This window comes from Magnolia sinica, chromosome 17, assembly GCF_029962835.1.
Source record: "Magnolia sinica isolate HGM2019 chromosome 17, MsV1, whole genome shotgun sequence".
Taxonomy (NCBI): domain Eukaryota; kingdom Viridiplantae; phylum Streptophyta; class Magnoliopsida; order Magnoliales; family Magnoliaceae; genus Magnolia; species Magnolia sinica.
This window is the reverse complement of record NC_080589.1, coordinates 2,854,069-2,925,741: the sequence shown is the minus strand read 5'-3', so window position 1 is coordinate 2,925,741 and position 71,673 is coordinate 2,854,069. Positions and strand designations below refer to the sequence as shown.

General features: G+C 41.2%; 4 protein-coding genes across 9 annotated transcripts; 2 read left to right on the top strand and 2 right to left on the bottom strand.

The window, feature by feature from the left end:
- The first annotated feature begins 22,167 nt into the window (after positions 1 to 22,167).
- On the top strand, positions 22,168 to 27,162 carry LOC131230386 (probable protein phosphatase 2C 2). The gene is made up of 4 exons (XM_058226278.1): positions 22,168 to 22,692; positions 25,936 to 26,133; positions 26,232 to 26,467; positions 26,561 to 27,162. The coding sequence occupies exons 1-4, from the start codon at positions 22,501 to 22,503 to the stop codon at positions 27,120 to 27,122; spliced, it is 1,188 nt and encodes a 395-aa protein (XP_058082261.1). The 5' UTR covers positions 22,168 to 22,500; the 3' UTR covers positions 27,123 to 27,162.
- A 1,958-nt stretch (positions 27,163 to 29,120) lies between these two features.
- On the bottom strand, positions 29,121 to 36,512 carry LOC131230228 (putative RNA polymerase II subunit B1 CTD phosphatase RPAP2 homolog). Of its 3 annotated transcripts, none has more exons than XR_009163914.1 (7): positions 35,777 to 36,512; positions 34,050 to 34,904; positions 33,747 to 33,940; positions 33,351 to 33,614; positions 29,973 to 30,131; positions 29,502 to 29,662; positions 29,121 to 29,209 (listed from the first exon to the last, which is right to left on the bottom strand). XR_009163914.1 is itself a non-coding variant. In XM_058226054.1 (7 exons), exons 1-6 carry the CDS (start codon positions 36,384 to 36,386, stop codon positions 29,558 to 29,560), a joined length of 2,187 nt encoding a protein of 728 aa, XP_058082037.1. In that variant the 5' UTR covers positions 36,387 to 36,512; the 3' UTR covers positions 29,122 to 29,209; positions 29,538 to 29,557. The 3 variants fall into 3 exon arrangements, 2 of the variants coding, with proteins under 2 accessions (XP_058082037.1, XP_058082036.1); XM_058226054.1 differs by having other exon boundaries at positions 29,122 to 29,209; positions 29,538 to 29,662; XM_058226053.1 differs by lacking the exon at positions 29,121 to 29,209 and having other exon boundaries at positions 29,322 to 29,662.
- Positions 36,513 to 40,506: 3,994 nt separating this feature from the next.
- Positions 40,507 to 45,669, top strand: LOC131230859 (dihydrolipoyl dehydrogenase, mitochondrial-like). Its single transcript, XM_058226884.1, has 2 exons — positions 40,507 to 40,833; positions 44,330 to 45,669. Exons 1-2 carry the CDS (start codon positions 40,555 to 40,557, stop codon positions 45,578 to 45,580), a joined length of 1,530 nt encoding a protein of 509 aa, XP_058082867.1. The 5' UTR covers positions 40,507 to 40,554; the 3' UTR covers positions 45,581 to 45,669.
- Positions 45,670 to 46,863: 1,194 nt separating this feature from the next.
- On the bottom strand, positions 46,864 to 58,787 carry LOC131231144 (uncharacterized). 4 transcript variants are annotated; one of them, XM_058227239.1, is made up of 7 exons: positions 58,539 to 58,786; positions 52,605 to 52,704; positions 50,275 to 50,370; positions 50,110 to 50,162; positions 47,632 to 47,680; positions 47,281 to 47,349; positions 46,864 to 47,177 (listed from the first exon to the last, which is right to left on the bottom strand). In XM_058227239.1, exons 1-7 carry the CDS (start codon positions 58,754 to 58,756, stop codon positions 47,073 to 47,075), a joined length of 690 nt encoding a protein of 229 aa, XP_058083222.1. In that variant the 5' UTR covers positions 58,757 to 58,786; the 3' UTR covers positions 46,864 to 47,072. The 4 variants fall into 4 exon arrangements, with proteins under 4 accessions (XP_058083222.1, XP_058083223.1, XP_058083224.1 ...); XM_058227240.1 differs by having other exon boundaries at positions 47,302 to 47,349; XM_058227241.1 differs by lacking the exon at positions 47,281 to 47,349.
- Between the last annotated feature and the right edge of the window lie 12,886 nt (positions 58,788 to 71,673).

Sequence of the window (71,673 nt, the reverse complement as noted above, 5' to 3'; positions counted from 1 at the left end):
CTGAGGCGTCCTCGTAGGATTTGCCGCAGGACCGTTCGTTTAAACTACTCATGGTTTGGTGCCATAACTAAATTAAGTTAGGATTAGCCCATTAGAGTAGACCAGTCGGGTTGTGATTGGGCCAAGTGTGGGCCGTTAAGCCAAATGACCATTTACACTTGGCAGCAGCCCGTGCAGGCTATACCGCGACATGGGAAGGTCAGAAAATTATAAAAATTGAGGGGAACATAGATCTCACTGGGCTTGGGGACCATCGCGGACCACGGACCCAGTGGACACCTAGAAGTGTAATCTGGCACTGACTGAATGCACTCCACCAATGCCCGAACTGAAATCTGGCGCTTGCAAATGAAATCGAGATACAAGGCTATCCAACCATCGGATCTCTTCCACATTCACGGTGGAGGTCTAATGAATTTTTCTACGCCCGTCCACAAACTCTGGGACCCGATCGTGGAACGGTGACCGTTGATCGCAAATCAGATCCATGCGACCAAACCCCATATCCGATCGACCCCAAATTTTGCATGGCCCTTCAACGGGCCATGGAGCACCTATCCTATAAGTTTCATGGCTAGAGGGCCATCAGAAATGCTCCAATTTTCTAAACGAAATCTAGACCGCTCGTTGGTGGGCCACTAGTTCCAAAACTATAGAATAATGTCCGTCTCATTGGGCTTGACGTCCATCGCGGGAATCAGACCTGGGTAGTATCCAGAACCGCTCAACTTGAGCCGAAGGACGAGTGCATGAGAAGTGCAAATACCCTAAATGAAGGAGTTGGAACTTAAGTGAATTGAGTCGTCCATTCTTACGCAAAGTTGAGGATTTCGGACCGTCGGTTTGCGACCAAACTTTACCCATGGAGTAAGGATATTTCCCTTCTCATATCCGTATAGCCGCGGCCCTGATCGACTAACGGTGACCGTTGAACAGACTTCTTATCATATCTGTCGATCGGCGCATCCAAATGGCGGGCCGCTCATATTCATACGTAGATCATCATTAGGGCTAGCTATCCTACAGTGTATATTGACTTGTACACCCCATAGTGGGCCCTAAAGGCTAGAAAGACCCTCTCATAGGTCTAGTATAGTGAAAACCCATCCCTTAGGGCCATTTACACCAAACCTGAGACTATATAAAGGCCTCATTTGGGGCACCCCTCTCCCCATACGAATTTGCCCTAGAGAAAGGAAAGAGAGAAGAGAGAAAAGAGAGAAAGGGAGAAGAGGAAGAGGAGAAAGGAGGAGAAAGAGAGAGGAAGAAGAAAGGAAAAGAGTATGTGGTAGGAGGTGGGGCCCAAGGAAGCTCAAACTTGCAAACTCTCTACCCATTCTCCAAGGAAACCTCCACCAAACTCACCCATGCCAAGAAGAGGAGGTAAGAATAGTATATTTCCCTTCAATAGAGCAACTTAGTGTAGATTTATAGGCATTAATGTTGTCTTCTTGATTTTGATTTAGGAAATGGTGGTTCTACCCAAATTCCCAAACCCTAAGATCTCAAAGAATGGAAATCTCCTCTTAAGGTGCGGACTATTACTCCTAGGTGGCCTAGCACCAATTTCAATATGAGCTTAATGATTTTGACTGCTTCCTTGATGCATTTAGAGAATATAGAGGAACCTAGGAATTTATATTTATTTAGAGTGGTTTGGAATTGTATGTTTATTTGATTTCCCCACATGACGTTGTTCTTGCTTCTTACATGACTTGGTGCAAATTGATGATGACTTGTTGGATTGCTCATATGATTGCTCACGTGATGATGCCCTATAGCTTGCATGCCTTATTTACTTCATGTGTAATTTGTTTCCATGAGTTGTAGGAAGTGAGCAACTTCCTCACTAACACACCCAACACACATGCACCATTGCTTATAAATTGTTAGCTTGCTTAATTGGTGAATATGGATTATATGATTGAGGTATGAGAACATGATGATGAATTTGCTAGTTGATATCCCTGTCCGTTGACATGTTGTGAACCACCATCCAAACCCTAAGGTTGGCCAAGAAAACGGGAAAAGTTAAGGCAGTCTCGTTGGTAGGACCGCCTTGAGGCTAAACCCATGGATTTGTACGAGTGCGTGTGGGCGACTGTAGTTAGACTACATGGGTTGCTTGCACCCAATGTCGTTCCGACATGCACTTGCCTGGACTCGTGCGGTCTAGCCTACTGTCTGGCCAACCATGATTGTTAACCCTGTTTGCTCACACTTGTATGGAACCTGGGACACCCTACAACCGTTGTAGCCCAACAATAACCCACTCGGAATTGGTCCACAGCCTCGTGAGCCGGGCATGGTGGAATGGGACACTATGTCCGAGCTGTCGGCCTACGCTGGGGTGACGCGCCTCCCCGTAGTGACCGCGAGCGACCCCACATTCAGCACCCCCCATGTGCTTGAAGTCGGGGATGGGGGAAACCCGACGGGGTCAAGGATCACGGGGTCTCGGCCTCACACATTGGGGGGTCTTGGCCTCGCAACTAGTTCAGGGCATTTGATACGTGGGGTGTATCAGATTCTCAAATCTGCTGGATGAATGGACTTAACTGAGAACCCGGTTAATATCATCATTGCATGGCATTGCTAGGTTGGCGACTCGGCAGTCGAGGTCGCACTGAGAGAGTGTTGGCATTAGCGATCGTTAGACGTTGTCGCACGAGGGAGCGTTGTGGTGAGGGCATACATCATATCATCCTGCATGCATGCACATTAACAAGACTAGATATGTGTTTATGATTGATTGTTTTTCATTAAATTCTTATTAAAATTGATGCCTGTTGCAACTTAAGACTAATAGCACCCACTGAGTTGATCACTCACTCCCACTCTGGGACGGTGTTTTAAAACACCAACCAGACTCTTTAATAGTTGCAGGTAACGATGAGTTCGAGGAGGACGAGCTGTTCTACTTCCAGCTGATGGGCGGTTCGTCATAGATTAGCAGCCTATTGTGGATCGCTGAGTGGTGAACTCAGCTTATCATCCTTTTTTTAAAATATATTTTTGTAATTTTGTTGGGCAACGCCTTGGGCGACCCTTATATATTCTTTGGGGCATGTGCATATATATATATATATATATATATATATATATATATATATATATATATATATATATATATACTCTTTTGCCTTCAGCCAGGTTTATGTGACCTTATCAACGGGTTAGATAGCAAATAAACATTACGGTGGCCTTGGGAAATTTTTAACGGAGTTATAAGTGACCTCGGGAACTCGGGAGTCGAGTGTATGCACGACCCCCGATTTCCAGGGTGTTACAGCCGCATCACGTGAACCGTTCAGATTCTGTGCCTATGACATGTGTGCAAATGTGCGCATAAGTGCTAATATAAGAAGGTGCGCATGTGAGCATTTCTCTAGTTATATATTCTAGAAAAAATTAGCACAGTAGACTCTTACCTTTTATGCCTTTTTTTTTTATAATGAAAGACCGAAAACTTATGTTACAAAAGTAGATCTTTAGAATTTGGAAAAAGGGTTTTGGACAAAAATACCCCTGATTTTTATGGTAAATTAGTTGGAAAAAGTATGAGCATTTTCGTCTTTATTGGTTCGGTCGTACGGGTAGAGGTCTAGATTGATAAGGTAAGTTTTGTCTGGGTCGAATAAAAAAAGGTGGATAGTAGATTTTTAGAATTCGGAAAAAGAGTTTTGGACAAAAATACTCCTGATTTTTAGGATAAATTAGCTAGAAAAAATAGGGATATTTTCGTCTTTATTGGTTCGGCTGTACAAGTAGAGGTTTAGATTGATAAGGTAAGTTTTGTCTGGATAAAAAAGGTGGATAGTAGGTCACGTTTATACTAAAAAAATTACCTCATATTCTAAACAGTATCTCAACTCTCAATATTTATCCTAGACAGGTGTAAAAAATAGATTACTACAGGGCAATGCATGCATCATGGGGTTTTGGAAGAGGGATCACGTATGCATTGTGAATGTGAAATCTTAACCGTACATTTGTTGCTCCTCATTTTCACGGTACATCCCAAGATTTCTCACATCATAGGCAGTAACGTACAATCTGAAAAGGCCAAGCTATATGTCTTGGGGGGGGAGGGGGGGGGGAATGAATAGGATTATGCCAAATTAAATCTTTAACAGCGAAATTTAAATGAATAAATGAAAGATAACACTTTAAACAAATCACAGTACGGAAATGTAAAGCAACTTCAAAATTCAAGTCTTGAGAGGTTGATATAAATGTTGTTCTAAGGACAACCTTGCACCATAAAAACCAAGGGTTTATGGCAGGACAACCTTACTAGAACGGTTTAAGTATCAATATCTCAAATTGAAAAGGAATAAAAAGTAAATAGCAGAAATGAAAGTCTAAATTATTACAACATTCCCAACAATGCTTGAAATGTAAATATTACAATATTCACATCCACACATACAACCCACAACTTTGAATGATAAAAGATATAGCAAATAAAGAAACATTCAAATCACAAGACACAAAGAATTATAGTGGTTTGCCTGTGTGTTCACCAACTGTTAAACAACAGCTACACAGCTTGCTACGCCACTCCTAATATCCTCACACATGGGATATTAGCATTCACTATGAAAATAGATTTTTCTTAGGTTCACCTAAAACCCTTACAATTATATCTTTCAAATGTGTTTACACAATTCAAAAACCCCACACTCTGAGTTTTCTGGCTCTCCTCAGATCACAAACACTTAAAGAATTTTCTGGCTTAATCTCAAAGAAACAAAAAACATAGAAGATTTACATAAATGTAAAATACCTGGATTTCTCCTTTTGTAGCAGGGCGGAAGAACCAAATCGGAATAGAAGTTCGAATGTAGAAGTTCAATGTCCAATACTCACTTAAGAAATGATTCTAGGTTCTAATTAATTTTAAATTAAATCAAGTTGGGCTAGTTCTATTTGATTTTGATTTCAAGAAGTGGAATATTACAATTCCTCTTTCAAATCGGATTAGAATATAGAAACAAAATCAAATATAAAAGCTAACAAAAGAGAATATTAAATATGCACAATGTATCTTAAAAAGAACACAAACTTATCTCTCGGAGTGATGCCTTGATTTTACTTTAATTGGATATAAAACTCTGAAATTCGTGCTTTATTTATAGTTGCAGAAATCGCATCTTCGACTGGTCCTGTGGACACTACGACTGGTCTTAAAACCAACAACATTTTGAAATTTTGAGTGCGATCGGATAAAACCCTTTCACGACTGGTGTAGGTACTTCACAACTGGTCGTTAAGAACTAGAATTCATTGCTGGTGTTTGAGTCGTAGCTGTAGGACTGGTCGTGAACGAGTCGGCACTGTTCATACGACCGGTCGAGCAGACTCCAAGACTGGTCGTAGCTTAACAAAAAAATTTTGAAAATTTGCAACAACCTAGGACTAGTCTTGAAATTTCTTAGACTAGTCAAGCCAATTCTAGGACTAGTCGAACAGAGTCCAGGACTAATCTAAGAACAGACCAAAACATATATAAAATAAGCAATTGACTTATGTATCTGAAATGACCTACCCTAAGGTTAATTTAAGGTCATTCATACCTGAGACATGAAGTATGAACATACATTGAATATTTTTTTCTTCAGATGATGGATGATCTTTGAAGATCGTGAAGCTTTAGATCTTGACGCTTGATAAAGCTTGAAAACCTAAACTTGTAATTCTTGAGTTGTACTTCAGAGATCTTTGAAAGCTTTAGAGAAGAGAATAATATACTTGATTTTGCATTTCTTGAAGTAGATCATTGTACTTGACTTGAAGCATTGTTCTTAAGCATGAGATGCATTGCCTTGAACATATATTGTGGTTGTGGCACAACAAAATTTGACAATCAAATGAGCAAATAACCATGGCATTTACACAATCACACAGACAAATTATATTATTCTTGTGGTGGGCCCAATGGCCGAATTTTTGGCGACATCCTGGCCTATCTCACCTGATGAATGGGGACATAAACATCACAACGGACCCCACATTTCGTCTGGAAGTTTGTAAGTGGATGTTACCGTCCACAATGCTGGTATTGTCTCCTTTGGTGTGGTCCACCTGAAACATGAATCTGACTAGATTTTGAAACATAGGCCTAACAGTGTGGGAGGCATCTAATGGACGTGATCGATGGAACTCGCATGTCCGGGTGGCCCCACACAGCTCTTAACGTCTGGTAACTATCATATTCCACGTGTCACCTTCATACTCCACGGATCACGGGCATGGCCTGCAATGTAGTGCAATCATGTACACGTCAATACATCAATAACCGTAGATATGCCAACTTCTAATGTTTGCATAACATCAGAACCGTCCAAAGGAGGGCCCTACTGTGAATGTTACTCCCTGCGAAAACTCACGCAGGTCCAATCATCAGGTGACCCACACGAGTGCGTTGGATCTGACCGTTGTGGCTTGCCTGATGAATTGAGGGGCCTTATCTGATCATGTGGAGAGAACCCTGGGAAGGGGACTCGCACATGTATGAGAAATAGACCGTCCATCAGGTAGCTGCCCATAAATCAGTCCGACTAACCGACAGAAAAATGGAGGATTTAAAATGTGTGACCAACGGTTTGTGTTCAACGGACATGGATGGCCCACCTAATGAAAACCCAAACTAGTAAAGTCAAAGAGAGAGCCAAAAGTCCAAAACATGTCCTTCGTAGTTATCCATCACCTGATTTCGTGTAATCCAAAAGAGATGATCCTAGACGTTGACGTGATCATGGAAGCAAGATGGAGGCTTGTGACGGGTCCACGTGGCAGCCTTTATTTTTCATGGGTAAGTAAAGCAAAGTAAAGATCAGGTTAGTGACGTGCACCTTGTTTTATACGTACCCGAATTTCCAACATGGGCCCGCCCAATAAAAAATCTGTCGGGCCCATGGGAGACATCCACTCCGTCCTTTGAGTTAAGCCAGCTCATCTTTTGATGTGATCTTGAAATCAGCTAGATTCAAATTTCAAGTGGGCCACACCACAGAAAAGAGTGGAATAGAGACACCCACCATGAAAACTTTCTTATGGCCCACCGAGGTTTTGGATCAGGCTGATATTTGTGTTTTCCCTTCATCCTGGTGTGAATCACCTTATGAACGGTTCTGATGGTATATAAACATCACAGTGGGCCCCAGTAGCCTTCAACGGTGGGGATCTCCGTTTCCACTATTTCCTATTGTGTGGCCCACTTGATTTTTAGATCTGGATGGTTTCTGAGTTCACACGATCTAACGATCTGACACAACTGATGCACCGAGTGGATTACACACAGACATCACGGTGGACCCCACAGAGCTTTTTGTTGCACGGGCTCTCTGCAACAAGTGCTGTAGGAAATTTTATTACCGTTTTAACCTGGACCCGATGGGGGCTGGGCCGGATCAACCCACAATGCCTAGAGCCCAGCACGTAGTCCTGGCAAAGGCTCGGGCTTGGGCCTGATTTTGAAATGTTCGAGTCAGATCTATCATTTTGTTAGACCCAGGTCCAGCCCATTTCCAGCCTTGTAGCACGCTTTCCTTCTGGAATGGGTCGGGTCTTGCCTATTGGGCCACCTCCTTAAATGGGCCGGACCTGCATTTTCTGTCCTTGTATCCGCTTTTCTTTAATGCATGGCCTGTAAAGGGCTAACTCATGATTAAAGCACTCGGACCCACTAGAAAATTGTAATCATTACATATTTCTCAGTGAAACAAACAGTACCTTACCGTTACGAAAATGAGAGTGATTTATCCTCCTCACACGTGGCATTGATCTACCGCTATCGAACCATCGACATCGTGTGTCCCATTAAGGAAGTATCATATATCTAAAATCACAGTGATCAAGTAATCCAAACCATTCAATTAATAGCTATAAAATGAAAGGTCAAAAGTAAAATTGTGCGCTGTGCAAATTCGAAGGAAAAGATCAGATGCTTAATGTTATCTACTCAGTGGAATTTTATTTTATTTTATTATTATTATTTTTTTGTTATACCTTATCCAAGAAAGATAAAAACAAGTTTAGGCCAACATCAAAAGTGCTAATAATCGGTATAAAAAAGTTATTGATGTTTATCCCTTCAATCAGAGTTAAAAGAATGTGATTGGATTATGGCATACTTGCGAAGAGAGCGATTTCTAATTGGAGGGCAACGATTGCCTTGGGCCCCACCCCAACTCTCTCCCCCTCCTTTCTCCCTTCAACAACCCTTTCTTGTATTTCCTCGTATCTCTATAAATATATTTTGTATGGAAGAAAAAGTTAGTGTTTTTTTTTTTATTACTTTTGTGAGATCTATTAATAGTTGAGAGTGAGTGGAACCTCTTCTATTTGGGTGAGTGAATTTCCAGTCTTGAAAGAGTGAATTCTCGAGCCATATGTATTGTATTGTTAACTTCATTTCCAATGAAAGTAATCATTCTTCCTTTTTCTTTTTCTTTTTTCTCTCCATTCCATACTTGTGTCCTTTTTTTTCCCCATTTCTTGTGTTAGAAAAACGTTAGTCCATCACATGGGACCTAACCTTCAATATGGATCATTCATCACATGGGCCCACTTTTAATGTCAACATTCCATCATGTGTGGTCTCACATCTCAATGTCCACCATCAATCATGTGGGGCCAAACTTTGATCCGGGCTATCTAATTATATAAGGCTTACCTTTGATGTGATTGTGCATTATATGAACCCACCTTCGATGTAGACCATTCATACCGTGGGGTCCCACCTTTAGTACAAATTGTTCATTATGTGGGTTTACTTTTGAGAGACTAAAAAAAAAAAGATTAAGATGAAAATTACTTGAAAAGTTTAAGGGTAAATTTGTCTAAAAAGGAGCCAAAAACATCTGCTCATGCTCTTTTATAAAAAGGTCATCATTGCTCTTTTATAAAAAGGTCATCATTCTCTAACTTAAAAAAATAGACCTTATTTGCTAATTTCTAAACAAATAAATCCATAGTCAAATTTTTAATAAATGGTCGAAAAGCTTATTTTTTTTTGAAATAAACTAATACACTCTTATTTGCAGAGATGTCGAATGCCCTGATTAATTTAGGCATTATCAATTATTAGGCTGGGTGAAAGTACCCTATCCATATTGGAACATGATTATAATATAAGTATCATTGTAGTAGCACCCTGATCCATAGCTCAGGTGGTAGACTGGGTGAAAGATACCTTGTTTTGATTCTGCAAGCTAACAGGAAAAAACAAAAAAACAAAAGAAAAAAAAGTATTATTATAGCAAGAAGTTCTCAATTGCACTGTAAGTTACAATGCTCCTAATTCACTTGGACAGTTCATTCGATGGATTCAAACCTTCCATTAAATATAAAACGCATTTAATAGGCGATCAATTAAAATTCTCAATGATGGGATGATTCAATCTATCTTTGATTTAGCCTTATTTCTCACACATATCCATTTTCAAAGCCTTTAAAATTGCCTAATAGGAGTGGTTTTTTTAGAATCATAAGCAATCCGGGACGTGCCCTAACAAATAGATGGATCAAATTGTTAATTGACCTACCTTTGTGTAAACTATCTCAACCGTCCATGTTAAAGACCATTGATCAAATGATTCATATTTGTGAGATCGGTGCATGCATACATGGTAGCCTATGAAATATGGGTTGAACCTAATGAACAGTCTAGATCATTGGATTGGATTCTCTATGTGGCCCAATGCAACTCCGAGCACTGTAACCGACAGTATTCATAGAGCACTGGAGCAACTCCAATAATTTATTAAGGAGGTCTTTGGTACATCAGGTTGGACCACAAGTTATAGTCCGCCCAGATGATAACTTCCAGTTCATTAAGTTCAAATGAAATCCTATCCATTCAATAGGTTGGCCCCATCATGAGGTTCTTCTATTGGAGAAGTCAGAGCCATGCAATCATCAGATCTACTGCACCATAGAAAGCAATATCTAGTCATTGATAGAAAAAATATATATATATGAATTTGGTCCACTCTACGATCGGATGTGGATGATTTTTGCATAAGGTTAGCATCATGATGAGCCAGCCTATTGGACGGATTGAATGTTGCACACAAATAAAAATTTGAAAATTATTTGTTGGGTGGACTATAATTTATAGTCCAGCAGGTTGCACTTGGACCTTCTCATTTATATAAATAATACATTATATACACAAAAGTAAGAACAATGATTATCACCTTTTCAATTCACAAAACTACAAGAGTGGCAGGCGTAAATCATTGGAGGGTAAGCTAGTTTTATAGGCTTTTCATGTGTGGTCCATATGGTACGTAGTGAGTGTGCCATCCAACACGTCAATTGGTGTGTATGGTGTGCATGTCATCTAACTCATCTAACAAGGTCGTGGGCCCATCATGTGTGGTCCACCAAGAGTTCTTTTGCTAATGAATTAAATAGTTTTGGTTAGTGTTATTTTTTCCTCTCTTTCTCTCTCTCTTTAAATTGAAATTTCAAGTTGGGAATAAATACCAAATTCCCTAATTAGTGCTCAATTTAAGCCTAACATCAGTTTAAGTATGAGTGCAGTACCCATTTGCAGGTAGAAAAGAAAGAGCTGCATGTGAAAGTACTTATTTTTAAGAATTTCTCGATGCAATTAAACCATCATTTGATCTCATCGAAGGAGAGTTTGATCGATCGAACTGCCATCTTCCACTCATTTTTTAACCATCAGAATTTGGTTCCTTTATATACGACAATCAGACCTCGAGCATTTTGAGAGGTTTTTTATGCAAATAGTGACAAAATGTTTTCCCATTCATACCACACATCATATACCTCACATCATATATATCCATACTAAGAGTTTCATGCCAATCTTTTTATGATTATTCACTTTAATAAGTATTCCATGTTCTTATTTAAAAATGTGGATAAATTCTCACATTTTTAGAGATTAGATACTATGTTTATAGTCAAATACTGATCTAAACTCTTTAAAAGACTCTTTTATATGAACCTCTTAGGATTATAATATTCCCATGAGTTGTAATAAATTCACCCAACTTCTATTGCCTTGTTCACCTCATTGGCACTTCATATGCAAGGCAAATGACTGTATGAGTTAAAGCATTGGCAATCATCGACATCAATGGGAACAATTGATAGGATAATTCAATCACGAGAGAGCTTTAAAGAAACATCTTAAGCACGATGCATCAAAAGGATTCAATTCAACAAGAGAATATCATTTAGTGTGTCCATATTCTCTTTTCTTTTGTATGATTGAGGGTAAGATTTTGTGATCCAAACTTGATAAGTTCTTGTGTAGGATATAAGCTTTGTGTAGGGTCGAATTGAACACAGGTATGTACATTTTAATCTTCATGAGAGCCTTTGGTGGGAGTAAACGTAAGTCCTTGGATTAAGACTAAGGTTATTAGTTAGCAAATAGAAAACTAACTATAGTATCCTATAAGAATCTTCGATGAGAGTGTACGTTAGGTCTTTATGTAGGGCTATAAAGGTTACAAGTGAAACTGATTTAAAATTTCGGATAGTAAAATCTGACACACTCGTGGTTTAAGTCTATCTACTGAGAGTAAAGTAGGGAAACTAAATTATTATACATATTTGTATTTGAGATTATTATTTGAGCAATTTTCTAATTATACTTATGTGTTTAGATGAATTATATGTATGCATGATTAAATGAATATTAAGATTTGATATTTAGCACATTTTAAACACACATATACATTATCATGTTTATAGATTAGTTACTTGAATTGGAATATTATTTGTAGTCTATGTAATTGGACCATTTATTAACTTGGAAGTCTTAATATTAATTACTTTACTTAATTTAAATCGACACATTAATTTAAGTAAATAATTATATGTGTTTAATACGTATAAATTTTATTTGGTCGTAATCACCCTCCTCTATTACAACCTTCATTCTATAGCAGCGCTAAGCTTCCACACGTAACAGTGATATCTTACATCATATGCTATTTCAAAATTATGGCTCATAAATCAATAGCTAAATACACACAAAAACTAAGAAAAGTAAATTGTAATCATACGTCTCTTCATTATAAAACTATTATTATTATTATGATTTTTGGGTGAAACAAATAATGTAGTAAAATCATCATTGCAACTAAAAATAAGTGATGTCACCACACAATTATAAAAGTAAACAATCATTAACCATTTACAAACATTTAACGCCTATTTGGATACCACCAAACAAGTTACTTTTTTTTTTACTTACAAAAGTGGGAAAAGTAAGTTATTTAAGAGAAGTAAGTCTAACTTAAGATCAATTTATAAATAATATTTTTACTTAAAGTTACTTAATCACTTAATAAGAAGAAATCCTGGTAAGTTACTTTAGGCATTAAGTAGCTGAACTTATGGTCCAAACACCTCTTACTATAATAATTAGAAAACTAAATAGGCTCTTACCTTATTCCTTTGTAAATGTATTTAACTCTATTTTTATTAGCCGTGATTCTTGTTTAAATAACTATTTAAAACTGGTAGTAATGACTCATTTAATTACTTAAAATTGGAAAACCAATTACAAACCCTCATCTTCTTCTCTCTCTTAACTTTTTTCTTTTATATATATATATATATATATATATATTCTCTTAACCTTTTTATCTTTTGTCTTTTATTCTTTGTTTTTTTCTTCATAGGTGCAAATACGTTCTCATGATGGCTGAGATGATGGAACTATTCATATCATCACATATACCACACATGATTGAAATGGAAGCATTAAATAATGAATGAAATAATATCCTGGCAATGAAGAGCACGTGAAATATTCTTTTAGTAAAAATAAAGAACACGCTGAAATTTTCAGGCCACCAGGTTCCACGTGATGGATTCCCAAGGCATTGCAACTTCTTTTTTATATTTTTTTAAAGTGGAAATGATCAGCTACATGAAAGGTACCGGAACCTGTGATACCGTACCACCATGAAGGTCATATGTCACAAAAATCAGGCGGGTCCGCTCATCAGGTGGACCACACTATTGGAATCAATGGATGACCGATGGTCTGACCCACCATATGGGTGTTACCCACCCAGTTTACGGATCATCCTAATTTTCGTGATAGGTGATCTTTATGGTGGGGCATATCATTTTAACGGTACTGATTTCCTAAAGAAGCAGTAGGTTAGATGCACAAAGAATTAAATGAAAAAGTCATTTGTGGTGTGCTCTATTTGAGCGTTGGATGTGCCTATTTTTGTGCTCAACCATTAAAATGATCTTTAAAAAGTAATGGACAGCTTGGATGTATGGATACATCACGGTAGGCCTGCCCATAGAACTACCCGTTCATGGCTAGAGACGGCCGGGTAGGTCGGAATGCACTTCTGGCTGATAGTCGGTTGGGTTGCGTTGGGTTGGGTTGGTGCTCAATCCTAGCCCAACTCAAAGTTTCTATACCACAACTTCAACCCAACTCAACCCAACCTCAGGTTGGGAACTCTCAACCTAAGCCCAACTTAAGGGGGTTCCATTAGTTGAATATACACTAATGTTTTTCATTACGGAACAAATCTACTATGTTTCAATACAAGTCTCATATTTTTCTTACTCATGCAAGTCCCTGAATTTGTGCCAAGATAACGTAAACGGTGGGCGCACCAAATTAACGGCCTTATCTCACAAGCACTTGGCAAATTCAACGGTAGATAGGAATTCAGTCAAAGTATGGATGGCGTAGATAAAAACACATGATCCTGATGGGGTCCTCATAATCTTGACACCAGCTATGCAGCCGTTGGGGTAAGCAGAGACGCGGATTAGATACTGACAGGTTGAGCAGCGAGACTCAGCTGCTATTGAAGTCATGGCATCAAGTTCTGTGGACCCACTATGATATACGTGTTGTATCCACAACGTCCATTCATTTGCAGATATTATTTTAAGGCATTACACAGAGAACGATGCAGATCCAAAGCTTTAGTGAACCCCACCAAAGAAAACAGTGGGAAGATTGATGCCTACCGTTGAAACCTTCCTAAGGCCCACCATGATGTTTTTTCGAAATCCTACCTGTTCAAAAGTTAACAAAGACATTAAAGAAGGGAAAAAACAAATATCAGCTTGATCAAAAACTTTTGTGGCCTTTAGAAGTTTTTAACGGTGGTGTCACTCTCCCCACTGTTTTCTGTGGTGGGGTCCACTTGAGATTTGGATGTGAGTCATTCTTTGGATATTACCCTAAAATGATCTCTCCATATGGATGGACGGCGTGGATACAAAACATACATCATAGTGGGGCCCACAGAACTTGGTGACGTCACTTCAGTAGCAGTCTTGCTACTCAACCTGTCAGTAGCCAATCCGCCCCGGTCAGCAGCCAAACCGCGTCCCTTGCCGCGGCGGAGTCGATGGCAATCCGCGTTCTCATATATCCTAAAACACGCTACACGCAAGATGAGAGCGACGCGGATTGGCTCACGATGATTATATGTATTGTCCACGCGTCTGTGCATTTTTTCTGATCATTGTAGGGTAGGAGACTAAAAAATGAGTCAGATCAAAACTTCAAGTGTACTACGTTGTAAGAAAATAGTGGTGATTGATGGCCCACCATTAACAACTTACTAAGGCCCTGTTTGGGCGCGTGCAATACAGTGGAATAGAAGGGATGGAATTACAGCCGCCACTGCATTTATGACTTGCAGTAGATGGTCAGCTGCATTGTGTGTACACATTTATCCCATGCCAAGCACATGACCTGTTTGGGTTTCATAGGATTGCAATCATCCCATGGGTTATCCCATGTGGGTTTGTTTGGATTACCCATTGGATTGAAGTGGATTTCACATAGTGCCGTCACATCCTCCAGCTTCACCCAATGTGGAGATCCGAGCCGTTGATTGCATGGTATCTGCATTGGGATGAATGGTCTATTCATAGAAATTGTGATTCCGTGTATACTTGTGGCCCACTTGATGATCATTGCGCACGGACAGGACTGCATGATGAGCGGCTTAGATCTCTCACGCATGTCCCGTGTTTCCAGGCGACCAGGGAGCAATCGACATTTCAGGTAAAGCCGCTGGCCCACTGTAAATACACAAGAAGAACATGTCCTAGGACTGCATACGTGTGCCACGTTGCCATGTGTGTCATTCCCCTCCCATCTCTTCATTGTAGCAAAGAGAAGCGTACATTAGCTCTCTACTCCCAAGGATTCACATTGCTAACATTCCCCTGAGACCGTCCAAGTGACTGAATGATCACTTTTAGACGGTTCCTCTTTTGATAGAGCGAAAAAAGACCCTGACTGGATGATCACTGATCGGTAGCCATCCATGGACAGTCTAATCGTATGGCTAAGATCGTCTAATCAGTGTCCTTTTCAGTACTCTGTCAACTTCGAGTTGCTATATTTTCTTGAATGGCAGCAACTGGTGCCCACACACCATTGCGGATCGCCTCGCTCGGGTTTCATCCACCTACCCGACACACGTAGGTAGCACAGACCATCTTGAAAAAAAAAAGGGTTTGAAAAACGCACCTCATCTACTGTAACGCTCTGGAAATTGGGAGTCGCGCATGCGCTCAACTCCCGAGTTCCCGACAGTCACTTATAACCGATTTTCATTAATGAGCATTTAATTCGGTTTAATTGCGTAGCCTGGGATTTCCTGGAACATGAACACAACCACACTAGTCTACTAAGATGAAGGAGATCTAGCATATATATAAGTCTAAAATATAAATGGGTCGCACAAAGCGTTGCCCAACCAAAACAACAAAAAATACTATGTCAAAAAAATAATACGGCTGAGCCCACAGCCTAGCAATCCCGATCCTGCCCATCAAGCCGATGGAGAGCCGTTCATCAACTGGAGATAAGATAGCTCGTCCTCCTCGTCGAGACTCGCCTCGCCAGGCTCCTCCAGTCCTGAGTCACCTGCATGTAAGAACTGGTCTGGTTGGTGTTTTAAAACACCGTCCCAGAGTGGGAGTGAGTGATTAACTCAGTGGGTACTATTAGTCTTAAGTTATCACAGGCATCAATTTTAATATGACCTCAATGAAAAGTAGTCAAGCATAAATGTCTAACTAATCTTATTAATGCGCGTGCATGTAGGATGATATGATGCATACCCTCACCACAACGCTCTCTCGGGCGACACCATCTAACGATCGCAAATGTCAACACTCCCTCAGTGCGACCTCGACTGCCGAGTCGACACCCTAACTAGTGCAATGCAATGCGATCGTGTTAGCCGAGTTATTAGTTAGGTCCATTCATCCAGCCGATTGGGGAGTCTGGTATACCCCACGTATCAACGCCCCAAACGGGTTGGGAGGCCAAGACCCCCCAATGTGTGAGGCTGAAACCCCGCGATTCGTGATCCCGTCGGGTTCCTCATACCCGACTTCAAGCACATGAGGAGTGCCGTGAGAAAGGAATCGCTCGCGGTTACTACGGGGAGGCGCGGTACCCCAGCATAGGCTGACAGCTCGGACACAGTGTCTCATTCCACCATGCCCGGCTCACGAGGCTATGGACCAATTTCAAGTGGATTATTGATGGGCTACCAAGGTTGTAGGGTATTCCAGGTTCCATACATGTGTAAGCAAATAGGGTTAACAATCAAGGTTGGTCAGATGGTAGGCTAGACCTCACGAGTCAAGCAAGCGTGAGGCGTGTGACATCGGGCACGAGGGTCCCATGTAGTCGAACTACAGCCACCTGATCACACCCACCCAAACCCACAAGTCCAACCATAGCGCAGTCCTACCGATGGGACTACTGTCTCTCCTCAAGTTCCTGACCAACCTAAGGGTAGGAATAGTGGCTCATAGCATGCCAACAACCAATGCAACATCAAGCATATTCAATACCTTGTTTTCACATTGCTCAATCATACAATTAAATTTTTTCTAACATATAAACCATTAATTTCATAAATAAAGTGTATGTATGTGGTGTGGGTTGGTGAGGAAGTTAACACTTCCTCCACGTTGAGAAATCATGTACACAAGAGTAATAAAATCATACATAATATGAAGCAACAACACATAAAAAATCAACACGGCATGAGCATATGATCATCCATACACCAAATCATGTGAGAAACATGCACGTCATCGTGAGAGAGAGCCAAACATGTAAATCCATACCATTCCAACCAACATACAATTCCCAGGATTTTCCTAGACTTTCAAATATAACATCCAAGCAATCAAAATCATTAAGCTCGTACTAAAATTAGTGCTAGGCCACCTAAGAACAATAGTCCGCACCTTCGGATTCGTTGAAGGCTTGGGAACGACCTAAGAGCGTGGATTTTGGGATCGAATTGCCGGAATCCCTAAAGCATACATTGTATGTTAGAATCGCATGTAAGTCCCTCCTCTTCACAAGGGTTTCAAGCAAAAGGGATGAAGAATCTTACCTAGACGATCAACGGACGATCCTTGGGGTTGTAGTGTTGGGTGTTCCCTTTGGAACAAGAATAGGGACATACAAGATCGGCTTCCTTAGCCCCCACCTCGATCTAGGGTTCACCTTGCTCTACCTCCTTCTCTCTTTCTCCTCTTTACTCTCCTTCACTCTCCTTCACTCTTGGTGGTTGTAGCAATTGAGAGAGAGTTATGTGAGTTAGGGTTTATTCCCTAGACTTGGGCCCTTTGGCCTTAAGTTTCCTCAAATTCTCAAAATAGCCAACCAGGACTCACTTTTGGAGTTGGAGTGGCCTTAGCACTCCTTTGGCCACCAAATTCTGTGGGTAGGTGTCTTATAGCCCGATTAGGGATCATATAAAATTTGGGAGTAAACGGATGAACGGTTATGGGGTTTGAGTCAACGGTTCTAATCTTTAAATGGCCATGTGGGGTACATTCTGGTGATTGGAGTAGTTCTGGTGACCCTCTGGCTATGAAATTCATACGATAGTTGCTCCATGGCCCGATGAAGGGCCATGCAAAATTTGGGGACGATCAGGTCTGGGGTTTGGTTGTACAGGTCCGATTTGTGATCGACGGTCACCGTTCCAAAGTTGGTGGACGGGTGAAGAAAAATTCATTAGACCTTCACCGTAAATGTGGAAGAGATCCGACGGTTGGATAGCCTGGTATCTCGGTTTCATTTGCAAGCGCCAGATTTCGGTCCTGGCATTGGTGGGGTGCATTTAGTCAGTGCCAGATCCCACTTCTGGGTGTCCGCTGGGTCCGTGATCCGCGATGGCCCACAAGCCTAGTGAGATTTACGGTTCCCTTTATTTTTTAGAATTTCCTGACCTTCCTGTGTCACAGTGTAGCCCATACGGGCTGTCGTTAAGGGCAAATGCGTCATTTGGCTTGACGGCCCGCACCGGGTCCTGTCATAACCCGACCAGTTTATTCTAATGGGCTAATCCTAGGTTGATTTGCTTGTGGTATCTCACCGCGCATGGTTTAAATGATCGGTCCTGCGAAAAATTCTACGTGGACACCCCAGGACACTGTACTAGTTGGACGGGTTGTTACATCTACAGTGTGGGAGGCCGCGGGCACGCCCAATCCCTATGACGGCCCAAGCGACTAACTCGACAATGCGGGTGGGCTCGAAAGCCCAGGGGCCGACACCGGAGAAAGCTGTCTTCTTCTTGCTCGAGGGATTATACCTCGCGATAGGGCGTATCTCGGTGGGATTTCACAATCCCACTAACTCCACTACATGCGCTAGTCCCTCTTAAGACGTGGAGAGACGTCCGCCATCCAAACAGCTCCGGAGCCGTCACATCAGGGATTAGCGAATCCCATCCCTCCTAATACTGAATAAGCCACTGTATTTCACACGCCCAAACAGGGCCTAAGGCTCATTATAATGTTTATTTTCCATCCAACGTGTGTGGATAGTCTTGTATGAAAGGAAAACACAAATATCAGCTTCATCCAAAACTTTTGTGGCATCAAGAAGTTTTTAATAGTAAGTGTTCAATTCTCACTATTTTACGTGGTGTGGTCCACTTTAAAATTGGATCTACTTTAGGGCCTGTTTGGCCGGCCGGATTGAATGAGATTAGGAAAGATGGGATCAATTTTAAGGTAATGATGGTGATGTCAGTGGATTGGTTTAAGATACATGGGTTTGCTATATCCCGGGATAAGATCACCGGGTCTGTTTAGCACGTTTGGCATATCCCAGGATTTTATCATTTTATCCCTTCCAATCCCTTTCAATCCGTCCAAACACGCCCCAGGCCCGATTGAACGGGATTAGGAGGGATGGGATCAATTTCAAGGTAATGATGGTGATGTCAGTGGATTGGTTTAAGATCCATGGGTTTGATATATCCCGGACAAGATCACCGGGTCTGTTTGGCACATTTGGCATATCCCAGGATTTTACCATTCTATCCCTTCCAATTTGTTCGTCCAAACATGCCCTTATTTTTTATTCTTACTCTAAAATTATATATAAAAAAGGTGGATGGCTAGATAAAACAAATATATCACCGTGGGGCCTACATACAGTGGTGATGCATGTGTTCCTTGATGGAGATGAGGTTTAAGTGCAGATTTTGAACCAAATGATTTATACTCATGACCCATCGGTTGGGGAAACATGGACGGGGATTGCGTCCTACACTGCCGTCTTCGGCTGGGAATGGGTAGCAGCTTTGAGTGGCCACCCTGATGTATGGGTCTTATATAGACTATCCATCCATTTTTCGTATCATTTTAGGATATAAACCCAAAAGTTAGGTAGATACAAGGCTCAAGTTACGTACACAATGGGGGTTAAACTCTTAGGGCTTCTTTGGGAGCATGGATTTGGACGTCGTGGAATTGAACTCTGAATTAGAAATTCTCATGTTGTGTTTGGCCCCATGGACTGAGAATTAACTTCAATATAAAAGTAGTTATGCATGGTATATTTACGTGGCTTCAAATTTAATTACTAAATCAACTTTAATATCTCTAATTAGTGACGTCTATGATATTTGACACATAAGCCCACTGAAATATATGCTTTTCATGAAAATGATGAAATTCCAAGTTTGGAATGGGCCACAAGCACAAGATCATGTCCGAGTGAGTAACCAACAATTTCTAGCTATTGATTTACATGGACAATGTTTGAATAGTGCTTATCATCATATTAAAATAATTATAGTGATGCTCGTGGGCCATGTGCCCAATCGAGCAATATTACCTGAAGCTATCCCCTTGGATTTCAAACCCCCTCTTTGAGAGGGGATCTGAAAACCCCGGTTACTTTGTGCCCCCAAAACAACAAAACAACGTGGGGATTTGCAATCCCCTCAAATCCCTCCAATCCCCTCAAATCAATGGCGCTAAACGACCCTTTTTACCGTTGAAAACTTCTTAAGGGCTAAGGAAGTTTTAGATGGAGCTGATATTTGTGTTTTCTCTTTACCGGTCTATGCAACTTCAGGAATAGGTTGGATGACAAATAAACACGGTAGGCCCTGGAAAAGTTTCAGTAGTAGTATGGTCCACTTGAGCCTTCGGATCTATCTCAATTTTGGGCTTATCTCCTTAACGATGGCTCCTCTGTTAGGTTGGATGACAAATAAGATCCGTACGTAACGATGGGCGCTGCTGCCGATTTCCAGCTGGAGACGGCACGGTAGGACGCAGTCCGCGTCTGGGAAACATTGCCTACCATGATCCGCAATTTCTAGGAGGAATGATCCCAGCCGATCAAATATTATTAATCGGAGGTTTGATAGTGAAATAAAATCCGGTAAAAAAAATCATGATCCTCTTAAAGTGGGTTCCACAACCTAGACGGATGGATTGCGATAGATCTTTTCCACATGTGCAGAATCAAGGTGAATGCTTATAGACTATGATACACTGCCAGAGTATCAAATGGTCAAGTCGTAAATAAAAGGACAGTGCAGACATGACAGGTGAGACTGTCATGGCATTTCGTCAGCAATGATACAACCCATAAATGCCCCTAAAATCCCGGAAAATCACAAAAAACCCTTCTTCTAGAAACACGCGCCCAACTTCGCGTGTTCTAAGAAGGTAAATTACCATAACACCCTTACACTCAACGGTAACCGACGGACCGGATACGATCTTAATAGGTTCCGTTCAAATTTTTCGAAGCCCCACCGTGGATCTATGTCTTATCCATGCCGTCCATCCGTTTTTACAGATCATTGTACGACATAATCCCAAAATTGAAATATATATAAGGCCTACGCTGACCACAACACAGGAAACAGTGGGGATAGTGATATCCACCGTTGAAACCTTCCTAGGCCCTCAATAATGTATTTATCATCCTTCGTAAGGTCACGTAAACATGCATGAAGGAAAAACACAAACATCAGCTAGTTCCAAAACTTCCAGGAGTCTTGAGACCCTTGGGTGTTATATTGGTATCCGAATATTCATGACCCGGGTCCTACAATGGGAACCGACCCGAATGGTACCAAACCAGGGAAGACCTGAACCGGGTCAACCCGGATTCGAGAACGTAGCTTCCCTGAGTCAACAACTCGGAGAAAATACACTCTCGAGCAGCTACGCGGTTAGGGCATTCCAGTCAATGTGTTCAAAAGTGGATGGCACTGCCGTAATTAATAATCGGAGTAAGGGTACTTTCTAGATTTCCTCTTGTCCACGCAAGAGCTTGTTTTTCGTCTGTCGCGGTATACAAATCAGCGTAGGTTTTTCCACAATTGGGGGCCACAAGATGAGTTTTTTGAAGATCAGAACCGTTAAAATTATTTTATATATGCTATCTGTACTAAAATAATAAATTAATGTGAAAATAATTGCATATACAATGAAAATAGAGAGTTATCCATAAAAAGAAACGGTCAGGATTATAACCTTTCATCATGGAATAATAGCTTACCTACAGAAGTATCCAGTACATAGACGGTCTACAGAATCGGAAACTTTCAGCATGTGGGCTCCATTGGGTGGCGATAAAAGTGGATTGTCCGTCGCGTTGGAGGGAAAGTGTCCACGCAACAACCTTCTCGTGTCTTCAGGAGTCACAAACTCTACACGTGTCACAAGCTACGCCGCATCGCGTGTAGGAGAAAAGGCATCTAATCGGAAGATGCTGCGAAGGTACACGTGTTGGATAAATATCACCGGTTGCTTCCGGTTACACGGCACCTGCTTTCAACCCCAAGCCCTATAAAGACTCCTTCCCTCTCCCATTTTCCACGTTTTCTTACTCTCGCGACGAAATCGCACGAAAGATCTTTAAAAAGCCCTATTCAAATACCGAATTTCTATCTCCTGCAACGAAAAGCTTCGAATCTCCGATTTTTTTTTTTTTGCAGAGAATAGCTTCAAATTTCCGCCATTACTGCACAGAAAAGCTTCCAATCCCGTTTTCTGGTGCTGATTTTTCCTGTATCTGAGAAAAACACGTTCAGAAACCTTAATTTCTATCTTTTGCGACAAAAATCTTCGAATTTTCGCCATTACTGCACAGAAAATCTTCGAATCTTTCCTTTTTCCTGTGATGACCGTTGATTTGAGGCGTAAGAGATGGTAGTTGGAGCAGAGGTTTGTCATCAGAGCATCTCGATCTTGGATGTTCCGTACAGATGCAGCATCGCGAAGGCGAGCGATTTTCAGAAGATCGAGGAGATTGTCGGCGTCGAGACGCCTCGGTCGCCTGTTTTTCGTCAGATTCGAGCTTCAGATGCAGTTTCAGTCCAGATCTCGGGGTCTCATATGGTGAGAATCTGTTCCTTTTAGTAGTTTCGGGAGATTTTGAGGTAGCGTTTCGGATCTGGTCTTACGATTTCTTGAATTTTTTTAATGAGAAATGGATGAAATGAATTTCTTTTCAGCAGAACTGCAGTGGATTGTGCTTTCTTTGTAGAAAATTAATGACGGGAGATTTTCTAGTATTTGCCATGGGGTGTTCAGGTCTTTTGGGTTTTTTGTTTTCATGGGAGATGGTTGAGATTTTGGAAGGAACTGCATTTTCTGCTGCTGCTTTTTTTTCCCCCTCTTTTAAAGAGATTGAAGGTAGGCGATGAAATAAGCTATCGATCTTTAGGTTCTTGATTTTATTTGTTTACTGTACGGGCCCCACTAGTGCCAACGTGGCAATCTGTAGGACATCAAAGCCGTGTATCAGGTGGGACCTTTGTTTAACGACACGGATTAAAGGACGAGCGATGGAAACGTGCAAGCTTTCTTATGCCCGCTTTTGCTCATTATTATTATTATTATTTTCATATTACATGTAGTTGGAGATCTTGATTCCTGAGTTTCCGGCTAGATAATTCGTTCAGTGCGTCCATCATGCAGTTTATCCATTGTTACCGGTCTGGACACGTGCATATGAAGGGGTTGCGACGTGTGGGTCAATGGGCCGGGCTGGCCCGTCCAGCTGGCCCCATCTGGACTAGCAGGCTCGGGCTTAGAAATTCAGACCCGTTTCTCAACGGGCCGGATTTTGGACCGAGCCCGACCCGGCCCAATTTTGTTATACATGCCATAGGCAAAATATTCATTTACTCGTCTCTCTCTATACACTCCATCCGGAACAACCCTTGGGCTCTTGCACAACATAAACATTTTGGTCTGGTCACGGGCCTGGGCCCACGTGTTCTGATGTTGAACAACATGGGCTGGGCTTGGATAGAACTTGTCCCGACCCATCGACACCTGGGCTAGCAAACCTCTACTGTCTTTGTACGGCTGCCTTATGTCTGAAGTAACTGAAGTTGACCTCTTCTTCTTCTTCTTCTTCTTTTTTTTTCCTTGTACTTTTTCTGGAAGGGAATTGGTGGTAGGTGATGGATAAGGGTTCATGATGTTTGTTTCTTGCGAATTTTTTAATGTAGAGATGAGAAAATTGGGTGTGCTTATGGGGAAGGGAATGGGTTTTGGTAAACTAAAATGTTCTGTATATTTGCTTTCCTTTTAACCAAAGAGGGTTATGGGTACTCTGGCAGCATATATGGCGCTTGTTAAGCAGGCACTCACAAATTGTAAACATGGCATATATTAACTTGTATTAGACCAACTAAATTCTATAAGCTAATGGCACTAAGTCAAGTCTCAAAATCATATTGGTTGAACAGCTATAACCTCTGATTCCTGGATAGCTGTTTGTTGAAATAGAACCATTGGATATTTTGAGTTTTAATTGTCCCTAAATAGGAGTGAAAATGAGGAATTAGTTAAGATTGTTGACCAAGAAGTTTCCCAAAATGACCATTTTTGATACCTTGGGTCAATAATTCATGAGAGGGGAGATTGAGAAAGATATTGCCCATGGAATCCAAGCTAGCTGGTAAAAATGGAGACGTGTAATGGTGGTCATAACGGCCACCACCATTACCATTATGATACGGGCCATACCTTTCTGAAAAACCCATTTTTCTGTAACACAACCATCGGCCCTGTAATGCATAACAGTTTCCACCTTTACTGTTGTTACAGCTGTTGCATAACCATTTTGGAATGCCCTGGCTTCTAGAGTCTTGTGTGTTCATTGTGTACCACTCAAACTGAAAGGAAATTTGACAGGATAGCTGTAAGTCCAGACATGCTTCACAAAAATAGAATGTTGAGTAGTTAAGGAACATGTTCATAGGATGAGTTTAGCTGAAATGAGACTGTTGAGATGGATGACGAGCAAGATGAGGAAAAATAGAATTAGAAATAATTGCATTCAAGGGAACTTAGGAGAAGCACCACTAGGTAATTCGCTCTTAGAAGTAGCATTTTTGAGTTGTAAGACGAGGGAAAATAGACATAGATGGTTTGGTCATGTGCAACAGAGACCAAGAATCTCATAGGTTTAGAATGAATGAATTGGTACGATTTGAAGGCTCTAAAAGGGCAGGGGGAAGGCCCAAAAGGGCGTGGATGGAAGTACTAAGAAAAGACTTGATGACCAATGGTCTAGTTAAAGGCCTGGCCCTTGATATAGTGGAATGGCAGAACAAGATTCATGTAGCCGACTCTAATTAATTGGGATAAGGCTTTGATGATGATGATGATGAACCATCCACTAAATGTCCACCTATTAGATAGTCAGATAATCAAATAAGAGAGTTTGGTTCATGATACATCTCAACTGTGAACTATAATTAGGGAAGTTTGAATTACCTGTATGCCGCATATCCAACTTTTTTTTTAGTAATTTTGAAGTGCTTGTGTGTAAGAGTAATCAAAGTTGGTTTCTTGATTCTATCCTTTTTAATCTTTGGCATGGTTGAGATAATTTGATTCTTTTTTGCAAATTGGGATGAATATTCTGTTATTGTACTTGAAGGTGATTGAAGGGTACATAATTTGGGAGATCCCTTTATTTGAGGCTACAATACGCTTTTCCCCTTGTTTTTTGGGTGGGAGTTGAGTGAGATTTTGGTGAACTAAAGTTGAAGAAGGGGAGAATGAACTCCAAGGTTTCCGATTGTGGTGTCCTAAATATCAACCTGAGAAGTCTAAAATCAGTTGGACTATCAGCTATTGATATGATTTTCTTATAAGAAACCATACGTGGATGATGAATCTTCGGCTTCTGTTTTCTGTTTCTTAGATCTATTTGTTGGCTTGTGGCCTTGAATTGCATGCAATCTAAATTAGCTTTCCCAATTTAAGCAAGAAAGCTGACTGTAGCTCATATTAGTTGGCTAAAACAATAGGATCTTTTGTGGGAAGAGGCTAATTTCCTGTTAAAAGCAAAACCAACCATTACAAAGATTTTATAAAAGCAGAGATTTGAAAGCATGAAACACCCATCCATTGAAATGGAAAATCCAAAGTTTAGAAAGAAGAATCCCCTTTTGAAAATAAAAAATAAAAAAATCATTCTATTTTCCTGAGAAATGGTAAAAACTTTTGGTGTGGATGGATTTGATTTGGCTGATAACTGAGAAACAGGTACAGACTGATTTCTATGAATATCCATTGTGTTCTGAAAGTACTGATTTCTGTGTTCCCTTGTTTATTCAGGATTTGAGAACCCCCGATGCCACATCAGATAATGACCTTGAATCTGTAAATCTCCAGTTCGTCCCAAGCATTAGGTCCGGCAGCTTTGCTGACATTGGGCACCGGAGAGCCATGGAAGATGAACACATAAGGATCAACGATCTCTCCGCATGCTTAGGCCCTCCATTCAGGTTCCCTACGCCTAGTGCCTTTTTTGGGGTAAGAACTGTTGAACTGTAAAGCTCTCCTTTAATCCAGAATCTGGTATTTACTTGTTTGCTCGGCATTACTGAAAGGATTACCGATGCTTGCTTCAGGTGTTTGACGGTCATGGAGGCCCCGATGCTGCTGCATTCATTAAAGAGAATGCAATTCGGTTATTCTTTGAAAATGCTGATTTCCCGCAAGCATTTCATGCCGGTGATGTTTTGTTAGAAGAGCTTGAGAATTATGTTCGTAGAGCATTTCTTCTAGCAGACCTTGCCTTGGCTGATGACGGCACCATAAACAGCTCATGTGGGACAACAGCACTCACTGCTCTGATATTGGGGAGGTTAGATATTAAAATCCTTAGAAGGCTGTGCAATCTGTAACTGGTGTTTGATCCTGTTCCTAACTGTGATTTTTCTGTTTTGATCTGTTGTAGGCTACTTCTGGTAGCTAATGCAGGCGACTGCCGAGCAGTTCTCTGCCGGAATGGCAAGGCGGTTGACATGTCCCAAGATCACAAGCCCATGTATGCAGCGGAGCGCAGAAGGGTTGAGGAGTCTGGCGGGTATGTCGAAGACATTTACCTCAATGGTGTCCTGTCTGTCAGCCGAGCACTGGGTGACTGGGACATGAAGCTCCCCCGTGGCTCCCTTTCACCACTCACCGCTGAGCCCGAATTCCAGCAGGCTGTCCTCACCGAGGCCGACGAGTTCCTGATAATTGGCAGTGATGGCATTTGGGATGTGATGTCGAGCCAGCATGCAGTGAGCGTGGTACGCAGGGGGCTGCGGCGGCACGATGACCCAGAGCAGTGCGCAAGGGATCTTGTCGTGGAGGCGTTGAGGCTCCACACTCTCGACAACCTCACTGTCATCATTGTCTGTTTCTCAGATGCCATGCGACGAGACAGCTCAGAGCTTCCGAGACTGAGGTGCTGCAGTCTCTCTGAAGAAGCTCTATGTAGCCTGAGGAGGTTGCTGGAAGATGGTGGCCGCTGAATGTAAAAATAAAAGAGAGCAACAAGCCCCCGTTTGGATGGTTGGGGTTTTAATAAAGCAGGCAGCAGTTTTGTAGGCGTGTTATAAAAGAAGTTGGGGGAGTGTGTTATGTAAATGCTGCCGTTGGTAATTGGGTTGCGGCCATGGATGGATTATATCTTGGCCGTGAGCTGATTTGCTTTCCTTGTGTATATATATTTTCGGTTAGAGAAAAAAGATGACCAGAGTTTCTACATTTCACGTACATGTGTGGCTCACTTCGTGATCGGACTGGACTACTATTTATGGCCCAAGCAAGTAATGTTCGTAGCAGCCCCACCATATTAGATAGGGCTGCCCTATACACAATGCCACGTTGGTGTGAGGAAAGGAAAATTAACGAATTTATATGATGGGATCCATGAGTGGATAACTATAAATAAATAAATAAAATCTTAGATTATAGAATTGCAAACATTTGATCATATCAATCTTTTTTCATCGTGGTGCTGGTCCGAGGCCGCCTTAACTCCTGTTACAGCTAGGCCCAAAGCTTAAGGGGGACAAGGGACCAGGACTGGGCTAGTCCCAACCCGCCTGGCCCTAACCCGGTCGATTCGTACCCCTGGGAAGGGAAAGTGTATCATTAGGAGCCCGTGCAACAAATGCGCATAGACTGCATCTCTCTCTCTCTCTCCAAAACACTCTACCCAACAAAATCCCTCATTTTAGTAATAATTAGAACTCTGATTGGATAAATATCACTTGCCAAGTACAAGGAAGGCAACAAACAAAGCATAACAAAATCATTTATAAGTGAGGAACTTTCAAACTCTGAAAGAACATGATGGCTGACCCGACCGTTGAAATATTGTGTACACGTGGCACATACATTGGTCAAATTACACCAAATCAGTTTTTAGTTTTTTTTTTAAATTCATATGAAGACCATTCATGGTAGCTCCCCCCAACTTGGGTAGTTTATTCGACTGCTGGAATCAACAACTTGTGATGATTAACAATCCCAAATAGCAGAGAAGCCGTTGATATTTCATTATGAGCAATCCAAACTCATCATCTAATGTGCTTTTGAAAAACAAGACCAGAGGACTAACACACTCAAGTGGATGAGCACCTCGGTCGCAAGGAAAATTTGGGGTTTACCCTTTGTTCAAAAACTTGAGAACACCACTCAGCTCCATGCCTGTCTTAACTTGATATTTAATAATTAAATAAATATATTACTAGTTGTATTAAATAATAACAATACAGGAATAGAAAGTATAGTGAACGGGTTTGAATCTCAACCACTACACCTTTTCTTTTTCTTTTTTTAACATTGGAAATTTTTATTAACAAAAGGCCAAAGCCAAATTTTACAAATATACACAAACGAAAGAAGACTACAATACAAGCCAACCAACAGGAAACTTCTCAACCACCTTTAAGACTTTATTGCCCATTTCATAACATTTGATTTAGCCCTATTAAACACTTGAGGGATCCACCCCACCCAATTCCTGAGACACCAATTATTCCTTTCTAGCAGTAAAAATCCAAATCCCAGCAAGCAAGCACAAACACCATACTTTTTTCTTCTTTTTTTTTTTCTTTTTTTTGTTTCCGCCTCCTACCAAAAACACCACTGTGCTGATCAATAGATTCCTTGTGTTCTGCTTTTAAAAACAAAGAAAAGAAAAGAAAAGAAAAGAAAAAAGGTTTTTTTTAATCACTTGAGTGACTCAGCTCTAGTCGCATCGAGTCAACTGATTCGACTCTCACTGAAACTTGGCCAAGTCAAACTCAAGAGCGAGTTTCTGACTGACTCTGCTTGAAATCTCAGCCATTGAGTGTGACCCGAGTTTTAGAACTATGGGTAGGTGGAATCATCTGTGCTCAAATCTTCTAACTTGAAAAGCTGGTTGACACATGTTAGATACATAATCCCTCCAAATTTGATTCTAAAATTGCCAGTACACAGAGCAGTCCAACTACCAGTTTATAGGTTGCCCCGCTTGCATGTCCATCTTTTTGAGTAAACCATACAGTTTACATCACAGCTTCCTGTCAGAAGTGGATTAACCATCCTGTCTGGTTAAGCAATGGTTCTGTATCAGCACAAGACCCAAATTAGAGAAAAGGTTTTGAGGAATGTACAAAGAAAACACTTAAACAACGGGATAAAACTCCCTTCAAAGAATGCAAGGGTACATCATCTACACACTCAAACTATGCATTGATCACTCGTAACAAGCATTTTCACTGTAAGTACTGCCAGTTGAAGCAAAAACGGAACATCATGAAATGCAACGGTGGAATCCACCTCCTCAAAGTATGCATAACTCCAGTGCATGTTCCCACAATAAATACATGGTCATGTATGGTTCCAGCCATAACTACCTGAATTCTGGGCTAACAAGCAACATGGCTGCAGACCTGTGTTTCCGGATGACTCTTTAACCACCACTCTGAACAGAGAATTCAGGTAGCCGACCAAGTGGGATAAGAAGGCCTTTCATGACCTCGTACTCCTCCCCGCTTACTTGAGCAGCATCAAGTACCTGCTTCACCCCGAAAAAAAAAAAAGGAACGTCATCCGCTAATGCTGGTTGCTTAGAAAATCAATAGCCAGAATAGAATCATTTAATGTTGTGGCAAAAGCTAATGTCTTAAAAAGTCCACCAATATGACCCAGGTGAGTGTTAATAACATAAATATTATGATTTTTTGCCCCAGCCTATCATCTTCATCGTCATCATCAGCACAAAATGTTTAATTCCTCATTCAGGAGCTGAGATGGGAAATAGATTAACAAATCTAACAAGAAATAAACAATTGTCAATACATGCATGGCCTGTGTATGAAGTTCACCTTGTGTAGTAGCATCCTCTTGCTTGCCATATGTTGAGGAAGTGCTGGAAGCCTACGAACTGAGAGAGCGTCAATGAACAAAAGAACAATCACATGCCATTGTTTCGTCTTGAAGGGTGGCAGTGCATCAACAAATGACATCGTATCCAGTAAACGCACCTGAAGGGTTTTTAAAAAAAGTCCTTAGCAAAACATACCATTGAGCAAATAATGTGGCTATCGGCATAAAAAAGCTAAATACATGAAGAAATTAATAACATGTAATTAAAAAAAAAAAATTCCAGTAGAAACAGTGGTAGCCAATAAAGATACAAATTGCTAAATCCAATATAACTTGTGGAGAAAGTTCGAGATTCCAGGTGATTAAGATGTTTGTGTTTAATAGGGCCCCTACCAATGGCTTAGTGGTAGACTCACAAGAGTTTCAACACTAAGGTCATGGGTCCAAGTACCCATTGTGGTGTGCGCGTAAGAAGAAAAAAAAAAGAAGTATGTTTGTGTTCAATAGCTTCCAGAAAAAGTCTGCAAATGTAAATAGAGGTGGATTATTCCCATACCATAAGGGTGACCACTTCATCTTTTTCTTCCTCCCCCCATCACCACCACAAGAGTTTCAACACTAAGGTCATGGGTCCAAATAACCATTGTGGCGTGTGCGTAAGAAAAAAGAAAAAGAAAAGGATGTTTGTGTTTAATGGCTTCCAGAAAAAGTCTACAAATGTAAATGGAGGTGGATTATTACCATAAGGGTGACCACTTCTCCATCTCTTCTGCCCCCCCCCCCCCCCCCCCCCCCCAAAAAAAAAACTGTTCTGCTCTTGGGCCACATGTTTATGCATACATGCCTACAATATGGTAGGTTTTGGACTCTTTCCTCGTCTTTTTTTTTTCCTTATTTATTTATTTATTTATTATTATTGTTTTTGGTTTGTTTAGAATTCTAGATTCTGTTAAAATTTTCCAAGTACTTTCACTTGCCAGAGGAGACCTATCTACAGGTTCTCTATAAATATGGCTTTATGGCCATATGTATGGAATGCCTTTTGATGGTGATTTTTTTTTTTTTTTTTCCTCTTTTTATTTTTGGGAAGGTGGATTTCTGAGATAATTACTTGACATTGAGTTATAATTTCCACAGTAAGATTTTATTGGGTTTTCTTATTGTCTAAAGCTATGAATCTGGGATGAATCATTCAATTTCTACAACTAGTTCCATCAGTTCCTAGCTTGCATTAGACAGCCCCACAAAATGAAGTGACTTTTCCACCTTCACCATTTTGCAGGGCTTCTCCTGCATAAAAAACGAGCTGGTTCAAACGTGGTGCACGCATGACCCACCTCAGTTGAGAGTTTTATGGAACACCTGTATCCCTTTTTCATTCTATCCAAGCATAGCCAAGTTTAATCTCAAAGAACACTATCAAAATTTGTAACAAAAGAAACATAAGGGACAGATAGTGCCTTTTTTTCCAATCTGGACAAGATGCCTGCTTTTTTGGTAAACATTAGTTACTGAACATTGGTTTTTGCACCTTAGGAATACATGCTGCGGTTGTGCCAGCTATTCAACATTAGTAGAAAGTCTGCATCATTTATTGTTCGATCAATACTCTTAAACTCATTTTACACACTCCTTCAAGGAATGGTTTGCAAGGAATTTATGTGCTGGTGCCTGGTTGTGAAGAAAACAAATATTCTAAAGCATATTAACCACTGGAAGTCCTTCAGGTATATATATCATTTTCTGTGACACAGGAGGGAATGGTGGACAGCTTAAGGAAGATCATCAGGTGCTTTGAGTCATTTGGGGTTTAAGCGTTAATATTTGAAAGAGAGAAATGCTGGGAGTTCGCACATCTGAGGAGGAAGTAGAGAGGTTGGCTTAGCAAGGGTGTTTGGCTGTGGTGTTGGCTCTTCCCTGTCTACATAACTTGGCCTTCCACTTTGTACCAGCAAGCCGCTGAAGCATCTTTGATATAGGATCATCGAAAGTGAAGGACGATTGACAAGATGGAAGGGACATTTATCCTTAGAGAGAAGATTAACACTTATAAAAGTGGTTATGATCAGTGTGCCACTATTCTCCATGTCCCTCTTCAAGTGCCCAAAGGCGGTGTTGAGCTGATTGTAAAAGCTGAGGTGCAAGTTTCTATGATAAATGGCAGCAAAATCTCAGAAATTTCACTCGAGTAGGAAGAAGTATGCACGCCGAGCGGGAATTAGGAGGCTGGAAGTAACCAATGAAGCACTGCTAGGAAAGTGATTATGGAGATTCGGACCATAGGATGGTAATCAGTGGAGGAATGTGGTAATTGCAAAATATGGAACTAAAAAAAAAAATGGGTGGCGGGTTAAAAGGCTTTCCTTGTGTAGAGCATTTGAGATCTAGAAGGCGATTGGAAGTGTAATGTCTAATTTCAAGGAGGAATTCAGACTCACAGTTGGGGAAGGAAAAAGGGTGCAATTTTGGAAAGATATTTGACTAGGAGAGAGGCCGCTTTGATCTAAATTCCCCAGGTTGGCTAGCATTGCAACAGATGGCAAAACTATCATTGTTAAATGCTTCTACTATTCAGGTAAGGAGTGGGTGTTGTCTCGACCTTGTAGAATGAATTTGTCAAATGAGGATTTGGAAGAGTTTGTAAGAGCTTTAGTTATGCTACAGGGCCTTTGTCTCTCCTGGGTGAGAGACACCATGGTTTGGAGCGTGGAGAAGTCAGATAAGTTCTTGGTTCGGTCTCTCTATAGTCTCATCACTCATGAGGTGTTGAAAATGGGTTCGGGTTCATCGACGTTCTTCTGGCAAATATGGTACTCCCCCCAAGACTGAGGCTTTCACTTGGTTGGCCAGAAGAAATAGTGTGCACACCATCAAAAATCTTCAAAAGAGGTAGATGGTTATTCCCAATATGTGCTCCATATGACTTCATGATGTGGAATCGGTAAACCACTTGTTTTTTCATTGTCCGCTAGCGAGATTGGTGTGGGAGAGCTTACAGGGGGTATTCAAGATCCCTTGGTTGATGCTGGGAACGATTGAAGGGTTGTTGCAAGATTGGCATGGGAGCGACTATGGTGAGGAAGGGAAGGTTTTGTGGAGGCTTTCCATGTTGGCAGACCCATGGTCCACATGGGGTGAACAAAACAACCAGTGTTTCGGGGATAAGAGCAGGACAGTGTCAGGGATGGTTGAGTGGGCTAAGGCGGATGTAAAAGACTGGGCTTCTAATTTGTATATTGATGTAGAGTGGTTCTCTTAGCCTTTTTCAGAGCGTCTCCTTGTTGATGGCGCATGTCCTTGGCACTCTTTTAATAAAATTATCTTTCCAAAGCAAGACATGAAGTAAAAAGCCATAATAAGACACCCAATTTACTTACCAGTGCTTGCTCGAGCGTAGAAATTGGTGTTGGCAGTCTGAGATTCGTAACAACTGCTGGCAAAGCACGAGCAATGCAACCAGATAGAGTCTGCTTGATTTCAGAAGATCTCCCATCACTCAAGACAATCTTGCATGGGTATTCCCTCCCATCAACATATAAAAATTCATCCTGAGAACTTTCATCGCGTCCATATATATAAGCCAGAGAAGAAGCCGATACCCATCCAAAGAGTGCACTCCACATCGTTGCAAATGCAGATAACTGAAAAATATTGGATCTTCTAAAAATTCAGGCATGGTAAGGAATACTTATAAATGATTATGTTGACCTTTCAATGAGAACAATGAATTTTACACATTCATCAACATATGGATTAAAAATAAAAAAGCTCACAGTTAAACTAAACCCCTCTGGTGGTGTGTCACTCCAGGAATCCTCCGAATCAATTACATCAGAATCAAGAAACACGGGCTTTCTTGGCCACTTGACATGACCTCGCTCCGATTCAGGCACATCCACATCCTCAGGAGAGTTCCCTTCATCACCATCACGTGGATAAGGCAAGATAACAATGCCAGCTTCAGACACTGCAAATTGAAACGAAAGCAAGATAAAGATAGAGAAACAAAGAGAACTTCATTTCAGGCTACTTAAAGTAAAGAGCAACAAAGCACTTCTAAAAGGAGAGCAACTTACCAGCATCCAGGACATCAGATTCACCAGACGCAACAGCCTCTGATGCCTCGCTCAATGCAATTGCACAAGCTTCAGCTGAAGCGAAACGTAAAGAACTCTTAACATCCTCAACATCTGAAACACCTGAGCTCCCTAGGCTAGCAGATTTATCTTCTATCTCTTGAATATCGCAGAGATCGCCACCACCCACATTCTCATCAGCCCAAGTTACACTGCAGTTTAATGACTTTGCTCCTGAAGACTTCAAGGCAGATTTCAACTGGGTTTTATTCGAATCGCCTGTTTTCTCTATAGAGACTTCTCCTTGCGATTTTTTGACCGTTGTATCAAAAATACTTTCCTTGCTAGCAGGAGATGATTTTAGAGTGCCAGATTGATCCTCGACAATTGTGGTACTTGTAAAACCTGTCCCAGTTAATGGCATTCCTCCAGAAGACTTCAAGGGAGATTTCAACAGAGTTTCATTTGACACAGCTATTTTCTCTACAGAAACTTCTCCTTGTGAGTTTTTAACTCTTCTGTTGGAAGATTTTTTCTTGCTAGCAGGAGATGCTTTTGGAGTGCCAGGTTGATCTTCAACAATTATGGTACTTGTAAAATCTGTCTCGGTTAATGCCTTTCCTCCAGAAGACTTCAAGGGAGATTTCAACAGAGTTTCATTTGATGCAGCTGTTTTCTCTACAGAAACTTCTCCTCGTGAATTTTTAATTCTTGCGTCGGGAGTATTTTTCTTACGAGCAGAAGATGCTTTTGAAGTACTAGATTGATCCGTGATAATTATAGCACTCGTAAAACCTGTCTCATTTCCTACTGTGCCTTCGTCCTCTTCTGAACCAGCCTGTTTAAGTTTAGAACCTGCAATATACAATGCAAGCTCACTTCTGTGTGCACAGAGGAAAGCCGCAACAGACCACACAGGTGGAAACCAGCATTTCCAACGAATAAAACATGAAACACCACATGAATGTAAAGGGTCCATAAATTGCCACATCCATTGATGTGGGGAAAAAAAAAAACTAAAAGAGTGATAAGGGCATGTTTGGTAGCCCACAAGTCACAATACCAGTCAACTTGGTGGTTTGGCCCATCTCCAGTACACACGTGGCCCTGGAGCAGTGATCAGAACATTCATTGAAACGATTGGCCACAGTCCAAAAATGGCACCAATCAGAAATCCTAAATGTATAAACAATAGCCGGTAAGCAGGCCGTCAAAGAAAAACATGGCCAACAGTTCACGTTGAAATCACAAAAATCCATTGTCATGACGGTTAGGAGTGTGATTGGTGGGCCACGTCCACATCCCATCCATACTGAGGTATGAACACTGGCAAATCACTCACTCAAGTGACACAATCTCCCCCACCAACCAACAATAACTGATTACAAGCATTAAGAAACCAGAGATCGCAAGAATTTCAACAATCGAACTTTCCAAGCAGTTCAATTAGGTTATCTTGCAGATGGAGTATTTAAACAAAACTCGACGATGGTTCACATTAGGCAGGCAAAACCTACAGATGAAATGGTCAAGGTTATCTGATAAGTGCCATTTTTGAACTGCAGTGGGACCCACAGATGAATATTGGGGAGAACCACCAATTCAGGTGATGCAATATTTTCTTCCCCAGCAATAAAGAATAAGAAGAAAATATTGCAGACAGATTACATAAATCAGATAAAACAATTACAAGAATGCTCAGAAAGAATTATGAGCAAAGACCACACCTTTTTCACTGTGTTTCCTACATGAGGAAAGCGACTGGCTTCGGTCGTGTTGGGGAACATATCCTTCAATCGCGTTTGATGGTCCAATCCAATCCTCCACCGCCACATCCCTGGCCACTGTATCCGTCTTCTCCTGAATGATCAAATTCCCAAACCCTAAATCCCCACTCTTTCCTAAACCACCCTTTTCCTTCTCCTCTCGCAAACCCAATTCACCAAACAACCTGAAAACCTCCATAACCTTCCCTGAATCCAACTCCGAGAGCCTCTCATCCTCCAAACTACCAGCAAAAGCCCGCGAATTTATGACGCAGCCCGGTGAACAGTACATATGCGTTTCCTTGAGATCATACACCTTGTGCTCCTTGAGGGAGATGCGGTAGCGGCCCTTACGGGCCGGGTGATCGGCCAGAAGGCTGTTGGGACAGAGGGGGTAGCCGCAGAGATTGGCGATGGAACGCTCAATGACGACGTCTTGGTAATCAGATTTGGAGATGATGGAGCCGGCAGCAATGAGCTGGGATTCTTGGGAGATTCCGTCAAGGAGGGAGAGCTGGAGCTTGTAGACCGCATCTTTGACGGAGATCGGAGGAGATGGAGATTTCCCCATTGGAGTACGGTTTGGATCGAGAACGAGTGAAAAACACTGGAAATTCAAGCGGGTTCAGGTTTTCGTTTTCCTTCAGAAACCCTAGAAAATGGGGTTTTTCCTCTCTCCCTCTCTCTCTCTCTCAGAGTCAGAAGTTCGAAATGAAGTTTTTAACTGAAAATTGCGGATATATATAGAGGACTCGGGCTGCGTAGTGTAGAACACAACACCGAGGTGGGTACTGTGTTGACGTGGCAACGTTTTGTGGCTACCAAAATGATGTATTTGTTTTATCCATGCCGTCCATCAATTTTTACAGCTCATTTTTTTCTATTAATACAAAAATGAGGCAGATTAAAATCTCAGGTGGACCACACCATAAGAATCAGTGTTGATTGAACGCCTACCATTAAAACTTTCTTCGGGGCCACAAAAGTTTTGGATTAAAATGATTTTTTATCCATTCATCCAGGTCTGTGTGACTTAATCAACAGGTTGGATGGAGAATAAAATGAGATTTAAAAATGGTTGGATGGAATGGATAAATCAAAAAAAATCATGGTGGGCCCACGGAACCGCCCAGAACCGAGTTACTCGGTACTGGAGGGGTCACTACATAATCCGAGTCCGCGTGTTTTTATGTGAGTTCTTTCGTCTATGTCGCAACTCAGATTTACCACCATGTATCGCCCCTTTAGGGCCCAAATAAAGAAATTTCCCTGCGATTACAGCCGTCCATCACTTTGGTACTGACAGTATTGGGCTACAGTGCAAACATAATGCTCAAAAAATACAATTGAATACTGATTTTTAGAGTTGAATTTGAGCCATTGAAAATGATCTTTTGAATGTTTTACATCCACTTCACTTGATGATGATCATATTCATACGTTCAGTGTAATTTTATGGTCCATTTTTGTATTATTAATACATGGACGGTTCTGATCTTATACATTCTTTACACGTGGGCCCCAATGGGGCGATACACTTTTGTGACGCTGAGTCGCGATGTAAGATAGAAGAACTCGTGTGTACCCTCGGTGTCTGGACCATTGTAAACCGCCAACAACCTGGTGAAACGACAGCGCCCCACGTGTGTTGGTCGTGTGATTAATGGTTGTTACGTGGGCCACATCTGTAGAAGATCTACTGTTGAAAGAGACGTGGAAAGACGTGTCTAGTGATCTGGACCGTTAATCAGAAGTGCCAGTCGATGGTCTATAAGCAAAGGATCAGAAACAGTGATTGGATGACGCTGACCGTCAACTTGTGAAATGTGGCTATTGCTGATCTTGGAGCGTTGCTGAAACTGCCCCTATTGGTCTAATATGGACCATGAATGCCGTGACCGAGCTCCATCTGTAATATCCACTCCGTCCATCAGGTGCATCCCACGATATGAGATCCATGGGGGAAAAAATTACCATATCCCACAACTCAGATAGGCCACACCAAAGGTAACGACTGGGAGGGGACGAGAATCACATGCCTGTGTGTAGGCCCGGCATGGTGTCTATATTCCACGCAACCCATTAATCAGGTGCGCCTCACTGGTCTGAAGGGCTGGTCCAAAATATCCAGATCCTAAACTCAGGTCTAAACTCAGGTGGTCCACACCTTCTGAAGGCCTGATTTTACAGTGTTCCCAGTAGGGCTGAAAGTCAGGCGGGTGGGTTGGTGCTCAACCCTACCCTAACCCAAGGTTCTAGCACCTCAACACTAACCCAACCCAACTTAGCCTCAGTTTGATATTCTCAACCCAAGCCCAAGTCAAGTGGGCTTGGTCGGATTAATGGGTTAGTTGGACGGCTACATGCTAATATTTTCACTATTTAAGTGTATTATATTTCAATACACAACTTAGTTTTTGTACTCATAATTTAATTTTATATATATAGCGGAACGCTCACCTAGGGACTACATACGATCTTTTTTGAGAACTCATCCTATCTGATGAGTCTCGAAAATCTGAACAGTCCACATGAAGAAGAACCTCTTGAAACCCCTTGGTACCAATTTTTTACTTTGAACCAAAACTTCAGTGGGCCATGAAAAATGTAAACACTTTCTTCCCTTGATTTGAATTTCTCTTTTCTATGGTCCACCAAAATCTTAGATTAAGGTGAAAATGCAGCCCTTAGAGTTTCATGGGATTCTGCATCTTATGGACCGTTCAGATTCGACACCCATGACACATGTGGAAAGGTGCACACCTACATAGGTACAAAGAATTTTACTTTTTTCTAAACAAACAAGTTAAAATATAGAATAACTACTCTTTTAAAAGTATGGGAGAGAGAAATCAGCCATATATTGGTCGCTTGAGTCATCATAAATGGTGTGGATCAATAAGACTGACGGCGCTGGAATTTCATGTGGCTTTAACACAGACAATCCATATACAATTATAATTTATAAGTAATTCATATATATGGATGGAGTTTGGGTTGAGCCAAGCAACAGGAGATCTTAACCCAAGCCCAATCCAAGTTTTATCGGGTTGGTGTTTATAAAGGCCAAGCTCGGACCAAACCCTATACATTCTGCGTGAGCCCAACCCAATGTCTGGTCCGTTGTCGGTCCGTCGGGTTGAACTCGCCCGACTTTCAGCCCTAGTTCCCAGTGGTTTGGCCCACCCAAGTTTTGGATCAATCTTATGTTCAAGATGTACGGTGAAGATGGAAAAGCCGGCCTGATAAACGAACTGGATTCAACAACACGGAGGGCCCCACAGAGCTCGGGTGTTGTACCCGCCGCGTCCAGACAGTGTTGTAATGGTTCCTGTCAACAGAGTCGTTCACTCAAACCCACGGCGAAAGGAAGATGCAAAGCTTACTTGCGCAAGTAGCATTTGCCGCCACATCAACATCGTGTCAGTCAGCAACATCCAGCCGTTCATCAGCTGGGTCCCAGGCATAGATGTGCAGATCGCCTGTTACTCAAACGCATACGCAATGCTTGAAAGGCCCTGATTTGGTAGACTTGCTCCAGACAACGGTGCGGATGATCTTGATCGGCCAGGGCAGGGGTTTTCTGTTCCTAGCCCAAGATCCACGGATCTAAACACCTAGCTCCTCAACGTGCATTAGATCCACCACGTCCATCAGGTACACCACTAGGTGCCTGCCCATGAGTCCACAAATCACTTGAATCCAAAACTCAAGTGGACCACACAACAGGGAGAAGTTGGGATGGGGACGCCCACCACTAAAAACCTTCCCCATCGTATGTGGGACCCATCATGGTGTGTATATGGCATCCCATCCATTCATCTAACTTGCTCCAGCAGGATGAAGGCATGATCCAAACATAAAGCATAGGAACCGTGCTTTAGATCCACGGTGCCCATCGAGTGGGCCACACCGTAGGTAACACACCATTAAAACCTTTCACATTTGTATGGGTCCCACCATAGAGTTGGATATAGAATCCGATCCATTCATCTGACATGACTCAGTAGGATGAAGGGACACCCAAAAATAAAGCCATCCCAAATCTCAGGCCGTCCACGACTTGTTAATTTAAAGGTTTAAGCTATATTTTTACATTTTTCTCTTTCGTGTGGCTCATATCAGTTTTTACCGGAATCAATTTCTGGATCTACGGTGAATGTGAGCCATCTCACCTGATAGACGGGTTGGATCTCACTTACGTGCCCCTGATTCGGATAGTACAAGTCACGGCCGTGTATACCGGCGCTAGCGTGACTCGCGCTCCCCAGCCGCCGCGTTCCAGCCGCTTGCTCCGTCGCGACTAAGAATCCAGCGTGTGCCACCTCCCACCAGGGCCCACATTCTGAGTGGTTTGATGATCAGAACCGTTTATGTTGTTGAATATATGTTACACGGAAAAACTTACGAAGCTACACTGAACAGATGATTGCGGCTATCGCTATCTCTGGATGAATTTAGAACAACGAAAAGAACATTTTCAATGGATCTCATTCAACTTAAAAAAGCAAAGGCTAGGATCAACATTGAAGCTTGATCATGATGAAATGGCCTATTTATGTAGCAAATAGAATTACGAACGGTTAAAATCACTTGAGTTCTCAGCATGTGGTGTGGGCCTTCTAGTGGGTCGCGACAGACACTCGATCCTACGTCGCGACAGAAAACAAACCCATCAAAGAAAAGCCATTCCTCTTCGAAATCAGCAGACCTTTGCTTCCTTCCTTTCTCTCAAAGCTATGGCAATGGCAGTCTTCAGCAGGCGAAAACCCCTCCTTCTCTACACAAACGTGTGCAAAACTCACATCTTAAGATACTCCTTCCATCTCTCTCCGTCCTCTTCTAGAAGCTTCTCCTCCTCAGGATCCGAAGAAAATGACGTGGTCGTCATCGGGGGTGGTCCAGGAGGCTACGTGGCAGCCATCAAAGCCGCTCAGCTGGGCCTCAAAACGACCTGCATCGAGAAGAGAGGGACCCTCGGTGGCACGTGCCTCAACGTCGGATGCATCCCTTCCAAGGTATGTACATTTACACCCTCTCCCGTATGATTTCCAATACAAGCCATTTTCCATTTCTGGAATCAGAATGGTGCAATTCTCTCAAAATGGATGAAGAATGGTGTATTTAAAACAAAAAGGTGGGTGTGGATGTCAATTCCCATTTCTTTTTCCGAGTCATCTCTCTTTGGAGCGAGTTTCGATCGAGTTAGGGTTTTTAATTGCCTCAGATCTGTGTTTGTGTGGTCGAGATGGGTTTGTTGTTCGACATCCAATTCCTTCTTTGAATTTGATTTCGACACTGCAATTAGTATCGGGTTTTTGCTTAGTCATCTGATAAGTTGTGGCGCGTTTGGATGCACTATCGAATTGAATTGCAATATTCGGTCTAGAGGTGGGACATCGAGTCGAGTCGAACCGAGTTAGGGCTGACTCGACTCGACCCTACTCGGTACCGAGTCCAGCATGCCTGACCCGATCCGAGTCCAGGTCTGGCCTGGACTAACCCAGACCGAGTCCGACCCAGTCACAGGCACCGAGTTCGTTTGAGTCAGCACTGAGTCGGCTCGGGTGCAGAAGGTATCCGCAGGCTGAAATCACAGTTCAGAACTTAGTTGCACCTGCCAGAATTGCAGCCTCTCCGTCAGCTACAACACAGCATCTTAGATCTGAAATGTCAAATCTAGTTTGTCTGTTTGTTTTTTTTTCTTTTTAATAATAAAATGTATGGATCAGGTTTCAGATTGAGTTGAGTCAGTACTGAGTCGGATTTCGAGTCAAGTCGAGTTACTGAGTGACCTGAACTCGACTTGGTTGGAGTTCGGATTGGACAAAGTCTACTCAGTTCGGATTGACTCACCCACTCGGTTCTAGTCGAGTTGGGTCTGAACAAGTCGGATGAGTCGAGTCCAACGAATCGAGTCATCCCATGCCCAGCTCTAAAAGCAGATCATCGGTCTAGTAATGTGGGCTTGCCCAAATTGTAAATTCCTTGATTCGTGCCAAATTGCTATCAGGGGTGGTAATGGGCCGTGTTTGAGCCAGGCCAAGCTAGGTCTGGCTACTACACCCTTCCCTCTTTCCCAATGCCTCCATGCTAACCCAAGAGGAGATCTTCAATTGTCTCTAGCGTCACCTTGGATCTTCGATTGTCCCCAACATCACCCACAAAACTTTGAAAAGATCAAGAAAAAGACAATGAATGAAGAGATGATTAATTGCTTCCGCATTTTCCATGCACATCACACAAATGTTGAGTAGCACCATTGATCTTTTTTAATTTTGTCAATTGTTAGCACCCTTTTCCACCCCATTTACCAAACAAATGTTGCTACGTTGGGAGGGGCACCATAGAACAAAACCTTGGAAGCTTAATCATTTCTCTCTCCCGTCGAAGAACTCTGAAGCAATGTGTAAAATGAGCAAACAGAGAAGCAACCTGACTTGTCCTTAATCCATACCATCGCATCCCTCTCCCTAAGGATGGGGAGCAGCACTGGAGACGTTCCTAAAGCCTTACAAACTCATCCACTTCACCATCCAACAAATTCCTTTGGCAAGGGGGAGACCAAACAACGACAGCTCCACACAGAGAAGTATCAACCAATTTTATTTTTTTTTTGAAAAGTCACATATTAAATTAAGGGAAAGAACGGAAATACAAAAGAAATAGGCTGCACCGCCGAGGGAGCTACACAGCCCACTAGAATCCTAAAAAGAACAGATTACAGCCCTTTAATTTTTCTACGTTAACAGCCCATTCAACAATTAACAATCTAGCTCTAGTCGCAACGCAATCAGCTGATTTTGACATCCCGTTAAAACATCTGTCATTTCTTTCTTCCCAAACTGCCCACCAGACAGCAAGCAACGCCATTCTCCATAGCGGCAACTTGTTCTTGGTGTTCTTCTCAAAAGAAATCCCATGCCTAGCCTCTAAAAAACTACCTGCTGATCTTGGGGCTGCCCAATTCATTTCGAAACGAGAAAGAAAATCCTTCCAGATGAGGCTGATGAAGGGGCAGTGAATGAATAGATGATTCACCAATTGAAATATTTCTTTCTAGAGAAAGTTGTCCTACCCTTAGAAACTCAATTTGAAGCATATACTCTCCAAGCTACATACTCCCAAAAGTGAATCCTCTTCTCATCACCAAGAGAAGAAAAACCCCTCTCTGAACATGATTGCCATTGGCAGAATATTAGATAATGGAAGAAAGATATGCTTCTTGGAATTTAAAACCATTTTATTTTTTGGGAGTTGATATCTACCTCTGTCCTCATTGATAGCAACACCCTTCTTTCTACCTTTGATGGTGCAATACTCCAAGGGCATGTTTGGTTATTGGGAAATATAAAAAACCAGCAACCAAACACCCCCTAGCTTTTACAATTGCACTACCAAGAATAGAGAGACAAGGGTGCCTCTATCAATCACGGTGATCAGCTTCTTCCTTTTCCCCTACCCCACCTTTTATATTCCGCGAGAACCTGATCCCGATCCTGCGCCATAGGAATCAACGGGTACCTGAACTTGATTGGAATCGGGCCTAGCAACTTGAATGTGGTGTACCTGGAATGCACCCAACCCCTTCAGGCGGGTCTGAGTATGTTCAAACCAGTACCTGACCTGTTGATGACCCTAATATTAGATAGATTAAAGGATGACAATTAATAAATGGAAAGAATTGATGAAGGTAATGTGTTTGGTTGCACCAAATTAGACTGATTAGTCATGAAATTTCATGATATTTGGTGCAATCAAATGCACTTGTAGCCAAAAAGTTGACGAAATTGGTCAATAGAAATTATCCATAAAAAGAAAACGGTCAATAGAAGTTTGCTGAGCTTTCCATTCAATGCAAGTACTCGTGCTAGCATGGCATGTGCAAGATCTGAGCTTTCCATCAGGTGGATGGCCCTATTTAGATGTTTTGGCTAACAAATCAGACCAGTTCACTCCTTAGGTAGGTTTGAGCCTTCTTGGCCCACTGCCATTAGTCCTTGTTGGCCTTAGTTTAGGAAGCACTTGGATATCTACCCAATGCCTAGTGGGATAGATGCTTTTCCCCCCAGGTTGCCTAGCAGCCCACCTGTTTTTTTCGCCACTCAAAATTTGGGGGAGAAAAACTCCCTTTTACTGCCCAAATGGATGCTTATCTGGAAAGAAGTGCTCCCCAAACTCAATGCAATGGATGCTGCACAATCCTTCCAATCGCAAGCTGCTTCCAACTTGTGCTCCTGCTTCCGTTTCCTAGCTGTTTATACTCACTAGCAGTCCGAAATTTGTTGCCACTTCGCTTCATGCTTCAGGCAACTATATGGATGCTCTCTGGTTTCAGCACAATATCTGGGACATCCAAACATGGCCCTTGGCATATCCAAAGAAACATAAATGCAAAATAGAAACAAGCTGCATTAGCTATTGAAGGGAAGGTGAAAACCCCTTTCCTCGCTTTTCCTTGATTGTTTCTTTCCATCATAGATGCTCATTATTATCTATCATCTCCATTTCCAGGCCTTGCTCCACTCCTCTCACATGTACCACGAAGCCAAGCATGCATTCCCCAGCCATGGCGTCAAGTTCTCAGAGCTGGAGATCGATCTACCCGCCATGATGGCCCAGAAAGACAAAGCCGTCACTAACCTCACCCGAGGCATCGAGGGTCTCTTCAAGAAAAACAAAGTAAACTACGTCAAAGGCCTTGGTAAGTTCGTCTCCCCTTCTGAAGTCGCTGTTGATACCCTTGAAGGCGACATCACCACTGTCAAAGGCAAGAATATCATAATTGCCACCGGTTCTGATGTGAAATCCCTCCCTGGGATTACCATCGATGAGAAGAAGATCGTGTCATCAACTGGAGCTCTAGCATTGACGGAAATCCCAAAGAAGCTAGTTGTGATTGGGGCGGGCTACATTGGTTTGGAGATGGGATCTGTTTGGGGCCGGCTGGGCTCCGAGGTGATTGTTGTTGAGTTTGCACCAGACATTGTCCCAAGCATGGACTCTGAGGTCCGCAAACAGTTCCAACGCATGCTCGAGAAGCAGAAGATGAAGTTCATGCTCAAGACCAAGGTGGTCGGGGTAGACACATCTGGGGAAGGTGTGAAGCTGACAGTTGAGCCAGCAGCTGGCGGCGAGCAGACCACCCTTGAAGCCAATGTTGTCCTTGTCTCAGCAGGCCGGTCTCCATTCACGGCTGGGCTTGGGCTCGAGACAATTGGTGTGGAGACTGACAAGGCTGGCCGGATCATGGTCGACGAACGGTTTGGGACTAGCGTACCTGGCGTATTCGCCATTGGGGATGTGATACCAGGTCCTATGCTCGCTCACAAGGCAGAGGAGGACGGGGTCGCCTGCGTGGAGTTCATAGCAGGAAAAGAAGGCCATGTGGACTATGACATGGTGCCCGGGGTGGTGTACACGCACCCTGAGGTAGCGTCGGTTGGGAAGACTGAGGATCAGGTGAAGGCATCTGGCGTTGAATACCGGGTTGGCAAGTTCCCTTTCATGGCAAACAGCCGTGCCAAGGCGATTGATGATGCCGATGGGGTGGTGAAGATACTGGCAGAGAAGGAGACAGATAAGATACTTGGGGTCCACATAATGGCCCCCAATGCAGGGGAGCTCATACATGAGGCTGTGCTTGCCTTGACGTATGGAGCTTCGAGTGAGGACATAGCACGCACATGCCATGCGCATCCGACCATGAGCGAGGCCGTGAAGGAAGCTGCTATGGCCACTTACAATAAGCCAATTCACATCTAGATGGTGCACTTGTTTTTGTGGTTTTTCTGTATTGGATGAGGTTTTGGAATAATTCTAGTATACTCCACAAAGAGGCCACTTCAATTCTCCATTCTCTTCCTTGTTTTGTACTAATGCTATTGAAATCATGTGCATTGCAGTTTGTAGGATTTTACAATCAAGCTTGCAAAAATTGACAATTGCCTTCTCCCAAATGGCTACTTGGGTTCATATCTCAATAGCAATTTGTGGCGGAAGAAGCCAGAATCCAACATAGTTTATGCAGCATGGTTTAAAAACCTGATAACTCAATTCAGTATGCAGCTGGGTTGGGTCTACTCGAAGACGACTCACACTTGATATTTAATAATGAAACCAAGAAGAGCTTTTCACTTATAGTAGACATTTAAAGTAGGTGAGTATAAAAATCAGCTAAATACAAACATGGTGCATGGTTTGCTGGTAGAATCTCATCACCCACTTTCACCTCTCTTTTGAAAAAAGAATCACTCAGGGACTCTGTTCGAATCATACCGAGTTGACTGATTTTTGCCAAGCTACCATGAGAATTCCCATTTAGATATCTGGTGAACCAACATTGCAAAAGCTGACCCAAAGTGCACAAGGCTGGTCTGGCCTAGCCCAACCATGGGCCGCTCTAAGGTTGATTTGGGCTTATTGACTCAAGGCTAATGGGTTAGACATGGGTTTCCACTGTCCAGTATCTTTCAAAATTACAGTGTTTGGGTGTACCACCAAATTCCTGTTGGCAGAACATCAGGCAAGCAAAGGGCTGCATGGAAAACAGAATCCTAGATTAAGAAAGCTTCCTTGCAATTCCATTCTAGCCCATAGTGTTTGGGTGTGGATCAACTCCGCAGTCTTTAGACTTTGCAGCTTGGACCTACTAAGTTCAGTCCTGAGCCAAGGCCTATTTTCTCTACTGAATCGCAGTGAGGATGAGACTCAACCAAGTTGGAGTCAACTTGGATGAGTTGTCAATCCATGGTTCACATATAAGTGGGAGGGGAATTAGTAGGAAAGAATCCTCAGAATCTCAAATATCTCCCTGGATAAAATTTTCAAAGACAAGCACAAGAACCTATTCAGGTTTGGCTCTTGAAGGAATTCATTTCAATCACTGAACAATTCACCCAGCAAATCTGGTAGCTTCTTCATACCATTTTGCATTGATTCTGTCATTGCAAGAATGTATGGCTTCTTGTCCGTAATGGCCCACACATCAAAACATTTTAGGATAAATACAACCACTGAATCATTTCAAATGGGATTGGAGTTGAAAATGTACTAAAATTCAATTCGTGGAGCATCACTCCCTTTTTACTCTAAGTCCATATCTTTTCATTGGAGGATTTGATTTTCACAAGATACATTACACAGAGATAAGGTGCCCCTCTTGAATGTGACAAATGCATGGAGAACCAAAACATTTTTGGAGATTTTTGAGTCCTTAACCATGACGAATTAATGTGACAACATATGTGCTGTCTCTTTATGAATTTGGCCGCTGAGGAGAGTCTGCTTTATAGCTTTTTGCCACTGTTGCAAATCGTTCCAAACCTCCCAAAAGCAAGCTTTCGAGAAAGGGTTTCAATGCCTGGAAAAAAACCCACAAAAAAATATCAAATTCCATGAACATGAAAGTTTTGCAAGAACCTTAAAATATCTAAGAAATAGTTCCGAATGCTCCTTTTAACAACATTATGATAGCTGCTACTCACTGATGCAACTGGAGTTAAAATTTGAGGAACTTCATACGAGACGGTAAGCTGACATGGAAGAAAATCAACATGAATAACAGAATATAAAGAAGGGAATTGACATTTAGGCCTAACCTATTTGATAGATACACCCATTTTTTTTCTACTTCTCATAATGCAACAGCAAACCCATATTTCTACTTCGTACTGTTGAATTACCAAACTAAAAAAGAAAGGAAAAAAAAAAAAAGGGTGTATCTATCAAGATGGGTGGATGTAAATAGCGACCACCTAATTAAATAATAATAATCAAATGTAACAAAAGAGTCAGATCATATCAAGCATTCTCACTTCTATTAAGCATAATGATGGGCCTTTAGGGTAAAATCGCACGGCTCCTCTGCAAATGCAAAACCAATGAAGTTCATCAAAATCTAACTTCCAACTAATTCTGAAAACATAAAAGAAACAGTAAATCATAAGGTTTCAAAATATTTTATTAACTTCCATTGGATAAATCTTCCATCCCAACTAAAAATTCACAAGGTTTTCTAGCCCACAGCACCCCTCCCCACATGGACCTTCACACAAAGCCAACATGCTAAACATGCAAGCAATGCATAAGGTGGCAACCACCATAAAGATGACGGTACAAAAAAATTAAGACCATTCCACTCATTAGGCAGGCTACACATATTAGTTATGCAAGCTGTATTTGAATTGAGCAGCTTCAAATTGCATTACGGAGTTTCCTTTAGATGATATTTGCCTCCATTACGGATGATTCTGAGTCTGCAATCCAGGTTACTGGCAATCTGTCCTGTCTCCAGGATATAATGAAGCCCGGATCTCTGTTGTCAATCTTTAGCCAGCATTGGTAGTCAATCGACCCCAAACACATCTAGCAACGAATGAGACTAGAAAACCAGTGACTGTTATTTGTTTCTGCAGCATGAGAATAAGAAGAGCCTGAAAACAATAGAAAAATTGCACAGAAATTGAGAAGAAAAAAAAAATTTTAAAAAATTAAAAAAATGGATTTTGTCTAGAAGAATTGGTTTGGAATAGGTAAAACCCCCTTCCCGGATCCTCTATATGAGGTTAAGGAGTCTGTTTGGGTGGGTTCTGTTTTGAACGGACACATCGTAATCATTGTTGTCATAGTCTAAACCCTATCCCAACTAACGGGGGATGGCTGCATGGAGTCTGTTTGAGTGGGTTCTGTTTTGAACAGACACATCATAATCATCGTCGTCGTCGTCTAAACCCTATCCCAACTCATTGGGGACGGCTCCATGAACCCTATTCCACTCTTCTATTTTATCAAGGACTTCTCAGTTGTTTTGGACAGACAAATGATCGCTGGAAACACCCTTTGAGCCTTTTAGCAACTGCTTTAACCATCGGCCAAACATTCAAATCTCTTTGCCACATCACCCCATCTAAGTGGCCAATGGTGCACATAACCGCAACCCAGGAACCACTACATCACGAAATAAACCATTCACCGAGGCACCAAGTCATTGGGTTGGTCAACCTGGTCGAGCCACTCATCAAAACCACGTCGAGCCACGTGTCAAAAACATTGTTCGCACCATGGCTAGACCCAGGTCGAGGTGGCTTTGGAAGAAGTTCAAGGCTCATAAAGTCCTCGCAAGGATGGGCATGTGCAAAGTGCAAAGTACCCCAAAAGTGCCCAAGTAGCCTACTGACCATGCACGATGCCACATGCACATGCGTGCAAGCATAGAGAGTGCTTCATACCATTCTTGTAAGGACTTGAACCTTAGCCTGTGGTGTCAAAAACCCCATCTAGCCAACTTTCCTTCTGCATCTTTTTGGTAGGAAATGCTTTTTCAGAACACACAAGGAATTTTTACGAAAGGCTTTTCAAAAAAGATTAGTTCTGAAGGGAAATGAGGTATTCACTTCAAAAACAATATTTTTCAATTTTGAAAATTACATGCTTGTTTTTTATAGATAACTCCCAAAACCATTCGACTTTTTAAAATATTACCAACAACACTTGTACATGGAATGAACCTATGGCAAGATTTTGTAAGCCATACATTTTTTTTCAAAATAGGGTTTGACCACCTGATGAGTGGACCAGCCTGATTTTATCGGATGGTCATCTTCTCAGATGGGCCACCTATCCACCACTGAGTCAGGCTGCCTACAAAGGAGTGTTCTGGCTATCAAAACTCAACTTCCATACGGTAGGCAAAGGTATCTTTCCCTCAGGAAGAGAACTATACTAAAAAAGTACATTGCATGTCAGATATGGTAAGGGAGAAGAGTTCACAGCATGCTCATTTAGGTTACTTTGTCTTTGATGGCAAAAACATGAGGTATATTAACATGGTATATAATGTACATAAATAAGAAAATTAGAAATCACTATAATTTCCACAAAGGCCTTTAAATGGGAGAAAAATGTAGGTTTTAAACAAAATTCAGCTCAGTCAAACAGCCGCTAACAGCCTATTTGGGACTTCTTGGATTATTGCCTAAATAGTCATTGTGCTTGTTTTGTTGAATTACAAGAATGAGCTCAATTGAAATTTTGGGCTTGTTTGAGGGAAGAAGTCTATTCCATCCAATGCGAAATGCGGCAACATTCCGCAAATGCTGCACCTTTCAAAAGACACATTGGTACAATGGATATTGGACTGGATGGCCATTTGGGCACTTGTCCATGTGCACTCCAAATCTTCAGGTAGAAAAAGGAAAAATAAAAATAAAAGAAACAAAAAAAAAAAAAGTCAATTTCGAGATTCAATGAAAGAGTTCTGCAATGATTCAAGTCCTACAAGAAAATAAACTTACTTGTTAGGGACACCTTCTAGAGACCGCCAATGGATTTTCTGATTCGGTATAGGCTGCAAATCAAGAAAGAATGCAGAAGGAAAACTTACCAGAGCATCTATATGAACTTCAGAGAACACAAGGAAAAGAAAAGAAAAAGGAAGAGGAAATATTTCATAACCTCACCTGCATATTTCGGGCCAGCCATGAAAATTCAAGATCGCGACCAAATGCTTCATACTTCAACGACCAACGTGAAAGGTCGGGCTTACCTTCTACAATCTATTAATTAGCATGTGGTATCAAATTTCCTGGATCGAATGTGCTTATTGTAGAACTCCAATAGTTTAAGAAGGAAAGGAAACTAAAAAAAAAAATTATTATGTTGGTCCAAAAACATAACAAATATGACCCACTAATTTCGATTTGGATTCAATGACCTCAAAAGGCTTCGAATTTTCCAAGTCCTGGGTTACTGGAGTGTAACCTGAAGTGATGGTTTTGGGATCAAAGATCCAAAGAAGCTAGAGTACTTCCCAGAAGGTTGGAAAGAAACTAGTTATCTAAGTTTGACTTGCCTTGGAATTTGAAGTTCAACATACCCATCATTCATATTGCATTATGAACCTCGAAGGCTTGAATTTTCCGAGTCCAGAGTTACTGGAGCATAACCCGACAAAAGTTGAAGGGAAGCTTAAGTACTTTCTTGGAATTGAAGTTGCATTGTTGTAAAGAAACTAGTTATCTTGCCAAGAAAGTTTGACTTGCCTTGGAATTTGAAATTCAGCATTCCTTTTGTTCATCCATATATGAAAAATGATGAATGGAGTGCTCCAAGTGACAGAAAAAAATAACATTGAAGTGCCACAGGAGGAAAGTCTCAAAACCAATGTTTTAAAAACCAGACCGGACATCAAACCACTAAAGCAGTCCGTTTGGTCCAAAGTGGTTCAACTGCTGGTCGCCTTTTTTTTCTTGAGAGAGAGAGAGAGAGAGAGAGAGAGAGAGAGAGAGTGTGGAAATTTCATTGAGGAAAAAAACAAAGCAAAAACAGCAAAACAAGAAGACAAGGATGCTGAGGAGGCGACCCAATTACATCCCAAGAAAATCAAGATTGCAATGCATAAGCTTTAGCGCACAAGAAGCCCATTCGACTACAAGCAACCTTGCCCTTTGGGAAGTTCCTTCCATCGACTTTCTTTCATTTCTAAAACATCTCACATCTGCTGGTAGCCAGTTTGATGTCATAAATTACATAAATTAGATTCTTATTACAACCATTTGCCAACACCAGGTCAACCACAGGTTCATTGCAGTTTTGACTTGGTTCCATCTGGTTCGGGTGTATTTTAGATGTCAAACAGTTGAATCAGACTAACTCTGAGGGATTGATCAAACCAGGTTAGATTGGATGGTCCGGTCCAGTTTTCAAAAACTGCTCAAGACAGCCCATCTTTTGTTTTTGAAAAATTAACACCAGTCTTCCATTTTGGCCCAAGTGTGCTTGGAGAGAAGCAGACAAAGGAAGATATGCACTCACGGGCATTTTCTCCTCAATCTAGGCAGATTAAACTCACGAAAGAAATCAAATGTCCGGAATATGTCTTTCGTGACTCCCATTGGGGGTACTCAACCAAGGAAAGGACGCTGAACTATTTGAGAGGACAGATCAAATACAGGCAAACCATTTTATCATGAAACAGTTACCATTAGCCCCAGACATTGAAACTTCATGGGATGAACAACGGCTCCACCTATGCAAAACGCACATGGGTTGTTCTCATGCCAATCAATTCACATCCTGGGATGCTCCAAACCGGCCCTTAGGCTCTTTGGATTAAATAGGACTCATGATGCAGGACAATAAACCACTTGCTCTAAAAGCTCAAACTGTTAGAGCATGGTAAATTAATCCTTTTATCTCATAGCCCCGGCCCCACATCTCAAGGGTTAGGACCTCGGCCGAACCCCCTTCGTGGGCCCCAAATCACATGGGCCGCCCACCCCGAGTGTGTCCCCGCATCCCACAGGCTACCCCACTCAAGTCCGGTGTGAAATGCGCATTAATCACCCCCAGTAAGGAGTCTCGAACATGAGACCTCCCCCGTGGGCCTCGCCCACCCCTTATGTGCCCATGTATCCCACAAGCGACCCCACTCGAGCCCAGTGTGAAAATGCCCCTGCATTAACTCAAGAATGATATATTCTCAATAAGACAATTACAACTCAACATTAGGCCTAGATAAACATCTCACAACAACTTCCTGTTTTTTTTCTTACCATAATGTCACAGGATATTTCTGTCTGCATGCAAAGCTTTCATTCTAAGTCCAAATGTTGTATTCCATGCCATGAACTAATCTTTATGAAACTTTCATAACATAATAGGCAACAAGCACCTTTATTAAGGGTGAATTTGGTTGCACCTAATATCATGAAAATTTATGATATTTGGCGCAGCCAAATGCACCCTAGAGGACAGCATAGAACAATACTTGACAGATATCAGTAAGCACCTTTACAGATGATATGAATGGCATCCATCGTGGAATGGCTTCACGATCGGAATAACAATCATAGGCAACCTTACAAGGAACGTCGACTTCAATCTTCGCCCTGCATTCAAGTTTGTCTAGTTACAAGACGTAACCTCTGTGAACCTTTACATTCCAACTTTATGCAGCTGATGTGACCATATTTTCAATTTTTCATGGCAAGTTCAAATCAAAAGTTTCACATACTAAGCCATGTTTGGATGCGCAAGTGAATTGAATTGCAAACATTCCGTTTAATCAAGAGAAAAGGACTAGTAGCCCTCAAATTGCAGTTGCATTCCTTCCAAGTCCAAGAAAGTAATGAAATTGCTAATGAAGAAAATTACAAATGGGTTATTTCTGCTTCATCAGACTAAAAATTGCAGTTCAATTTGATAGTGCATCCAAACGTACCATAAGAAAAACGTGGGCTTGGAAATTAGAAACTAGCATGTAATAATTTCCATACAAATTAGAAAATACAAAAACATATGGGGTAAGTTTCTCAACCAGAAAACCATAGTTCTGACATAATTCCAACCATTTGACTTGTTAGCACTAGCACAATCAGATTGTGAAAGAACAACTGCTAATATCAATGAAACGCCATGCGCCATTCTCTCATTGTATGAGAAAATCAGTCATTGCTCCACGAGTTGTGATACAGCTCATCAAAATATAATCCAATTGGATGATGCTTTGATCAGATCAAATCAGTGTTTTAAAACCAGACCTGACCAGACGATTGGATCAGTATGGACGAGACCCTGCAGCTAAAAATGGGTCGGTCACGAAGAACCTTTTGAACCGTCTGGATCAAGTGGTCCAACTGTCTGGGTCAAATGGTCAAATCCTTATTTGTTCATTCTATTAATTCATGACCCCATACAATGTCATGGATCAGACTGGTTTGGACCAAACAGCCCAAGAAAAGGGGGTCCGGGTTTGGGTCAGGATTTTTTTTGTTTTGTTTTTGAAAGATGAGATAATTTATTAGCAAGGGCAGAAAAAGCCACCCAGAAACTAGAAGAGAAAAAAGAAGGAGAAAACAAAAAAGAAAAAGAACGACAGAAAGAACAACAGCAAAAAAACAAAACAAAACAAAAGAGAAATACATGGACTACACCCGCTATAGTTGGATCAAGCAATAGTTGCATGGCAGTTATCCTAGGGTGCCGCCCTTTGGGTCCTAAAATAGCTTTAGCTAGATTGTCTGATTGCCTTACACCTGCTCCCATTTCCATTCATTTCTGTTTTAAGTATTAACCAAGGATTCAAAACATCATCCAAATCCACATCTCACACCTGCATTAACTTGTTGAGAATGCAAAGGAAAACTTGGTGCCCTGAGCAGCAACATTCAGAAAAGTCCATCGTCGTGATCCATGGATGAGTTCAACCATGTCATGTAGACATCACCAACGAGCTGTTCCACAATACACACACGCCCCCATACATTGACACATGCAATACTTTATATCCAATCTAAGTGAATAGAACCCCACACAGAACTTGGCCACAGCCCTCCCCTCGAGGTCCTACATTGATTGTTTTTTTTTTTTTTTAACGCTTGAATACATACATAGTTGGAATACTGATGGAATGCATACCTTGAAGGAAGTTTAGAATCCTCAAACCCAAGGCTCGGTACAGTATACACAGGTATCCAGTTTTGACAAGTGGGACCTATGGTTCAGTGATTGAAACCATTGGTCTTCTGGACCCCACTGTGGATGCACTATACCCCAAAAATCTCCTAGACAGGACAACCTTAAACTTCTGATTTGTGCTCTGTTTTGATCTAGGAATACAACAGTGGTCCACAATCAATTGAAAATAGGTCCAAGATTAGTGGCTAGAATATTTTGATCTAAGAGAGTTTTGGGACACAACAGAGAAATGTTCTTGACAACTGAGCCATGGGCCCCACTAACTGAGTACCCAATATAGTGGGCGAAGCCTCAGGCTGAGGATCCTGTAATTCCTCTATTGGAAGAACGGTTGCAATTCCTACTATTAGGAAGTTTGCAGACATCTTCCAGTGCCACATGGCAATGTCGCAAAGTAAACTCATATTTCTCAAGAATGCATGTTATCCAACACAGTTCCTGCTTAGCAGCAAACATGGGCCCATGTGTCCAAAGCTGAACTTTGATCATAGGAATAAAGGCATCCCAAGGCCTGCTTGATATGGGTGCTTGTGACGCCTGTTTTCAGAGAGGAAATAGGCTGAGGTGATTTGGGGTGTTTAACTATGTTCATCATGCACCTCGTTTACAATTAAAACTGAAGTATCGCTCAGTTATAGACTGTTTTTCGGTATAAGGAATAGTTTGAGAGTTTTGCAGCTTTTTTTCCTCAACATAAGCTACTCGACTTGGCTTTGGTGGAGAACAAAATCAGCTGCCCCACTGAAAGATGCACATATCTGACTGAGCTGGGACAAGTTGAAGCGAGTCATATCAGTCTCTGTGCCTGTGAGAGTCACACTTGCAACTGATATTTTAAAATTACTGATTTGCTAAAACCATCGAGTCATATAGGCTTGGTCACTGAGAGACTGTTCATTATTAATGGTCTGTTAGAACTCTCTCTCAGAAGGGTGTTCAAGTCACTATATATGAAACTAACTAGAGTGTTGGTGTCTCTGTGAAGTAGATCCCCGGTACACCTTCTATTAGGCATAGAGTTCTCTTCCTTTTTCTTTTTTTCTTTTTTGAAGCCAATAAGACACAAGCCACAGCGGAAAAGTATACAACCCCATATTACAACCTGAGAAAATACAAAACTTTACAATCTTTGACATTCTTCACCTGGATACCCACTCTAGCACGTCTCTTTTACATTTCCAAACTACCTCCTTCCACGGACCTTTACTGTTAAGGAAGCACCTTCTATTTCATTCCTTCCGAATGTTCCACAAAACCGCCAGCAAGACCATGTGCCAAATGACTAATTCATCCTTTCCTTGGATCCCTTCATGCCAAGCCCAAAAAAGTGCATTTACTAAACGCATTACCTGATCAACTTTGAATATAGCCAGACACGCAATTCAAACTGCTTTACAAGGGAATAATGGAGAAAGAGATGATCTATTAATTTTGCATCGCTCATACACATGAGACAAATGTTGGGAAGAATCATAGAAGGGAGCAGGTTCCTTTGAAAATGGGACCAAATTTCTTTTTCTCACAAATATCCTTCCGAGAGGAACCCAATATTCTACACCCAACTGTCATTTTAGATACTCCAGTTATTATTATTTTTATCGACACAAAAGAACTCTATTAGGAAAGAATGCCCCAAGGGAAATTAGAAGCTCGAAACATCACAAAGAAGGCCCCGAACAAGCTCTTAGATTACTTCATTACGCGGGGATGCTTGGACACACAAGTTGTGTAGACAACTTGTCCATGGTTTGTCAAACCCATTTATGCAAGGGAACCTACGAATATAAGGACAAAGTGTCTCTAAAATTTTATCATTAGCAAGGATAGCAAGAGGAAATACAATGTTTTGTGCACATGCTCACATTTGCCACCATTAATCTTCAAGCGCCTAGCATGTGCCACGTGTCAATGTGCACACGCACTATAAATGCTATGTATGCCCCCATCCACGTTAAGCTCCCCATTTGTGTGATTGACCATCTTTACTCCCTGTTCCAAGAAGTATGGCAAGCAAGGAACAAAATAGCTAGAATAAGACAACGTGACTTGGATTGCCTATCCAAGACAACATGACCTAGACAGCCTATGCTAACATAACTTTGCTTGCACCCAAACGACCCCTAACAACAACAACAACAAAAGAAGAAAGGAAGAAGAAAATTCTTCAAAATTGACACCAAGAGCTAACACGGCTCAACTCCAACAATAACTAGGGGAACAGGTTCATATTTGTTACTAACGGTACGATACAGATACTCTTATCCTTCTAAATCGAGATTGCAATAGAATTGTGAGGAAGCAGAATTTCTGTAACACCTTCCCTTATGGGCCCTAGGGCTCACTCCCAAGTTCCCCAAGAGCTGATCCATGGATCCTGGTATTGACCAAGAAACACTGAACTGGCTGAGACACCACCCCCACAAACCAAATGCATAGGCACAATGTATGAAGAGACAATTAGCATTTTTGGCACTTCGTAGGCATGATTGACCGGACCCATGCCACTTTGTTGAAGATGCTAACTGTAGAAATTTGGCATGACCAACAAGCCAACCAAATGTGATAGCCCTAGGAGGAGCCATGGTCTTCCAAATTCGGGCCATAGGCACAACAACATTCCCCAGCCCTAAGAGCTTCCAGTAAAGGAAATTAACTGAGAACTTTTGACATGGATTCCATAACAATAACCCCTTATCCTTCCATTGGAAATCAACTCTCACGGCATTGAGCAACCCCCTAAGATAATAAACCCTTCTTCCTCATCCTCGTTCAAATCACATCTGAAAAGGGAGCCCAGGCGACATTGTCATCTCTAACCTTCTTGCATAATGCTGTGACATAGAGCCTTCCGAATGCACTACTAAGCACTTATATTCAAGACGGTCAATAGACAACTAAAAATATAGAAATGTGTGTGTTTTTTAAAGGTTAAAAACATAGAAATGATTATCCATATATGAAAATTTATTGGGGGTAGGGAGAATTTGGCTTGCAACGAAATATAACTAAAATGGGAATTGCATTTTTCTGAACATTCACAAGAGTCCTTGAAGATCAGATTGTTTATTTATTTATTTTTGAAGGATTGAAGATCAGATATCAGCATTCTACTTTTTTCATTTGTCCTAAACAACTCCATTTCAGTTCCAATACTCCTGAAAAAAACCTAGTAAAAGTAGAACACTTTCTATAATTCGAACGAATAAAAGAGAAGGGACAAATTACAGCTCAAATATGTGTTGTGTTCGTATAAATGGAGTTTTATCGCACAAACTAAATGGATATACGATTGCAGATGACTGTTGATAATTTATTTGAGCAGGAGGATTTCATTTTCATCTCAGAGTCGAAGAACTGATTGAATGATCCTAACCATTGGATCTGTGTTCATCAAATTGACAGGTAGAAAGAAGATGTCAACTGTCCAAATTCAAAAGCTAAAATATGGTAGTGAAGATGCCCTACTAGTGTGATTAGGCTACAGACACTTCACAGTGGGGCCCAAGGTTAGCTGGGCCACACAAGCACGATACAACCCATTCAACTGTACCCATGGCATACATGCGCCAGTTTTTCAACTTCCCAAATTGCGGGCCGCAGTGTGGATGGAGGAACATGGCCTGAAAATCAATGAATGGACAATCTTAACCATCCAATTCCATCTATTAAATTTGCACCATTGACTGTCTTCATTGAAACCATCCATTTGACCATCACAATTGGATGGTTAGGGTTGTCCAGTCAGTCCAACACTCACGCCATGCTCGATCCACTACAGCGCCCACGATTTGCATGGTCGGAATCCGCATGAACAAGTGCTGAATGCTGAATGCCGAATGCCGTGTGCAGAGCTAAGCTTATTTCCATAAATTAGGCTAGACCATTAGCTGTCCATCCATTTGGACGGTGTAGCCCGCATGATGGGTAGACCATCCTGGTTTTCACCACAGGTGATCTTTACAGCATGGCCCACCTCTTTGGGCGGCTTGGATGTTCTCCATAAGTAACATGCTATGGTATGTGAATCCATACAAATCAGATATCAAATCACACTCTTTCTTTGATTCTACACACTACCCATTTCAGTTCAACTACCTTATAATATATATATATATATATATATATATATATATAAGCACTGCTCAAGGAAATACGATTATGGGGCATCCAAACATGCAAAACAGAAGGGGAAAAGATTGAAAATCGAAATGGCAAGAAGAAAATGCATTTGGGTATTGATTGTTACACGCAATCCTGCCATTCCATGACAGGGGAGAAGGGTCTGATGCCAGTGGAGATTGAATTTCGATTCACCCCGGTTGGGTTTTTGAAGAAGAGTTCGTTGAGGTGCGGCTTTGAAGAAATCCTGCTGTTGAAAATGGGCTTGAAGAAAGGCCCATTTCTAGCACTTTTGAAGTGGGCCACTGAGGTTGGGCCTGAAAGGAAAGCTGCCGTTGCAGACATGGCTCTGACCTCTGAGAGAGAGAGAGAGAGAAGAGCAAACAACGGCGACAGACGACCAATCTTCAAATAACGCATCGGATACAGAAGAACAGGAATTATAAGATATACGCGACATGCTTTACTCGGGTTTTAATTCTGACAAGTGGGCCCCATTTTTTGTAATCCGTACAGTTTATCTGTTTCATACTACCGTAGATGGACTGCTTCCAGAAAAATTAAATACGTAGGACAGTTTTAACCGTTAAATTGTGGCCTGAAGATAGATGGTTAAGAAGAGAAATAGATCAACAGTCCAGATTCAACTGAAGAAGAGTCTCAAATTAGTGGCCAGGATCTTCCAATACGGTATATTTTGGGGGCATGGGCCACTAAGAATGGTACTTAACTCACCAATGGTCTGGATTAACGAACATTGGCCCCAGTTATCAGAATCTGAAACCCGTGTAGATTGTGCAAAGAGGATCGCGCATCATACAATTCCTCGAGAATCCTCGACCACTGCTTTGCGCACGATACTCGTGTTTTCAGTCCTGATCAGTGGGACCCAGTGGTTCTGTAATCCAGACCATTGGTCTGTTGCATCTTACAGTGAATGGACGATGGCCCTGATATCATGGATGGGACAATCCCAAGTGGCCTCAAATATACAGGCAAAAGGAGAAATACACCAATGGTTCACGATCAACCAAAATCTGTTTTGAGATTGATGGATAGGATCTTCCAATCTAGGAGATTTTTGGGGATTGGCCCACCCAAAACTCAAAAGTGCATTGAAGCAGACAGACAGTCTTGTGAAAATAGACAGTCAAGATCCCCACTTGTGAAAATGGAAAACCAGAGTATACCTTAAGGTGGGCACGGCTTTGGTGGATCTCTGACTGTGTGGGGCTCACTGTGATGTATTTTAATCAAATCCACGCCGTCCATCCGTTTTGAAAGCTCATTTTAGGCATGATAAAAAAATGAAGCAGATCCAAACTTGTCATGATTGAATATCCACCGTTAAAGACTTCTTGAGGCCACCGGAATGTTCATTTACCATCCAACCTGTTGATAAGGTCACAAGGACCTGGATGAAGGGACTACACAAATATCAACTTGATGAAAAACTTCTGTGGCCCACTAAGTTTTTAATGGTGGATATTCAATCCACTGTTTCCGGGTGGGCTCTACCTGAGATTTGGATCTACTTCATTTAAAATGAGCTCAAAAGTCAAAACGGATGCACAGCACGAATTCAAGTGACATACATCAAGGTGGGCCCCACAGTTCATAAATCCACCCACCTCTTTGACCCGGAGATTCACTGAAGCCGCCGGCTCCTTTTTCAACTTTGGTAGAATGACGACGTGAGTGAGTGGGGCCCACCATGATGTGTGAATAAAATCCACTCCATCCATCGTGTTCCTCCCAATATGTTTTTTCCTTTTATTCCCAAAATCAGGTCGGTTCAAAACTAAGCTACCACCATAAAATGAAATGATTTTTCCAGCAAGCTTCCTATCTTAAAGAAAGATAATCTAGTTACTTATAAACTATTTCTCCATAACAGTACTGTTTTCGTATACAGATTTTCTACCGTCTTGGACAACTTTTGACAAATAGAATGGTTATGGTAAGTAAGAAAATAACAAATTTGTCCTCTTTATAAGCGGCTAACGGTTCTTTTTTTCAGGTTTCATGTCCAAAACTCATTTTAATGTATCTGCATGTGGTATTGAATTTATTTGTTATTACAGTTGGGCTTCTAGTCTTGTTGGATTGAGTTAGGGCTGACCGTACTTAAACTGATTTTGAAATAGACCTGACCCGAACTTGAACCGACTCAGTACCGAGTACAGTATGCCTGACTGGATCTGAGTCTAGGTCTGGCCTGGACTAATCCGGGCTAAGTCAGACCCGATCACAAGTACTAAATTAAGTAGAGTTAGCATCGAGTCGAATCAGGTGCAGCAGGTATTCATGGGCTGAATCATTACTCAAAGCTTAGAAAATTGTAGCCTCTCCATCAACCACACAACATAGTAGATTTGAAAAGTCATATTTGAGTGTTTTTATTTTATTTTTAAATATATACATACAAGTGGATTTTTGGATCAAGCCAAGTCAGTACTAAGTTGGATTTCAAGTCAAGTCGAGTCGAATTATTAGGTGACTCAAACTCAAATCAATTTGAGTTAGGATGGGACGACGTCAACTCAATTTGGATTAACTCATCTACTCACTTCAGATCGGGTCAAATCTCAACAAGCTAGACAAGCCAAGCCGTCCCATGCTTATATCTATTTGTTATTATATACATGTGCTGACTTTATGCCATTGTTACACATATGGTATAATTGGACCACATCCAAACCATCCATTGTATTTGCCGATCATGAATGGATGTGACACAAGTATAGCATGGTCTGTGTTCACTCTCTAAGTAGAAGGTTGTGATGTAGTAATAAACTCGGTGAGACCAAGGTCGAATCCCAATGGACTGAAACTTATACGTAGTCTGAAATTAAGTAGAATTAGAACTGGACTAAGATGAAATCTAAATCAAATGAATTTCAGGGAATAATGATGAAATATTAATTTAAAACTTAAAGAAATCAGAGGTAGGAAACTAGGGTGTTAAGGATCTACTTGTAGCAATTGGGAAGTTACCTTGCACTGATTCAGGGACACAACTGGAATCAGAGTCCTATCTTATCCAGTTGGTAAGAAGCGATTTGTCAGATCTCTGAACTTCTCATGAATCTAATCATCAACAGATAAAATTGGTGAAGATTTGGAAGTGATTCCGTCACCTAACCATACCAAGGAGACTATGGCAAACAACAGCAATTTACCAATCTCACAGCCAATCATGAGAGAATTGTAAAATTTAGGAAGGGTTTCATCACCCAATCATGCCCATGAGACGATGGCGAACAACAGGGCCTCCTAAGCTCACAATCTCATAATGAAAAGAACATACTCAAAGCTATTGCAGATTTACTGTAATTTCAGTCACAATAAACCATTAAAAACTAAAAGTATTCTTTAATACTCAAACTACAATCCATAAGAGTTCAATAACCATTAATCAAAGCAAAACTAACACCCCAATCATGCTACAAGCTTTACCTCTTAGCCCTAACCAAGAGGTTTAGCCTAGCAACATGATTAGGCTAAATCCCTTAAACAAAAATAAAATAAACAAAAGAAAAATAAAAAGAAAAAGAAAAAAACAACTCTACTCTCTCTCCCTCGTTCTGTGCTTCACGTCCAGCCTCTTTATCGTAAAATACTTGATTTTCTCGGATCATTAGCGTGTAAATTCTTCGGTCTTGGTCCCCTGGGGTCCATCCCTTGCCTTGGTGATTTTAGAGTGTTAAATCTATGATTTTAGTACCATTTTTCAGTCCAGGCTCCTAAATTCACCTTGCAACACAAACATGATTAAAATAGAGCGTTAAATAGTATCATGTTCGTAAATTCGAGTAATAATTGGGGTTTAATATGCAATATTTAACCTTCAACACAACCCCCAACCAGCATTTTGCTAGTCCCGAGCAAATTATGCGAAAAATAAGTTGAGAACTACAGGACAATCTCTAAAAACTCGAGTGATTTTTGAAAACAATCAAGATACTAGAAGTCTAAGATTCATGAATGTTGGGCATTATACTCACTTATACTCAAGCGCACAGTACACTTCATAATCAAGTTCAAAGTATTAATCTGTTAATGAGAAAAAATTCTAAACATTAAGTTCCATGGGTATATATTGTAATCTCGGCTTATCATCATTAAAATTTACTTCTCTATTTTATGATATCATTGGTAACTAACAAGAGAATTTATGATAGCCAAAACTTGCCTCATAGATCATCTTTTCATTCTTCCAGTTTTTTATTTTTCCATTAAAAGTAACTCCAAGAAAGGGAATCAAATCCTCACCTATAGGGAGCAAACCTATGGTGAAGACTGTACACCCAACCCTTTTCACATATCATCCATGAGGAATTAAATCTACACCTATAGGGAGCAAACCTATGGTAAAGATTATTCGCCCAACCCTTTCTAAAGGTATCTGGTTTTTTTTTTTTTTTTGTTAGGTATTTTCTTCTTCTTCAATTGATAATGGCAGGCAAATTTTCCAGGTTGGTTCCTTATATGCTTAGTGATTACCAAGTTAACCCTTTAATATCAAACTGAAACCTTAATGTGAAAGCGAGATGTGACGTGTGAAATAATGACTCAATCAATGTTGACAACTTCTAATTCTGGATTAATAATTCAAACTTAGCTGTGAAATCTAACAGATATTGAATCCAAGAGTCATAAATTACCAACATCACGTATCTTATAATTCTAAATCAAAGATGGCCGTCAAAATCACTTCGAATTCATAAGAAATTCTAGAAAAATTAAAAATTTTCACAATTTTTGCTCAAGACCAAGAAACTACTGATTAGGTAACCTAATCTCCCACCCCCAACCTAAAATCTACATTGTCCTCAATGTAAAAGATGTATGCATGCAATGCACATGAGTCAACGAAAATAAGGAAAAAGTGATGGAAAGATAGTACCTGGACGAAGGAATCAGAAGCTTTTTCCAAAGATATCATTGTAAGAGCGGGTCAGCATAAGAGAGAAACTAACAAAAGCAAACTGTCCTAAAACAATGCAGGAATCAAACTAACCTAACGGCATAAAGCCAACTATTCTAAAACGGCATCAAACAAACTATCCTAGTCTTATAAAAGCAGGGGAAAAGCTACTTAGTCATGCTGCAAGGTTCCTCTTCCGGCCAATATCTTGATAAGTTTTTCAATAAGTTCCTCAGCAGGATCATCCAAAAGCCCTTTTTACAATAAGCTTGGACGCCCTGGAGCATGACTTTCTAGAGAAACTTTTGTACCTCATCAAAAATTTGTTATTGATTCGCCTGAGGTATCCAGAGTATATACGATTCACCTGTGACAGAATAAGTTTCAGTGTTATTATCCCATGGTGAATCAGAGACTACAAGTAAATAAAGTTAAGAAAACTTCACAAGAAGTGATATAGTCTCAACACATTTCGAAGTATCAGACTTCGGTTCCATTGTCAGCTCTTTCTCCTTTAATGGTAAGTATTTAGGATCAGGGGAAGAAGGGGCTTCAGAATAAGGGTTCTCTCGTTCAGTGATGACTACCGAGATGTCGTCTTGCAAGGCATCCACTTTGTCTTTTGACATGAGATCGTTTGAATCTGCAAAGTATACCAAGCAATTATCCAAAGAGTTGGGAAGTTCAACTGAGCGTGACTTATTTTTCACATTAGAGCTCATGATGATCTGCCCAAGGAATCCATCATCCTTGAAAGTGGACAGATGTACGCTCTCTTGCTCCAGTCCTGCACAGACAGATTGAAAATTAATAGGGGAAGCATTGATGTGATCACTTTGTTCATTGAAATTACTCAATCGAGGCGTTGAATTGTCAAATGTGTACAGCTCAGATGGTGGCCTTAACTGAGTAGTTTCAAATTCCAGGGTCGTAGTGAGCAACTCGTCCTTCTCCCGAATTACATCATCATTCAATTCAGGGGAGTGGTCCAAACATATCTCACAAGAGATAGAAGGGTCGGTTGTAAGCAGCTCCTCCACTTTTAGATCAGACATGTCAGGTGAGTGGAGTAGCTCATTATGACCGTTCTCTTCGTGTACTTCTCGATTATTGACCTGGACCAAACTTGAGATTAATTCTAGGGAAATTTGAGCTACTCGTTCATGATCATCATCCCAATACACATCCTCGTATAATTCCGTGCAGTGCACACTTGAGATGGGATCACTTTCCTCACATTCTATACCTAAATTCGGTTGAGGTTCGAATAAACTAACCTCTACCTCATCATTGAGATACTGTGTGTCATGTAAGGAAGGTGTGTTATCATTATTGTATTTGAAAGAAACCCATGTCTCTTCACCATTCTTTTGAACAGTCATCGAGATCGACTCATCAGGAAATTGGACCGTATGCTCATTAATGGAATCCAACTCCTCATTTATAATTCTAGAGTTCTTCAAATACGAGTTAGGATCACTTTTCTCGCATTGTATTTTTGGAATGAATTGTGGCTGGGATGACCGAGCCTCCTCTATCTTTTCAAGGCGCGAAGTAAGCGCTTCAAACGATTTTCTAATTTCCACAAGACATGCCATGTTATGCTGAAATGAATCATCTTGGATCGTTTCTGGTTGGATCTCAAAGGTAGGGGATCCAAGAGAACAATCATTATAACATGTTGTTGGTTCATTTTCCCAATTTTGATGTTTCCACTGATTATAGTTATACGGATCATAGGTGGAAGAATCTGATGGTTGGTAATACATATTATCACTCATAATATAATCGCGTATTGTTTTCTTTTTATCGGATGGGTGATAATAATTCTCACTCCCATAGTTATGATAACCCCAACACTCACGTACTATTTTGTTAATCCGTGGGGTGTAATTGTTCTCTTGCATATGATCACGTAAGGGCTTCTTAACCGGTGGATCTTTATATTCCGATCGGTTCTCGATGATAGTTTCAAAAAAGTTTTGATGCGTAGGTTGTTTTCTATCATAATTATCATCCCGATATATGTTATTATTCTCAGCATACTGACGTTCCCACTCATGCATATACATGGTGAAACCCGAACTCTGAATCTAATCCTAAGAAAAACAAAAGAAAAGATCCTACAGCTATATGGAAATTAAGAGGAGGAGAAGTTAGAAAGAATGTACTAAATGAGAAGTTCCTATGTTAAGATCCTACAAAAGAAAAGAAAAAAGATTAGTTTCTAAAATAGAAAGTCTAAAGTTAGAAAGTTCCTACAATTGAAATAGAAAGTTAGTTTCTAAAAAGGAAAGTTCCCTAAACCTAAAAGCTAAATTAGTTTCTAAAAAGAAGACCTATAATTAGAAAGTTTCTAAAATAGAAAGTCTAAGCCTAAAATTAAAAAGTTTCTAAAAATAAACTAATTCTTAAAAAAGAAAGTTTCTAAAAATAAAATAAAGAAAAGATGAGTTAGTTTCTAAAATTAGAAAGAATTTCTAAAAAGGAAAATAACTAACCTAGTTTCTAAAAACAAAAGAGGAAAGTTTCTAAAAATAAACTAGTTCCTAAAAATAGAAAAATACTAGAATTAGAAAATTTCTAAAATGAGAAAATAAAACCTAAAATTAGAGAGTTTTTAAAAATAAGTAGGAAAGTTCTAAACCTAAAGTTAGAAAATTCTAAAAAAAACATAATCCTAAAATAAAAAGTAATGTTAGTTTCCAAAAAGGGAAAATTTTCTAAAATTAGAAAATATAAACTTTCTAAAATTAAAAGAAAGCCTAAAATAAGAAAATTTCTAAAACTCAAACCCTATTTCTAAAAATAGAAAAAGTTGAGGAATTAGAAAGGGATTACCAATTTAGAAGTTATTTCAGGATCCTACAAAACAGGAAAACAGGTTAGTTTGTAAAAATAAAATAAAATAAACCTTTAACCTAAAGTTAGTAAAATCTTAATCTTAACCTAATTCTAAAACTAATTAATCTCAAAAAACGTAATCGTCAATCCTCGGCAACGGCGCCAAAAACTTGTCCACTCCCCAAGTATAGGGTTGTGATGTAGTAATAAACTCGGTAAGACCAAGGTCGAATCCCAAGGGACTGAAACTTATACGTAGTCTGAAATTTAGTAGAACTAGAATAAACTAAGATGAAATCTAAATCGAATGAATTTAAGAAAATAATGATGAAATATTAATTTAAAACTTAAAGAAATCAGAGGTAGGAAACTAGGGTGCCAAGGATCCACTTGTAGCAATTGGGAAGTTACCTTGCATTGATTCAGGGACGCAACTGGAATCAGAGTCCTATCTTATCCAGTTGGTAAGAAGAGATTTGTCAGATCTCTGAACTTCTCATGAATCTAATCATCAACAGATAAGATTGGTGAAGATTTAGAAGTGATTCCGTCACCTAACCATACCCAAGAGACTATGACAAACAACAATAATTTACCAATCTTACAGCCAATCATAAGAGAATTGTAAAAGTTAGGAAGGGTTTCATCACCCAACCATGCCCATGAGACGATGGCGAACAACAAGGCCTCCTAAGTTCACAATCTCATAATGAAAAGAACATACTCAAAGCTATTGAAGATTTACTATAATTTGAGTCACAATAAACCATTAAAAACTAAAAGTATTCTTTAATACTCAAACTAGAATCCATAAGAGTTCAATAACCATGAATCAAAGCAAAACTAACACCTCAATCACGTTACAAGCTTCACCTCTTAGCCCTAACTAAGAGGTTTAGTCTAGCAACATGATTAGGCTAAATCCCTTAAACAAAAATAAAATAAACAAAATAAAAAGAAAAAGAAAAAGAAAAAAACAACTCTACTCTCTCTCCCTCGTTTTATGCTTCACGTCCAGCCTCTTTACCGTGAAATACTTGATTTTCTCGGATCGTTAGCGTGTAAATTCTTCGGTCTTAGTCCCCTGGGGTCCATCCCTTGCCTTGGTGATTTTAGAGTGTTAAATCTATGCCTTTAGTATCATTTTTCAGTCCAGGCTCCTAAATTCACCTTACAACACAAATATGATTAAAATAAGGCGTTAAACAGTATCATGTTCATAAATTCGAGTAGTAATTGGGGTTTAATATGCAATATTTAACCCTCAATAGTCTGTTGCAAAAATATTGATTTTTATAAAATATATTTTAATAATAAAAAATAATATATGATATATATAAAAAAGTTATTTTTGAAAAAACACCATTTTGTGGGTTTTTAGGAATAGTCCCACATGGGAAAGGGAAGAGAAGAAAAAATGGTTTAAATGAAAACAGTGGAGTATTATAATATTTACTCACCTAGTCCAAGGACTATGGACCTTGCGCTCGGGCTCGGTCTCGGGCACGGGCTCGGTGCGAGAGCGTGGGCATGGGAGGCAGTGTGGTTGTAGAGGCGCTAGTGGCGCACTTTGCACTTTGCACTTTGCGACCTTGAGTGAACCGGAGCGAGACGTGTGCGAGTCGTGGTGCGACTAAGTGACTAAGGCGGATGGCTGGATAAAGGGGAGACTATAGGACTGAATGAGAGTCCTCCAGAATATATAGAGGGCCGAAAAATAGAGCTGTTGCAGCAGATCTATAACAGCTATGTAGTTAGTGTAGGGTCCAACTGTAACTGTTCATGGCTAGCCCAACAGCTAGTTGCTGTCTCACAGCAGTCAGCATGCAGCAGCTTAATGGCCGATGCACAATAGTCAGAAAACGGTCATAAAACGGCTAGTTTTCTCCAACAGCTAGAAAACGGTCATGGGATTTAATTTCCTGGACCATAACCCCCAGCCATCATAGCCTATAAAAGGAGGGTCTGGATGGGTTTCCAAACCATCTCTCAACCCACTCCAGTAGACCAATACGAATTGAGACACAGCTCACTACTTTTCTCCAATACTCCAGTGGTTCCAGCAAGACAGTAAAGGTTAAACCTTTGCTAGAAGAATAGACCAATGGTGTGGTCTAAAACGGCTCATCTGAACCAATGGCTGAAGTACTGACCAGTGCAGTGTTCTGAATTAAAAGAATTTTTTTGTAACACTCCGGGTTTTCAAGGGCCGTGTAAGAACTCGGTTCCCAAATTCCCAAGTGTCATGGATGCCCTAATGGGCTTCATATTTTAATTACATTTGGATGATCTCATAAACAATGAAGGATTTAGTAAGGCATGAAACAGAAGTACGTCATAAGTAGTATCAATTGCTACTAATTATAAAAATATCCAGACAATAAATCCAAAGTTATCTAAATAGGGAACTAGTCTCACCCATACACGACCCAAAGCGACTAGGGCCCTGGTCCATACCTTGTGGTAGCCCAAGCTCAACTAAACGAATCCATCGAAAGTCTGGAAGCAAAGAAGCTCCTCTTCCCTATCCTCGGCTCATCGAGCTCCGCCTCACCTGCATTTAGAAAAGGGTCTGGTTGGTGTTTTAAAACACTGTCCCAGAGTGGGAGTGAGTGTTCAACTCAGTGGGTGCTATTAATCTTAAGTTATCACAAGCATCAATTATAATATGACCTTAATGAAAAGCGGTCAAGCATAAACATCTAACTAATCTTATTAATGCGCATGCATGCAGGATGATATGATGCATGCCCTCGCCACAACGCTCCCTCGAGCGACTCCATCTAACGATCGCGTATGACAACACTCCCTCAGTGCGACCTCGACTGCCGAGTCGCCACCCTAACTAGTGCGATGCAATGCGATCATGTTAGCCGAGTTATTAGTTAGGTCCATTCATCCAGCAGATTGGAGAATCTGGTACACCCCACATATTAATGCCCTAAACTGGGTGTGAGGTTAAGACCCCCAAATGCGTGAGGTCAAGACCCCGCGGTCCGTGATCCCGTCGGGTTCCTCATCCTCGACTTCAAGCACATGAGGAGTGCCAAGAGAAAAGGATCACTCGAGGTCACTACGGGGAGGCGCGGTACCCCAGCGTAGGCCGATAGCTCGGACACAGTGTCCCATTCCACCATGCTCGGCTCACGAGGTTGTGGACCAATTTCAAGTGGGTTATTGATAAGCTACAACGGTTATAGGGTGTTCCAGGTTCCGTACATGTGTGAGCAAACATGGTTAATAAATAAGGTTGGTCAGACAGTAGGCTAGACCGCATGAGTCAGGCGAGCGTGAGACGAGTGACATCGGGCACAAGGGACCCATGTAGTCGAATTACAGCCACCCGAACACACCCGCCCAAACCCTTGGGTCTAGCCATAGCATAGTCCTACCGATGGAACTACCTTCTCTCTTCATGTTCTTGACCAACCCAAGAGGGTGAGGTGATCCATAACGTGTCAACTATCCAAGTTATCAACAAGCTTAACATTATCATATTCTTAGGCATCTCAACCATACAAAATGGACATTCCCGCAAGTAAGCAACATTATCAAGAAATAAAGTGCGTGTGTGAGTGTGGGATCGTGAGGAAGTTAAACAATTCCTCCATCTTAAGAAATCATATGCACAAAGGTAATGAATCATACATCCTATGAAGCAACAACACACGGGAAAATCAAACAAGGCATGAACATGTAATAATCCATACACAAATCATGTGAGAGGCAATAACAATCATCATAAGAGTCAAACCTACAATTCCATACTATTTCAACAAACATACAATTTCTAGGGTTCCTCTAGTTTCTCCTAAAATGGCTTCCAAGCAATCAAAATCATTAATCTCGTACTATAATTGGTACTAGACCACCTAAGAACAATAGTCCGCACCTATGCATCGTTGGAGACTTGGAAAACGACCTAGGAATGAGGCTTTTGGGGTCAGACGACCGAATTCCCTAAAATAACCATTTGCATATTAGAAATCCATGAAATCCCTGGGTTTTAAGGAAAAGGGGGTGCGGGATCTACCTACATAATCAACGGAAGCGGTTCTTGCGTTTGTGGTGGAGGGTTTCTTTGGAGAAGAGGTAGAGAGTTGCAAGGTGGGCCACACGGCAGATAAAAGTGCATGTTTAACCTAGGCCCCAAAAGCTTTCATGGCCACAAACCGTCCATCTGTTTTTAAGGTACATGCGTTTGCGCTTTGCAAAACTTTCAGCTGGACTCGACGTCTGGACCCTACTCCAATCCGACTCCCGGGCCCACTTTGAAAAACAGGTACATGGGCCACTAAAATCGGGTCGGGTCCATCTTGGGAAGCGGATTGGCTGGTGTACCACACGCCGGCTATATAGATGATGTAAGTACGTATCGTGCGTAGGCGAGAGCTGACGCTCCTCGAGCTTCGAATTGTACGAACGGTTCAAAGTAGATCAAAGTTACATGGCCCCCAAAATGATGTATTTATTATATCCACACCGTTCATCTATTTTTAGAGATCATTTATAGCATGATTCAAAAAATGAATAATACAAAAATCTCAACTGGACCACACCACAAACAGCAGCGGGGATAATGATTTTCACCGTAGGACCCACAATAATGTTTATTTTCTATCTAATCTGTTCATAAGGTCAACATTACCCGGATGAATCGTAAAAACGAATATCATATTGATCCAAAACTTCCGTGATCCCTAAAAGGGTTTCAATGGTAAACGTTCAATCTCCCTTAGCTTTTTGCAGTGCGATACACTTGATATTTAGATATTTCTCATTTTTCTTCTCAACACTTATGACGAGATCGTCAAGTGGATGGACGGTTTGGATATAATACGTACCTCACGATGGGACTGACAGAACTTGCTGACGTCAATACACCAGCCTATCCGCTTCCCGTTGAGAGCCCCGGTGGTTCCTTTTGGCTGGACTGATTGTGACAAGACGTGTCATGCCAAGAAAACAGGAGACTGACACCAGCCCCGTGGCTGGTGGTCGGTGCTCTGTGGGCCTACTCTGATGAATGTGTTTCATCCATTCCGTTCATACATTTTTACTGATCATCTTAGGAATTGGTAAAAAAATGATAGGGATGTAAGTCTTAGGTGGACCACACCATAGGAAAACAATAATAATTGGATATCCACCATTGAAATCCTCCTACGGCCCACTGTACTGTTTATTTGACATCCAATCTGTTGATTAGGTATAAAGACCCAGATGAATAGAAAAAATAAATATCAGCTTGATCCAAAACTTTTATGGCCCCAAGAACGTTTTTAATGGTCAACGTTCATTCAACACTGTTTCTTGTAATGTAGTCCACTTGAGATTGAGATATACCTCATTTTTCCTTTCATAATACAAAATGATCTATAAAAATAGATGGATGGCATGGATGAAACACATACATCATGGTGGGGCCCACAAAGCACCCACCACCAGCCAATGGCTGGTGGCGGGGGAGTAGCCAATCCGTGCCACC

Bases quoted from the DNA above. Each gene is read 5' to 3' on its own strand.
- LOC131230386 (XM_058226278.1), top strand. From the start codon at position 22,501: ATGGTAGTTGGAGCAGAGGTTTGTCATCAGAGCATCTCGATCTTGGAT. The intron at 26,134-26,231 runs GTAAGAACTGTT...TGCTTGCTTCAG, and splicing joins CGCCTAGTGCCTTTTTTGGG to GTGTTTGACGGTCATGGAGG. The intron at 26,468-26,560 runs GTTAGATATTAA...GATCTGTTGTAG, and splicing joins ACTGCTCTGATATTGGGGAG to GCTACTTCTGGTAGCTAATG.
- LOC131230228 (XM_058226054.1), bottom strand. From the start codon at position 36,386: ATGGGGAAATCTCCATCTCCTCCGATCTCCGTCAAAGATGCGGTCTAC. The intron at 33,941-34,049 runs GTAAGTTGCTCT...TTCAATTTGCAG, and splicing joins ATCTGATGTCCTGGATGCTG to TGTCTGAAGCTGGCATTGTT. The intron at 29,663-29,972 runs GTGAACTTCATA...GGGGTGAAGCAG, and splicing joins AGAGGATGCTACTACACAAG to GTACTTGATGCTGCTCAAGT.
- LOC131231144 (XM_058227239.1), bottom strand. From the start codon at position 58,756: ATGTCTGCAACGGCAGCTTTCCTTTCAGGCCCAACCTCAGTGGCCCAC. The intron at 47,681-50,109 runs GTAAGTTTATTT...TTGCATTTGCAG, and splicing joins CTAGAAGGTGTCCCTAACAA to AGGAGCCGTGCGATTTTACC. The intron at 47,178-47,280 runs GTTGTTAAAAGG...GTTTTTTTCCAG, and splicing joins TGAGTAGCAGCTATCATAAT to GCATTGAAACCCTTTCTCGA.
- LOC131230859 (XM_058226884.1), top strand. From the start codon at position 40,555: ATGGCAATGGCAGTCTTCAGCAGGCGAAAACCCCTCCTTCTCTACACA. The intron at 40,834-44,329 runs GTATGTACATTT...CTCCATTTCCAG, and splicing joins TCGGATGCATCCCTTCCAAG to GCCTTGCTCCACTCCTCTCA.